At 44.5% G+C, this 72,089-nt stretch overlaps 3 pseudogenes; 1 reads left to right on the top strand and 2 right to left on the bottom strand.

Annotated features, from left to right (window-relative positions):
* Nucleotides 1-11,859: 11,859 nt before the first annotated feature.
* On the bottom strand, nucleotides 11,860-37,484 carry LOC127673858 (low-density lipoprotein receptor-related protein 11-like; annotated as a pseudogene).
* A 483-nt stretch (nucleotides 37,485-37,967) lies between these two features.
* LOC127673498 (sorting nexin-6-like) lies at nucleotides 37,968-43,837 on the bottom strand (annotated as a pseudogene).
* Nucleotides 43,838-67,487: 23,650 nt separating this feature from the next.
* LOC127673852 (TSC22 domain family protein 1-like) lies at nucleotides 67,488-67,919 on the top strand (annotated as a pseudogene).
* The last annotated feature ends 4,170 nt before the right edge of the window (nucleotides 67,920-72,089 follow it).

The raw sequence follows: 72,089 nt of genomic DNA on the forward strand, positions 1-72,089 counted from the left end.
AGAGGGGAGATCCCATCACCTGATTCTACCTGGAGAATCAGCTGTTTGCAGGGAACTGGACAGAAAGAGAATCCCAGGAGTGCAGAAGCACAGGCCTGCAAAACAGAGAAGATAGAGACAGCAAGACCAGCTAGCAGCAGAGATAACTAGAGGGACAAAGGCAAACACAACATCATTACCAACAGAAACCAAGGCAACATGGCACCATCAGAAGCCAGTTCTCCCACAACAGGAAATCCTCCATACTAAATCACATCAGAAAAGCAAGAAATAGATTTAAAATCACATCTCATATCGCTGATGGAGGACTTCAAGAAGGACATAAATAACTCCCTTAAAGAAATGCAGGAGAACATAGGTCAACACGTAAAAGCACAACAATCCCTTAACGAAATACAAGGGAATATGGAACAAAAGGTAAAAACCCTTAAAGAGGAAACATAAAAATCTCTTAAAGAAATATGCAAGAACATGGGTGAATAGGTAGAAGCCCTTAAAGAGGCAATACAAAAATCCCATAGGGAATTAGGGGAGACCATGGGTCAACATGAAGAAGCCCTTAAAAAGGAATCACAAAAATCCCTAAAAGAAACACAGGAGAACATGGGTCAACAGGTAGAAACACTTAAGGAGGAAACACAAAAATTTCTTAAAGATTTTTAGGAAAAAAAAAACAAACAAACAAGTGAAGGAAATGAACATAACTATCCAGAATCTCAAAAAGGAATCACAAAAAATCCCTAAAAGAAACACAGGAGAACATGGGTCAACAGGTAGAAACACTTATGGAGGAAACACAAAAATTCCTTAAAGATTTTCAGGAAAAAACAAACAAACAAGTGAAGGAAATGAACAAAACTATCCAGAATCTAAAACTGGAAATAGAATCAATAAAGAAATTACAAAGTGAGACATCTCTGAAGATAGAAAACCTTGGAAAGAATTCAGGAGTCATAGATGCAAGCATCAGCAACACAATACAAGAGATAGAAGAAAGAATCTCAGATTCTGAAGATTCCATAGAAAACATTGACTCAACAGTCAAAGAAAATGCAAAATGCAAAATGTTTTTAACACAAAATATCCAGGAAATCCAGGACACAATGAGAGACCAAATCTAATGATTATAGGTATAGAAGAAAGCGAGGATTTACATCCCAAAGGGCCAGTAAATATCTTCAACAAAATTATAGAAGAAAACTTCCCTAACCTAGAGAAAGAGATGCCCATGAACATACAAGAAGCTTGCAAAACTCCAGATTGGATCAGAGCAGAAATTCCCTCTGTCACATAATAATCAAAACACCAAATGCACTAAACAAAAAACAATATTAAAAGCAGTGAGAGAAAAGGTCAAGTCACATATAAAGGCAGACCTATCAGAATTACACCAGACTTTTCACCAGAGACTATGAAAGCCAGAAGAGCCATGGACAGAGGTCATACAGACCCTAAGAGAACATAAATGTCAGCCCAGACTACTATCCCCAACAAAATTTTCAATTACCATACATGGAGAAAACAAGACATTCCAGGACATAAGCAAATTTACACAGTATCTTTCCACAAATCCAGTTCTTCAAAGGATAATTGTTGGAAAACACTAATACAAGGCAACAAACCACACCATAGAAAAATCAATAAGGTAATGTTTCAACAAACCCAATAGAAGATAGCTATACAACCAGAATTTCACCTTTAACTAAGAAGATAACAGTAAGCAACAATCACTTTTCCTTAATATCTCTTAATAACAACAGTCTCAATTCCCCTATAAAAAGACAGACTAACAGACTGGATACATAAACAGGACCCAATGTTTTGCTGCATGCAAGAAACCCACTTCAATGACAAAGACAGTCACTATTTAAGAGTCAAAGGTTGGAAAAACATTTTCTAAGCAAATGTTCTCAAGAAATAAGCTGGAGTGACCATTCTTATATCAGATAAAATGGACATTCAACCAAAAGTTGTTAAAAAAGATAAGGGGAGATAAGGGGGGCACTTCATAACTTGTCAAAGGAAAATTCTACCAAGATGAACTCTCAATTCTGAACATCTATGCTCTGAATGCAAGGGCATTCACATTCATAAACAAAACTTTACTAAAGCTCAAAGCACACATTGCACCCCACACAATAATAGTGGGAGACTTTAACACCCTACTGTCAAAAACGGACAAATCATGGTATCGCAAAATAAACAGAGATACAGTAAAACTAACTGAAGTTATGGACCGAATGGATATAACTGATATTTATAAAACATTCCACCCTAAAGCAAAAGAATATAACTTCTTCTCATCACCTCATGGTACCTTCTCCAAAACTGACCATATCAGGCCTTAACAGATAGAGAAATAGTGAAATTATTTCATGTATCTTATCAGATCACCACGGTCTAAGGCTGGTCTTAAGCTCAAACATAAGCAATGGAAAACACACATACACATGGACTTTGGATAAGACTCTTCTCAGTGATACCTTGGTCAAGGAAGAAACAAAGAACGAAATTAAAGACTTTTTAGAATTTAATGAAAATGAAGGCACATCATACCAAAATTTATGGAACACAATGGAAGCAGTGCTAAGAGGAAAACTCATAGCTCTGAGTGCCTCCAAAAAGAGAATGTTACAAAATAAGCACGTTACAATTCACCCAGCACCGGAAGCTCAAGAAGGAGGAGGACTTAAGTGAGGGTGCTTTGGTTCCTCTGAGAAAGGGAACAAAATGCTCACAGGAGCAGTAAGGGAGACAGAGGCTGAAGTAAGGGCCACCTAGAGACTGAGCTACCTAGGCATTCATCCTATAAAGTCACCAAACCCCAATACGACAACAAGAAGCATATACCAAAAGGAGCATGCCATGGATGTCTCAGGAGGGGCCCTGACAGAGCCTTACAAATACAGAGGCAGAATCTAGCAACCAACTATTGGACTGGGTGTGGGATACCCAATGGAGGAACTGGAGGGTGGTCCTAAGGATCTGAAGGGGTTTACAGACCCATGGGAAGAATATTGATTTCGGCCACCCAGATGCACCAAGACTCCCAGGGACTGAACCATCAACCAAGGGATGCACATGGTTCCACCCAAAAATGTGGCAGAGGAAGGCCTTGTTGGGCATCAGTAGGAGGAGTGATCCTTGGTCATGTAAAGGCTCAATAGATGCCCCTAACAAAGGCAAACCAAGGGGGATAGGTGGGAGTGTGTCGGGCAGAGGGGCATATATGTGGAGGCAGGGGGTGGCAGGAGGGGTTTTGGGTCTTTTGGGAGAAGGGAAATCGGGAAAAGTTTTCTCATTGGCAATATAAATGAAAACGATATTCATTTTTTTAAAAAAGGGGGAAAAAAAGCTAATCAAGTGCTCTACCACTGAGCATATCCAAGAATTACTCTATTAAGAAAAGCATAGCCTATTCCCCAAAAGAGAAGTGATTAAATATATTGGTTTTCTGAAAGAGTTGGAGGGAAAGGACTTATATAACTTTAGGTATTAGATTAAATTTGTATTTAGGTTGATGGTATAATGCAGAAACATTGCAAGGACTCTCTGAATTCCACACATAACAGATGATAAGACCCTGAAAAGACCCTGGGGACCACATCTGGCCTGGATTCTTATTGACCACCTCCCTAAGACTCTCTCCTCTGCATTTGTACCCCGCCCTCCACCTGTTACAAATAACTCAATCTCACCAAGTTTCTCCTGTAACTACTGCCCATGCAAGTTGACTTTAAAAGTAGTCACATTCATACAGACCTGCCTCTGGCTATACTTGATTTTCAGGAATGAGCATTTTTCTCCCATTCACTATGCAGTGAACAATCTAAAACCATAAATTAACAACTATAGGCATTTCAATTGACTTGTTCGTCTACATGGTTCAAACTCCAAGGTTGTTCACTTCATTTTCTTAAATGTAAGCAGCAAAGAAGAAAACTGTTAAAGAAACAGACTTTGATATTAGAGTAAGGAGAACTCCATCCAGTTCCACTCCTCTTGCTCTTAAAGAAGGAACATGTTCAAGCCTGTCTGCTTTCCTTGAAACTCGGGGAATAAAACTACTTCATGGGATTCTTGGCTTTAAAGGAGTTAGCACATGTCAACTCCTTACTTAGTATCTGACTCTAATGAAGCAATCACTAACTTCCTAGTATCAATATTATATATCATACCAGGTACTCTAGTTTCACTTCAGTGGCTGTGATAAAATACCCTGGCAACAAGCAGCTTGGTTGTGGGATTTATTTCAGCACACAATTCAAAGTTAAGATCCATCACCATGGGGAAGTCAAGGTAGAAACTTTTAATGCAAGTTTCACCACATCCACAACAGAAAGATGACAGTAAACAATGTGTATATGCATACTTGCTTGTATCAACTGAAGTTCTCTGCTATTACACAGCGCTGAACACACTGCATAGGGAATGGTACTGCCCATAGTGGATTGGATCTACTACATCAATTATCTTAACACAGTCCCATACAGATATGCCCACAGATCAACCCAATGCAGACAATTCCTGATTTGAGACTCTCTTCCTAATTTGTCAAGTTGACAAAGCAAAGCCATGCCTGGAAACTACTTAGTATTTAAAATGGAATAGGAAAATGTATATTTTGTTAGTGTCTCTGTCTCTGTCTCTGTCTCTGTCTCTCTCTCTCTCTCTCTCTGTGTGTGTGTGTGTGTGTGTGTATGGTGGTAGTGATGGAAGTGGGATTTTGGGGTGATGCTAACTAGGTCATGAGGCTCTTTTTGTTTTTTGTTTTGTTTTATAGAAAACCCAGAAACACTTAGTCCATTCATCTCATAAGATTTCACTGTGATAAATGGTAACACCCTGTTTGTATTATGGTTAAGTTGAAGAAAATACCTATGTGATTCTGTTGATTCTCAGATCTTTGGAGGATACACTGGACTTTATTTCACCTCAGATGGATGGTTTCTCACACTGAATAACTCTTGGAAGTTAGAACGTATGAGTACAAAGGGCAAACACCACAAAAATACTAAAAGACGCTAAAGAAGTTCCCTAAGATGAGCTCTGGGTAACAGGTTTAATACAAGACGTGAAACTCTCCTCTCTGGTCCATGGTAAACTGCGATGTTTCCCATGCATTGGAGAGGAGAGTTCGAACCTAGTGAGTCTGAGGGCTATGACTCAACCTTCCTGAGGACAGGAGGAGTCTGGTACTGAAGAAAGATCAGTCCTTCCAAGGGAATTCCGGATTGGCCACCAGAGTGGGCAGGTTCTGGCTGTCACCCAATCGCTAGCCTAAGAGAACAAGCTGTAGACACTCTCCCAATCAATATGTGTTTAACTTGAGAAATCAAGGTATAAGTCTCCTTGAGCTAGCCCCTTTAATTCACTGAGCTATGAATGAGTCATATTTAAACAGAAATGCACACAAGTCCTAACACTGATATAAAAAGAATATATTGGTATCACACTGTCTTCTTACAGTTTTCAGGAACTACATATGAATCAGTAAGAGTCTAGTTTGCGCAGGAAAGTCAAGAAACGTAACAGGTATCTTAGCAGGCAGATGTCAGAGAACTGATGGCTGAAAAAGAAGCCGAAGGTGGAAACTAGTATATACTGACTGCAATTCTCACTTTTAGGGCTGGAGAAACATAGAAGGTAAAGGAAGTTCACTAAATGGTGATTCGGACCCCTGAGAATTGGGTTCGGCCAAGGGGCAAACCCTTCGCATAGACGAAGACGCTGGAAACTAGGACCAAAGGCTGCTAGAACTAAGATGGGATGAGTCACTAAGAGAACAGCAAGTAAGCAGCAAGCAGGTCCTGTCCCTCCCCTCCAGTGCCCCCTAGCGGTGAGAACTAGAAGCACAACTGAGAAACAGGACTTGCTCTAACCCTCCTTCTAGAAGCCTTCATCCCCAACCCAAGACTTCTCTTCCAGACAGAAGAACACAGGAGTGTAAGGCACTCTAAAAATGGTTGCATCTCTAACTGCCTCCACGAAAACGGTCTGTTTGTCTGTTTTCTTTTAGTTACTGAAACACCTTTCTTCTTAATGTCTGTTGTTCCAATTTCACGGTTATTTCTCGTTATTTGTGTATCTGCAACCAAAGTTTATGAAGGAAAGAGAGAACATGCCTGAAGTAAATGGTTAATTTGTTTATTTTCACGTTGTGCTTAATGTTTACAACTCCCTAGAAAGGACGAGCCCTGAGATCTGTTTGCAGATCTTTGTTTCAGTGTTTCCAAGTGTTTCCTTTCTCTCTTCATTGGGGGATGGCCCTCTCTGGTTTGGGAGATTTCTATTTTGTTTTGATGTTTGGGAGATTTCTATTTTGTTTTGAGGTTATCTCCGCTCTTCTTTAAATGCAAAGACACCTGACTTAGGGGTGTGGGGAGGAAATCTCGACCAAGGTAAGGCAGCTCGCCCAACCCTATGTTGAGAAATAGGTACCTTTTTCAGCCTTCCAGCTTCTTCTTCCGGGAAGAAAACTGACATTTCAAGCGGCTGATAAGACTCTGCTGTGCTGGGCTGAGTCCTTATCCATGCTGACCTCCATCGCCCCTTGAAGCCTGTGGACTGGGAACTGAAACCCAGACACCTCCCTGGCGCGGACCCCTGCGGGGGAAGCCGGTTGAGCACAGTGGACTCTGGGATCCAACTGTCGCGGGTCTCGCGCTTGGAGAGGAGCCCTGGGGAGGCCACTTCGCGTTCCCGAGATGTGACCTGAGCTGACCGCCCATGCATGGTCTCGGGACCCCCGCGCCCGGCCACCCGGCCCTGCCACCTCTGCTGCTGCACACACTGCTTCTGCTGTTTGCCTCCTCGGGACCGCAGGTAGGAGAGTTGCTCCCATGGGGCACAGGGCTACCTGGCAGGAGTCTGAAAGGGTTCACTCCTGGCTCCAGCTTGCCAGATCCGAGCTGGGGTGGGGGTACAGGGTCAGCCCTCCTGAGTGGCCCAAAGCTTGTCCCTGGAGACCGGTGATCCTGAAGGCGAGGTGGGAGGGGCAGCACTAAAACCTCAGCAGGTCCAAGATCAGAGTTTGGAAAAGCCAAATCAGCCCCAAAGGGGTAAACCACATCCTTTCTCCTGGCAATCCTGACAGGTACATATATGTGCTTCTGAGAAATAACAAAGCATAAAATACTAAGACAAAGGCACTGAAGGGATTTTTCTCTGTTGATTTAAAGTTTAAACCTTAACCTCTGGAATTCAGAAAAGCCAAGCTGAGTCACAAAAAATAAAAAAGTATTTTCCTTTCTTTTCTTTTCTTTTTCTTTCTGTTTTTCTGTCATATAAAATCATACTCTCGGCAACGTATCTCAAGATTTTAATTAAAGACAACAGCCACAAGGCTTCCCAAAATATTGATTGTAGTTTTATAAAATTGATTCAGGCACCTGCCTGTGTCCTTTAGCCTGGAAAGAACAAGGGAATGGGGAAAGCAAGTTGCACTGAGACTGCAGTCAGAGAAAACGCGAAGCTCATTACATTCACAGAGGCAAGAAACATGTACGCTGGCCTTGGAGCGACTTCTGAGCAGTAGAGTCTACACGAAAAGATTATTTTCTAATTCCTAAATTTATGCAAATGTATGATTATAGTTTAATAATCCATGATAATCCAAATGTGAAGAGGCTTATTCAAATATCCCTGATGTGAATTTGGCTTTTTGTTTTAAAGGACAGTTGAAGTTTATTATAAAAGGTTTAGACAGAGATTTAAGTACAGTAATCAGGGGGATGAGATAAACACACAAACACGCACATATACATACATATATATCTCTATATATACATATATAGAGATATAGATATATGATTGAGAAAAGATCACCTACACATATACTGTGTGCAATAGAGCCACCATACTGAACTTGCTTGGTTTTAATCCAAGAAATAAAGCTTGCTCACTAACTGGACTAATGGAATGATATTACAAGGCAACAATACTCGTAGCTTAAAAGCCAACTTTGAAACACACACACACACACACACACACACACACACACACGCACACACCAGAGTGCTGTTGTTCTATGAGACCCAGCATGTAGCATGGGACTGACCTCCACAGACACTCTCACAAATACTAGGAAAGCCAGTTAGAAGGTACATTAGGTGCTTGGATCCCATTCCTACACTTAATAACTGAACCCATGGATAATCCTCACTTCTGCACAAATGGGGACTTTTAAGAATTGTATGACATTACCACTTAGGAGTAGATACTACTTTAACTTTGGGACTTTTCTGCACAAAATTCAAAGCTATACAAGGTAGTGTTGATAGGATCAGGCTGTATTATCCCAGAACACCCAAAGAGAAATAACATCCTATGTAGCATCAACATTTGATACACATTTTGATGTTTCATTTAAGGTAAACAACTACAGGAATTTTGAATGTCCCTGCTGTTCCCTGAGGGGTGTGTAACACTGCCAGTGACTCTCCTCCCTCTCTGGGCAAAGGGTTTACCAGATTCATCCCTATGGCCTATTAACCTCGATCCTATAGATCATTCCTGCATCTTCATGTCTGTGTGTCATTTCTGTATCTCCGCAAGGATGAGGAGCCATGATCAACATCACATAGACAGACATTTTAAATCTATAGGAGTGGGAAACAATGAATTCCTCAGACAGTATGGCTCTGGTCAACCCCACAAAGGCTTCCTGGCTTTTGGAATTTTCTAAATCCTGGAATTTTCTATGCACTCATCTCTCTCTCTCCCTCTCCCTCTCCCTCTCCCTCTCCCTCTCTTCTCTCTCTCTCTCTCTCTCTCTCTCTCTCTCTCTCTCTCTCTCTCTCTCTCTCTCTCTGCTCTGTCTCCTCCCCTCTCTCTTTCTTCCTGGAGTTTAAATTTAGCTATCATGATTTTGAGCCAATTTCTTCTTCTTCTTCTTCTTCTTCTTCTTCTTCTTCTTCTTCTTCTTCTTCTTCTTCTTCTTCTTCTTCTTCTTCTTCCTCCTCCTCCTCCTCCTCCTCCTCCTCCTCCTCCCTCTCTCTCTACAGCCTTACTTTAATTACTCCCCTTCTTGTATTTTCCCAATTCCCAGAGCAAGGATCCAAATGTCCCAGGATCTATATTTGCAGTTCCCTCTGATAGAAGGGTGCTCCCTCATCGACCATGGCTAACCTCTGCTGAGTCAGCATTTCACCTCAATGTGTCTTCCCCTAAGTGGAAAGCCAGACTTCATAGTACTTAACTGGTCACCCTATCCAACTGCTGCTTCTTTGAATTACCCCTGCAACATCACGAGGTAATTAGCAACCTGTCCCCTGTTAGAGCAAGTCTCACAGGAAACTCACTACCCAGACAGACAAGATGCCCCACCCATTACTAAAAAAGTCCTTCCATAGACAGCTCCACATTTGCTCCTTGCTGTTCTCATCCATTCTGTGTTTATCTTGAGCTGAAAGGTCGACATGAGGCGGCTACCATACTTCAGCCTTTCTCAGCCTCCCTTCACAGTTTCTTGGGAGGCATCGTGCCACGCCCCCTTTCTCCATGTTATTTTCATGGTGTCTCCCAATGGTCTTGTAACCTCTTGGGCTGACTCCATGCAGAGCTTGATGAGGTGGTTACCTTATTAAATGTGAAACCTGGCCAGACTGTCCTTCCCTCAGCCATCATTTCTATGACCTACAAGGGCCCTCTTCTATCTAGTTTGTCTTCTGAAAGACAAATTCTGGCCAGATTCAGGATTTCACAATACTACACTTTCTCCACTCTAGCAGGGGTGACGTCCTGCTTGCCTCTTTGAGCTACAGAGGAAAAAAGTATGATTTTACTGTTCTTTCTAGAATCTCTGATATCTGTGATAGTGAGGTGTTAGTACAACCAAGGCACTCACACAGAGTTCTTCCTGCTTTTCAAGAGAGGTTATCACATCCCATCTTGAGCCACCAAGATGGTGGCTCACCACTCTACCCACTAGCTGATCCGAAGCCAATTCTGCTTGTAGCTCAGAGGACTGCAATGCCTCCCTGTTACCCAGACTTCGCCCAGTCCCACTTCCTTTCCTCATGGGATGAATGCCCTCCAGCTCCCTCTGCAGATGGAGAGTCAGTCTCCTCCCACTCAACTAAACAACTAAAAGGTTCTGTCAGCAATGGATACAATCAGCTTATTGGTTTCCATGTTTTCACCAGTTCAATTTACCCCTTCCCTACTTTCTAACTGTTCTCCCTACATCTGCCTCCTTGTTCTTCCTTCCAATTAACCTGTTAGTTCTTACAGAATTCTCTTAAATGAACAAGAAAATATATAACCACATCAACTGTTTTAAAGCAGTCATAACAACGTACCACAAGCTGTGTGGCTTCAAAACTCATAGCTTTATTGCTCAGGGCTGTGGAAACTGGAAGTCCAGGGGCCAGGTGCTGGCTCACTCTTCCTAAGTACTGGGGGGAGGGGGAAAGGGGAGTTCAGTTGCTGACAGTGTCACCTGTTCCCAGAACTGCCCCAATCACTGCCTTGTCTGATCTCCCCTGCAAGTGGCCACATCTCTGTGTCCCTTCACATGGTCTTCTCGGAAGAGCCTGTCTGTCTTTGTGTTCAAGTTTTCTGTTTTTGCAAGAATTTCAACCCAGCCTATTGACTGGAAAGGTTCTCTTTCCAACTAAGGGCAGGTTTTGAGTTACTGGCTGGGGATGGGGGAGTGTCAGAGTCTCAGTTACTTTTCTTGGCAAGTACAATTCCACTCTCAACATCTACCATGCACCCCGAGATCTATCCACAGACAGCAAGATGGCTTATGTGGTGAAAAAAGGGGGTGGCTTCCCAACTGCAGATTCTCCTCTTGAACATCTTCAGTAGTCCTCGTGCACTACTGAAGGAATCCTGCAGAAGTGTCTGGCTGGGAACAATGAGGCACTGAGAAGGTTGGGAGCAGATGTGAGGGTTTCTGTCCTGCTTCCCACAGCAGAAGCACACAGGAGACCACATTGTACTCCCAGCACAGATGATGGTGTGCCCTGCATCTGAGATGCTCGCTCCTGAGACTGCTGTACCTCTGCACTCAATAGTTCATAGACGTTAAGTGCAAAATAGAATTTCATGTACGCAGGGATGAGGAATTTGAGGTGGTCAGATTACACAACATGAACTTAGTGTTTTATACAGCCACTTTGTGTTCTCAAAATTGTTAAACACATCCTCGCTCAGTGTGATTTTTAAATAATTTTTCTTTGTGGCTTTTCATTCATTTTTTCAGTGTCATTCATTTACACACATAAGTCTTCGAAGCTCCTGACTGACATGCAAAAGACTCTTTCTCCATGTGGTCTCCAGAGAAAGACAGAAATATGAGGGTGCAAATGCCAGAACTGAGAGTAAAGGTCTACAGAAACACAGAACAGGACATCTGATCTAGTCAGAGAGCAAGTTGAGCCTCCTACAGGAAGGACTCAATGTAAACATATGTATTTGTATCTGAATGCAAACGTGTGGCAGTTTGGATCTGAACTGTCCCAGAAAGGCTCAGGTCTTGACTGCTCCTCCCCAGTCTGTAGACCTGTCCTAAAGGCTGTCTGCTTATGGAGTGGGCTTGGCAAGCAGAAGTAGGTCACTGGGGGTGGCCTTTACTGCCCCTGCTTCTGGCCTACTGTTTCTGCTTCCTGGTCTATGCCAAGGAGAGAGAGGCCACCTTTCCATCTCTACAGGCAGAGCAGCTCCCACCTCCAACCCCTCTCATTACATAAACGGAAACCCTCCAAAAAAAATCGTCATCCAAAACAAACCTTCCTCTTCTACATTCTTCTGCTTTGTGTCCTGTCACCATGGTACAAACTTTAACTAAGGCAATGCGCCATTTCACATTCTCCCTACCTCAGAAGGAAAGTTGCAACAAAGGACAAACATGTCTTTTATTTTTATAAATATTTTTATTTTCTATATTCTTTGTTTACATTCCAAATGATTTCCCCTTTCCCAGATGCCCCATCCCCATAGGACAAACATGTCTTAATAGAGAAAGAAACAGTACATGCTTTTAGAAAAATGCATGAAATTCAGAAAATTAAAGTTTCCTGTCTTATTTTTATATATTGCATCAAATATTTATATATATAAAATATCATAAATATATTATATACATAGATTTAAATATTTATAAATATTTATTTATGTCAAAATATTACAATTTTAATATACATCTAATCTTTTATAATTTAAATATTTACATAAAACCAAGGAAGATAAATCTCACACTAAACAGATTCTATCTCTGTTTTACCTAGTACTAATAGTCTCTTTCACATACATTTCTTGGTTACAAACACATCTGAACAAAGAATCGCAGAAAGGATGTTCTTTCTGAATGTGGTGGTTACCGAGTGGGTAGGAGTTGGGAGTTCTGTGGGTACAGACCTTCCTCCAGGTCACTGGCAGAAAGAGTCACTGTGGTCTGCAGCCCTCTGTAGCATCGACACAGTGAATCAAACCACAAACAGGAAAAGGCACACCTGTTAAGCTGTGGTTTTTAATAAAGTTACCCTGTCCCACTTCCTGAGTCAACACAGCTCTTGAAAGGCCCTGCTAGTTTTAATGAACATGTGTGAGGTGGGTGGCTCATTGATCCAGTTTCCACCCTATTTCTGGAAAAGTGCCAACTCTGTCAGCGCAGCAGTGGATTGGTTGATGATTAGGGCTCTGCACACCCAGGTCACCCATGGCCCTTAATACAATATTAGGAAACGGGATCTTTGTGGCTATAACTTAAAGACCTCAGTACCCAGTCATTTTCAACTCCGACTGGTGCACTTACAGGAAAACAAGAGAACTCTGAAAGGCACCATGGAAGCAGAGATGTACAAAAGTTAAAGTTACAGCCACCATGAGCCCAGAAACCCCTCGAGCCCCAGAAACTGGAAGGAATGAGAGAGTAGGCTTTCCTAGAACCATCTGGAATGGAATCCGATGCCAACTTCTGGTGTGTCTGAAGACAGCAACAGTGTACTCATATACATAAAACAAATCAATAATAATAATAATAATAATAATTTCTAAAAAAAAGAACTGAGTCTCCAGAGATACGTGGCCACAGCTCCACAGTTGACGGGTGACAGGGAGTCTTATCTAACACTCTGAGACAAGCCCAGTGCAATAGGCCAGCAGGCTGCAGGGCATGCAGACAGGTGCCTGACAGCTGTATCTGTGCTCAGACATCAGTTGTTTATAATTTGTATTTTGGTGTTGTCCACCTAAGAAATGGAGAGGAACAACGTTGTACAAATACTTCAAAGAACACTCTAGGGGGAAAAGGCAGCTTTGCCCATGGTTAGACGGATAATTTAGGAAATCTGTTCTGTTCCGCTAGTCTTTTTGCTGATTTGGCACAAGGGATTCATGGGCCTCTCTATGGGACTGTTAGTGTGCTTCCATTCCAATTAAAAACAGCCCAGTGATGGAGCTGTCCTCACAGGTTCAGTGTTCTCCCTGCCGCCAGTGCTTTCCTGGCATGTTCTGTCATGAAGAGCACAGCCTCTTCCTCTGCCCCTCCCTCACACATACTGCAGTCTTAACAGCCACCATTCCATCCCAACCATGTATGGAGTACCTGCTAAACACTGTGTTGTGTTTACCTCCCACACAACCCTGAGGCAGGAATAGTCACTGCTGTCACCTTCCCCCTAAAGTCCCTGGGATACAGAGAGAAGAACTGTAGGAAAGGATAGAATAGAAAGTGGGACATCCAAAAGGCAGAAAGAATTCTAGGACAGAGCCAGGAGTGGGAGGAGTCCCTGGATATGTGAGGAGACAGGCACATGGTCCCCTAGCAGAGGTAACCAGCCAGGTGGCAGAATGTATCAATTAGTATAAATGGGTTATTTTAAACTAGTGGTAGTCAGGGAACAAGCCTAGCTATATGGCCTAGGTCTTTGCAATTATATTTTGAAACTGAATCATTACTCCGGGAGCTTGGGGCCGGAAGGAAAAACAGTCCTCATCTGCCAACACTCACGGCAGCAGCTGACCTCCAGCCAGGACACAGCGGTCAGTCCTGCGCCCCTGTAGTGCTCGGGTCAACTCTGTAGTGTCTGCACGGTTCACACTGACCTGCTTCCGGGGCAGGGTGCTCCGCTCGCGCTTTGCCACTCTTGGACTTGAGAAAGTAATTTCCTTCTTCTTGGTTCTTTCCTGAGGAATTACTGTCTATGGAAAGTAAACAGATATGTTAAATGGACATTAAAAATGGCACGAAGTAGGAAAAAGGTTTCTCCATGACACACATTAAATATAGAATTACAGCTTTATTTTTTTTTTAATTTAGATATATGTTTGTCTGTGTATGACATGTATATGGATATGGACACCCAGAGGCCAGTTGTGAATCCCCTGATGTAGGTGCCGGGAACCAAACTTGCATTCTCTAGTTGACCACTAATTAATCTTTCCAGTTCCTTGTTTAATTTTTAGAAGATGGATTTTGAGAAAGGGATGGTACTTAAACGGTGTTTACTGAAAAATAATTCAACACAGGCCAGTTGGACATGGTAGTTCATGCCTTTAATCCCAGCATTCTGGAGGCAAAGGAAGATGGATCTCTGGGAGTGGGTGGGGCTCTATGTGAGGTGAAGAAACTTGGTTGGTCAGCGCCATTTCAGGAGCTGGGTCAAAACTGCAAGAACTGACCTTCTGGTTTATTCTTCTCATACATTTAAGCATGGTAAAACTTTGGGGGAAGTTTCCATGTGACACATACTAAATATAGAATTCAGGGGTTTGCACAGCAAGCGAGGCTTGTGCCGAGCGACCACCCCCCTCGTTCCCTTTGCTCATTTTCAGACCAAGGCCCCAATAAGCTTTGAAGAGGCTCTCTTCAAATGGCCTAGAAGCGATTTAAACAAAACATGATTATCATTTTTTTTCTCCTGATGAAGGAAGGTTACTAACACAGCTGGGGAGAGGACAGAGTGCAGTCCCAGAGCTGTGTTGGCCTGCACAAGGCTCTACCTAGTAGTTTAAGTCCCTGGGATCCCTCCCCCATCTGCAGTCACAGCTAGGAACATGTTTTCCTGTAGGGTCCTCTTCTAAGATCACCGTCTCTCCCTGAGCCCAAATGGTAGATACATAAAAGAATATATTCATAAATGTATAATATCTAAATGACATTTTTAAAAGATGTAAACAAGGAAAGAGGGTTTCAAAATCTGATGGAACTAACCCGTAGATGAGGGGTGAGCAGTACAGGGGACACTGAGATGGGCTGTTGAGGACTAAGGAGTTTCTTAGAAGAGTTATTAATGCCAGGGACAGACAGACAGTCAGACAGATGGGCAATAGTGAAGGTTCTGATGAGACTTCTGGCTCCCAACCAGAGACAGATGGCACAATGAAGGATCTGAAGAGAATCAGGGACGTTGTGGCAGAAGAGTCAGTTATGACTCTTTAAGGCCAGGAGGGGGTGGGAGACACGATGATGGATGGATGGATGGATGAATGGATGGATGGACACAATGAAATTACATTCTGCTGTTACCATAACAGCTCTGCCATCTGATGGGAACTCACTACCCAGGGGAGGAATCCTGTCTGTACTGACCCAATAGGGTGCACGTATCTATAAGAAGGCATTCTGACATTGCGATCTTCGAGTTTGTGATAAATGAACCTCCTCACACTGTTCTGTTGGATTCCTGGCACCATCTTAGGAGAACACATGCTTTTACAGCTGTCCCAGAGATCACACTTCCATAGATACAAACGACTTTCCTAGATTTTTGATCATACAGAGTCCGGACAGTTCCCCCTACAACACAAACCCTGAGACGGTCTCTAGACGAGAACATAAAAAAGAGAAACTTTTGAAAACAAGTCTTCAGGCTCTTTTGTGTGTGTGTGTGTGTGACACCTATAAGAGGTCAGCCATTTCAAGATCAAGCTGAATGTCTCCTTCTGCACCACTGGCTGTCAGAAACTCACAGAAATGGGTGATGGATGCAAGTTTAAACCTGCAGGGCTTTAATCTAAGGGAGATGGTGTCGACCAATATGCTGTCTGAAAGGCCTCAGACAAAGAAGGTGAGAAGCCCAGAACCGCAGCACCCAGGGTTTCACATTATTCCATGCCCTTGCCTCAGGTGCTGATGTACTGCTCTGAGGAAACAATTCACTAAGTCCAGCAAGAAGGAGATTGTAGGATGTGCTAAGTGTATGGCCAAGGGAATCAAGACTCCAAGGAAAAATGCCACAAACAGATTGCCCAGAGCTATAGGCTGTTCCCACCAAGTGCTCTTCTTCTGAGTCTAGTCAACGGTAAGCCTTGAAGAGTGACAAGTGTCCTTTTTGTACCTCTGGCCTCCTGGCTGCTGCACCTGGGTCCCCTGTCCCCTCAGAGGCCAGCTCGGCCTGGTCATGTCCACTTTGCACTCTCCCAGATGTTCCTGCCTCTGGCTATGCCTTCCTATATATCTAGAATAAACTTTCTCTTCTATCATAAAAATAAATAAATGCACACATACATAAAAAGGGTAAAAACTCAATGATCAGACTTGAATTTCAAAGTAAATAATAACATCCTGAAATCCAGTAGAGTCATTTACAATGTACGAGGCCCAGAGTTGAACTCCCAGTGTTATAGAAATAAATGCATGAATGTCCTAAAAACAAAGATAAGCTATAGCCTGAGGTGCTGGCACATTTAGTAGAGGAAGGGCACCACAACTGTATGCAGAAAATGGTTTTTTTGTACATATTTCAGCTCAATGCCTCGAAGGTCTTGGCTGATCAGCCACAGAACCCACGCATTCTTGAGTTGGCAGTAACTAGAGCCTATGTAAACGGGCACACAACCCTCCTTTATGCCACTCCGTAGGCCTGGAAACCTGATTTCCTTCCTCCAGCTAGACTGGATACAAGAAGACAGCATTGTTAGCGAGTGACTTGGACCACACAGAGAACAGGCCCTGCAGCTGCAGCCACATTGGTGATAGCCCGGCCATTGTGCCACGAGGTACTAAGCAGACAGGCCACGCTGCAGCTCTGTGCTCCCAATGCCAGGGGCTCCGCGCATTCTAGGCATGCCCTCACTGTGTGACCATTTATAGAGCTCTATATAAGCTTTAGAAACCTGTTTCTGAGGCAGGGGGTGCTTTGCAGTGTGTCAGTGTGTTGTGCGTGAATACAGCCCTGACTTTAATCCTCATCACACACGAAAATGGTGTGTATGAACACATAAAGAGATTGTTTTCCTTGTCATTAGTCCCTAAAATATATAGTACAAGAAGTATTTATTTAGCACTTACATTATAAAAGGGACCATATGTAATTTGGAGGTGGTTTACAGTATACAGGAGGATGTATACTGTACTAGTGAGTTTACAATTAAGGGGCCATTAACTTTTTTTATAGTTGTTTATTTTGTATGATGCACATATGCCACGGCCATGTGTGGAGGTCAGAGGATAACCTCAGGACTCAGGTCTCTCCTTCCAGCAGGTGAGGCCTTGGGTGTGGAATCAGGTTGTCAGGATTTGCAGCAAGTGCCCGTACACGTCGAGCTGTCCGGGCCCTAGTTGCTACTCTCACAGATGGGACTTGAACTTTGAACTTTGGTTCTCACAGGTCCTGGAACCCACTCCTCAGGGACTGTCCACCAGGCGTTCCTTTCCATTAGTCAACAGTGCATTTCTCTTTAGTGCTGGGGGTCGAATCCAAGCCTCTGGATGCGAGACAGGGCTCTTCCTCTTACACACAGCTCCAGAGCTCCTTCATTGTAAACTCATTAGTACAAATGTCAGGGTTGGGTTTTGTTTTGTTTTGTTTTGTTTTGTTTGGCCAAATTCTTCATTTCAATTTTCATCTTTGGAGTACCATTTCCCTCATGGTCTTCAACCACAAAACATAACTTGGAACCATATTAATATCAACGACTGAGAAACTAGTTATGGAGAGCTCTGTTGAGTCCTTACCTGGCTGGACAGGATGGATCTGACTCTCCGGCGCCTTCTGGGTGGAGTGTATCCTCTTCTCTGTGTGGGATGCAGGAGCCGGCTGCCTGTGGGTAGTGGCTCTCTGGGACCCCGACCTGGGGTCTCCTTCACCTTCACTTAATCCCGTGACTCCTGGCTGGGCAGAAGTAGCCACTGTGTGTGTCACCCACTTGCGGTCAAGAGACACTGTGGAAGAGCTCAGTTACTGGCTGGGTTCCTCCTTCCTTCCTTCCTCCTTCCTCCTTCCCTCCCTCCCTGCTTTTCTTCTCTCTCTCTCTCTCTGTTTGTGTGTGTGTGTGTGTGTGTATGTGTGTGTGTACACTGCATGTGGCAGCCAGAAGACAACCTTGTTGTTCCTTAGGTGCTATCAACCTCTGCGTTTGAGACAATGCTCTTACTGGCCTAGAGCTTGGGACTCGTGAGGCAGGCAGACTGGCTGAGCAGTAGGCTTCCTCAATCTTGCCACTGCCTCCTGAGAACTAGGATTAGCACATGATGACATACTAGCATTTTTTTCAACATGGATGCTGAGGAGCTATAATCTCAGCCTTTTTTCTGAACGTTAACTAAAACCATCGTATCTGCAGTTGATTTAAAATCACAGATATTTACGTCTACTATCTTACTCAGCTAAGACAGGCAGAGCTCACTAAAACTATTGCTCAGCTTTTAAGTGGGCAATGTGTTCTTTCCTCTTCTAGTGGCTTCCTAACATGGACACGGACATACTCGACATTATATTCTTGGGTTTTGTTTTGTTCTTCTAGTCTCCCCATTTGTTGCAGTTGGGTCTGAACCTTGGACCTCATGCACTGGAGGCAAGCACTGGACTGCTGAGCTACAACCTCAATTCCTGTACCTTGTGTTTTGAGACCTTCTCTTTTCTTCTGTCCGTACACCAACCTGACTGGGTTATTTACTACAGCGCTTCTTTCTTATGCTACTTTTAGGTTCATGACCTTATACAGCTGACTTATAGGTCACCTTAGCCATACTCCAGTGTGTCATAAACAATCCTTAAAAATTATAGAAGCAATGCCAAGTGTACCCATAGGCCCATGCCTATAATCTCAGAACTCGGAAGACTAAGGCTAGAGGATTATAACTGTGAGGTCAGCTATGTGGCAAGACTGCATCACATACACACACACACACACACACACACACACACAGACACACACAAGGCAATTATCAATTATTAGCAAGGCAATTATTAATGTACTTGACGTTTTTTAAAAGTGTATTACACTATGTGGTGGACATCAAGGCCGTAATCAGACCTGTGAGAGTTGATTATCTCTTCCCACCCATGGGTCCTTGGGCTTGAACTCAGATCATGAGGCCATTAGGCTTCAGCAAATGCCTTTATTTACTGAGTCATCTTGCCGTTTTTTAAAAAGTATACGTTATATGGTATTTTACAGACACTGACCTGCTTGTGCTATCCTGTCCAGATCCCTGCCTGAAAAGACCATGCAACTGACTCACAGTTTTGACAGAAGGCTTCATCAGACCCGTCTGGACAATGCCTCACGCCATCACAAGCCAAGGTGATGTCAATGCAGCAGCCACTGTCACAGAAGAAATGGTAGCGGGAACAAGCACTGGAGCATCCTGTTTGTGAACAAGTCTCAGGTCAGAGGGATGCAGGGCAAGTTAACATCCCGTCAGGATGACTGGGGAAAGAACACCAAGCAGGGTAAAGTGGCAGGGATAGTGACATGACAGAACTGGCACAACAGGTCAGAGGGTCCCTCTGTCACCTCTCATTGGACGCTCTGGGCTGCCCCAGAGCTCTCGGTCAGAAGGGTGTCCTTCAAACCTTTGCTGCCCTGGTTCCTTTGCCTTCCACTTGTAACTCAGGTAAAGTTATGAATGGCACCCAGCTAGAAGCTGGCCTTAAGGAGTCCGACAATTTCTTATTTATTTATTCACTTTTATTTATGCACACTGGTGATCTGACTGCACGTATATCTGTGTGACAGTATAGGATCCCTTGGGACGGTGGTGAGCTGCCATGTGGGTGCTGGGAATTGAACCCCTTGGCCTCTGGAACAGCAGCCAGTGCTCCTAGCTGCTGAGCCGTCTCCCCAGCCCCCTGGCATCCTACCATGACATGGTGACAGGGGACGAAATGGCTCTCTCAGGAACACGACTGGCAGATTATAAGACTCTGCACTAACAGCAAAAGCTAAGCACAGTTGATGTGCACAGACGGATGTGCATGTATTTTATTGAAAAGCTGTCAACTAAAAGACTGGAAAGTGACCCTGTCTGGGCGCAAGGTGATTGGAAGCGCTCTTGATCCTAAAGGAGAAAGTAAAGAAAGGAAGAATGCTGGAACTGCTGGGATAGCTCTCAGTGTGGACTCCTTGAAAACTTAGGCCTTCTGTAGGGTCAGCGACAGCCACCAGAGGGAGCAGGCAGAAGCAAGGGCACTGATCACCAAGCAATCTTACTCATGTGACAGGAAAACCCCAAACTGCAGGGTTCTCCTTATTTCTATGTCGCCTTAGAGACAGATCAGCATTTATACTTAATCTGTTTCTGGAATAGCGGTCTCTAAATGTTTTAAGCATCATAATAAACACACACCTCAAATTGACTCATAAATTGCATGTGCTGGTGTTCTGAGACACCGCACCCAAGGGGGACTGCAGGATGACTCAGTGGGTAAAGGTGTTGTCACCAAGCCTGAAAACATGCGGTCAATTCCAGGAACCCACAATGCTGGAAAGAGAGCAACAACTCCCCGCAAGCTGTCCTCTGACCTTTACACACGCGTATGCATGTGCAGGCACACACACTGAGTGTGCACACACTGAATAAAAAAACACCACACACCTTATTAAACACACTGAAAAATGTCAAAAGACTGAAAATGAGTAAAATTAAATGTTCAAGTGTTTTGTTTCCCTGCCCTAAAAAGTGAAGGTGTAGAAGCCCTAGGTGAAGGTGTGAAGGTTGTCCCTATTTGAACCACTCTGCTAGCTCATGGTACAGTGCTCTCTCTCCAGCCTGCTATCTGCAGAGATGGCTCCTCGCATGCATTCAATGTGTGTGCATGTGTGTATGTATGTGTGTGTGTGTATATGTGTGTGTATGTATGTATGTGTATGTGTGTGTGTATGTGTGTGTAAGTATGTGTGTGTATGTGTGTATGTATGTGTGTGCATATGTGTGTATGTATGTATGTGTATGTGTGTGTATGTGTGTGTGTATGTGTATGTATGTGTGTATGTATGTGTGTATGTGTGTGCATGTGTGTGTGTATGTATGTGTGTATGTGTGCATGTGTGTATGTGTGTGCATATGTGTGTGTATGTATGTGTGTGTGCATGTGTGTATGTGTGTGCATGTGTGTGTGTATGTATGTGTGTATGTGTGCATGTGTGTATGTGTGTGCATATGTGTGTGTATGTATGTGTGTGTGTATGTGTGTGTGTGTGTGTATGTATGTGTGTGTATGTGTGTGTATGTATGTGTGTATGTGTGTATATGTGTTTATGTGTGTGTATGTATGTGTGTACATGTGTTTGTGTTTGCATGTGTGTATGTGTGTGTATGTATGTATGTGTGTATGTGTGTGTATGTATGTGTGTGTATGTATGTGTGTATGTTAATGGAGACAGAAACTCCTGTCTAATGTCCCCGCCTGTTTACCACGTTTACAAGCGGCATTTCATCGGTGACTTCATAGCATGTTCTGTAATTAGGAAGAGCACCTCCATGACTCCTTTTTGGTTGTTTTGTTTTTGTCTTTTTATGTTGAGACAGGGTTTCTCTGTGCAGCTCTGGCTGTTCTGGAACTCACTCTGTAAACCAGGCTGGCCTCAAACTCACAGATTTCCTCCTGAGAGCAGGAATTAAGAATGTGCACTAGCACCACTTGGTTTCTATGAAACTTTTGAGCAGAGCTTTTTTACTTTGCCTATTTCAGTCCAACTGTAGTCATTAACCACATGTTTTTCTTTCTAATATTTTTAAGTGGTTTATCATATAAACTATTGATATAGTCAAGTCTGCTTTCTAGCCTATCATATGCCTTTCCTCCCTGTACCCCATATTTTATTTTTAATTTATGGGCAATAGTATATAGATATATGGTACCCAAGGGTATGTGTTGATATGCATATAATACACATACATGCATATATGTGTATACTATTTGTATGTACATATTTAGTACTAACTAGATCAAGTCAGTAAACAATCTATATCACGTTTTCTACTCATTTTTTTTTGTGGTAAGAATATTTAAACTTAGTCTTTTGACTCATTCTATTTATTTGGATTTTTGGGGGTTTTTTTTGTTTGTTTGTTTGTTTTGGATTTTTTTTTTTTTTGAGACAGGGTTTCTCTGTATAGTCCTGGCTGTCCTGGAACTCACTCTGTAGACCAGGCTGGCCTCGAACTCAGAAATCCACATGCCTCTGCCTCCCAGAGTGCTAGGATTACAGGGGTGCACCACCGCAGCCTGGCTTTATTTGGATTATTTACAAGTATTTCCTACATAATGACCTCAGCTTTTAGCCACCATTCTACCTGTTATTTCACCCTGTGATTCCATTGGCTGAACTGTTTAAACTGTAGAATTCAGTTAAACACTTCAAACATGCATATCAGAAGGGCCCTCTGTCTTTACATTAAACCCTCTTCTAGGAAAGCCGGGTGCTGTCTTTAACAAGGTTAATGAGGTAAGGCAGAAGGTCAGCACTCAGGACCCTGGCTCATGGTCTATGCCCTGACAATGCTCTCTGCACTCTCACCAGTGGGATCCTAATGGTCCTAAACATAGAGCCCATATTTTCTGTTACATTTTTAGCAAACACTTCAGGCACTGAAAATAAGACGGAGGAGCCCGTGAACTGTGACCCCAGGATGTGCATCCCACTGACATGATCCTTCCACGACCAGCTGGGTTTGGCTTGCCGTGGGGACACAATGGAAGGACTTTACCCTCATCTCCCGTGGAGTAGAGCCGGGGAAGCACAGTCACAGACACGTTGTCGGAGCTTCTCTGACCCACAGAGTCAGTCACAGTCAGCTGGAAGACTTACGCTCCTTCCTTCGGGCGGGACAGCCTCAGGGTTCCTGGCTGAGGCACCTGCCAGACAAACAGGTTAGGGAAGAGAGCTTAGTGCAGAGCACCAGGAGCACACAGGGACAAGCACCCTGCCCCTTCCCCGAGACGAGCCGTCCGCTCCTCTTTTCTCCTTAGAAGTGATAAATAAATAACTTTGAAACAGAAACAATAACAAATGATGGGTGATGCTCCAAGGTAGAAATGACTTCTGATGTACAAATTAAACCAAAACGTTGAAATGTAAAGAAGACAGACAGGAAGGAGGTCCTGCAAGGGGCGGGCAGTCAGGCACACAGACACAGGAAAGGGGAAGCCATGATGGCGGCGGTCACGTGGAAGGATGAAGCGGGTGGTCGGAAACCCTGCTAACAGAAGACTCAGTGTGAACCTATCCTATGACACAGCTACTAACACAGTTCATGCAACTGGCTTTGTTAGCAGGCATCAGGACCAATGTGCAGATCACAGGAGGGTGTTAACAGGTTCAGAAGGAACCACAGCGTACATGAGGAATTCAATTAGGGGCTTCAGATTTTATGGAGAATACACATCTAAGAAAATCTAGATTAGGCTAGAAGGTAGATGGTGTGGAAATCATTACCAGGATTTTTATACAGAATAAAAGGATGCATTCAGCATTTTCCAAAGGGAAGTCTAGTACAGTACATATGGCCAAGTTCAGACCGTTTGGTTAAGTAGTAGAGCTGGTTAACAGTAAGCTAGGACAGAGGTTCTCAGCCTGTGGGACATGACCCTATTGGGGTCACATATCAGATACCCTGTTCTAGTGGTTTGAATATGTTTGGCCCAAGGAGTGACACTATTTGGAGGTGTGTCACTGTGGGCTCGGGCTTTAAGACCCTCATCCTAGCTGCCTGGAAGTGAATATTCTGCTAGCAACCTTCAGATGAAGGTGCGGAACTCTCAGCTCCTCCTGCACCATGCCTACCTGGATGCTGCCATGCTCCCACCTTGATGATACCGGACTGAACCTCTGAACCTGTAAGGCAGCCCCAATTAAATATTGTCCTTATAAGAGCTACCTTGGTCATGGTATCTGTTCACAGCAGTAAAACCCTAACTATCAGATATTTACAATATGATTCGTAATAGTACCCAAATGTACAGTTATGAAGCAGCAACAAAGATAATTTTATGGCTGGGGGTCACCACAACATGAGGAACTGTATTAAAGGGTTGCGACAGCACTAGGAAGGCTGAGAACCACCAGCTTAGGACATGACGTATAAAAGGAGTTTCTGCTTCTTGGAAAGTTGGGCAGAGAACGAGGACTCTTGGGTGGTGTACTTGAGGAAGGACTCTGAGTGACAGGCTGGGGACAATTCTGAAAAGGTCCAATGCTAAAGTCATTTAATCACTGAGCAAAAGCAGCAAGATCTGAGATTAGTGCAGTGGCAACAGCTGATTGTTGCTTTTGTTGTGATTCCAGTCTGGTACAAACTGGCTTTTTATTCACCACCTCACCCTCCAAGGCAGTGTGGTTCTCTGCTTTCCTGGTGCTGCAACACTTTAACACAGTTCCTTATGTTGTGATGACCCCCCCCCCATAAAATTATTTTGTTGCTACTTTGTAACTGTAATTTTGCTCCTGTTATGAATAGTAATGTAAGTATCCATGTTTTCTAATGGTCTGAGGCGACCCTGTAAAAGGGGCTGAGAACCACTTCTCTAAAGGGTGTGGTCTGGATGAAGTGTGTGAGACATCGTCTGTAAGTGTTTCTCGTTAGAAATGGCTCTGTCTCATGGCTGGGATATGTAGCACCTCCCCCCCCCCCAGGGGAGCAGGGATCAGGACAGCCTTATGCTGTGCCCATCTCACTTCTAAGCACAGTGTCCACGAGGAGGATTACAATGCTTCCAGATCACGTAAAGAAAGAATTCATTCCATTATTATTGACTCCCTCTTTATATTCCTTCCTTTCAGACTTTTTGTTGTTGTTGTTGTTGTTTTTATCCGAGACAGTGTTTCTCTGTGTAGTCCTGGCTGTCCTGGAACTCACTCTGTAGACCAGGCTGGTCTTGAACTCAGAAATCTGCCTGCCTCTGCCTCTGCCTCCTGAGTGCCAGGATTAAAGTTGTGCACCAACACTGCCCGGTACTTTCTAAACTTTTAGTCCAGGGTAGCCAGGCATTGGTGACCTAGTCTAGATTGGCCTTGAATCACAAGATTCTCCTGCCTCAACCCACTGAGTACTAGAATTACAGGCACGTGCCATCATACTTGGCCATGACCTAAATCTTATACTAAGAAAAGGGAAAACCTTTTAAAAAAGGAACCAGAATTATTGAAACTCAGCCTAAGTCTTTTCCTCTGAGCTGAAGGAGCAGGACCCTGGCAAGCTCTCAAGCAAACAATCAAGACCGTTTACTGAGCACCAAAGGGAGTTTACAGAATAAATCATTTTTAGGATAATCGATTTTATGATCTGTCCGTCGTAAGTCCACTCTGCTTGCTTACGTGCATTTAGGGACTGACAGCGAAGGACATTACAGAAAACCACTTCCCAGAAACATCAGTTTTGATAGCAAGATCAACAAGAGTCACCTTCATGTCCACTGACGACGGGTCACCCTGCTGCAGCGTCCACTCATAAAGGATAATGGCGTGGTCATCTGTGCTTTCTCGGCCGTCTAGAACTACCCCGTCTGTGGGCAGCTGTAAAACCACATCCTTCCCAGCCCTGCTGACTGGAGGCTCGTCCTCACCTGTGAGAGAGAAGAGACGTGAGAGGCGTGCCTCTCTGATTCCCCAGCCGATCTTGTCTGCAGATCAGTCCATCCAAAAAACCTCAAAGAGAATAACTTCCATCCTATTCTGACATGGACTTTCAGCAATGCTGCATGTGGAAGAGGAAGTATGGCGTGCTATAGAAAACTAATTATATATATGTATATACATATATATGTATATATATTAGTATACACATACATATATGTGTGTATATATATATACACGTACACACATATATAGTCATATATATACATATACATACATCTGTACATATATATATATACACACACATACACACATATTTATGTGTATATATGAGTACACTGTAGCTGTTTAGTGGGCATTGGATCCCATTACAGATGGTTGTGAGCCACCATGTTGTTGCTGGAAATTGGACAAGGTCCTCTAGAAGAGCACCCAGTGCTCTTAACCACAGAGCCATCTCTCCAGCCCTATTTAAAAAAAAATTTTTTAATGATTTACTTTTAAGTTATGTGCATTGGTGTTTTTCCAGCATGTGTGTCTATGTGATGTTGTCAGAGATCCTGGAACTGGAGTTACAGACAGGTGTGGATGGCCATGTGGGTGCCGGGAATTGAACCCAGGCCCTGAGGAGGACCAGCCAGTATTTTTAACCACTGAGCCATCTCTACGGCTCCCAATAATGTATTTTTTAAAACCTTCAAAGGTTTTACATGGAAGAATGGAGAAAGCACTGAAATATCTTGCTTGTCAGGAAACAAATTAATCTTGCTTCTCATGAAGAAACGTCATAACTGTCACTGACTTTGTTTAACTGCATCATAGATATGACTTCTGAGCCCAGGGAAACCCTCACAGTCTAACTTGACTTCTGATGACCTCTGAGAAAACAATTTCTCCTCAGTTACAGTCAGGCTAATTATACTGTTAAATGTTTTCCGAGACAAACCAGAGCTTATCTACACAGAAACAGTTCTGGAAGCAAACAAAGCACAACCCTCCAAGAGTGAGATAAATGTAATTTCGAATTTTCATTATAAATAAAAATGTAATTGAGCATGTTAAGTACTGTGGGAACATTGATTTATTTTGGGAACTAACCACAGTGGGTAAGACCTAGGGAGGTGAAATAGGACTCACACAGCTGAGACTGAGTGCTGCCAGGCGGGGCTTACTGCACAGAAGGAGCTAGCGGCCTCTTCCCACACCTGCTGCGACTGGAGCTTCCCTGACAGACCTGAATCTGTGCCAAGTGGTACAAAGGCTACAGACAGGCTGGGCAATCCAAAAACAAGGTGGGGCCAGAGAAGGGAAGGCAGGCCTACAGATGCAGAGACGAAAGCTTTCTGGGATTGTTTGTCTCTCCTTTCCAGGCTGGAGAATCAATCATTTATTTATTTATTTTTTAAACTGCATCACTGAAGAAAAAAAAATCCATAATTCCAGTATGGCTCTCATTATTTTAAGTATGTGAAGTCCCATCTGTCTTTCCCATAGGATACCGATGATCAAATACAACAACAACAATGAAATGTATTATTAATTAATTTAATTAATAAAATTAATTTTGAAATTAAATAAGTAAAACAATTGTGCAACAATTATACGATATTTATAATATATAATAAAATATTATATGCTATATGTTATATAATTTATACTCTATTTATTTTTGAGAAAGAGTTTCTCTGTGTAACAGAGCCCTCACTTGTCCTGGACTCTTCATAGACCTGGATGGCCTAAAACTCAGAGATCCACCTGTTTCTGCCTCTGCCCTTGCCCCTGCCTCTGCCCCTGCCCCTGCCCCTGCCTCCTGAGTGCTGGGATGAAATGAGTGCACCTCTACTGCCCATTACTGGTAAGTTATTTGTACCATGTAGTGCTTCTGGTTTTTCTAACTATAGAGTAGACTGTAGCTTAATTTTAAAATACTTGTCTATATAGGGCCACTGAGATGGCTCAGTAAATTTAACAACTTGAATTCTACCTCCAAGATCCACAAGATGGAAGAAAAACCAACCTCCTGCAAGTTTGCCTGTCCCCCATACAAAGGCCGTGGCAGGCACGTCCATACACACACTGAGTAAGTAAAGGGTATGAATGCTTCTGTTAATCCTAGCACTCGGGAGGCAGAGGCAGGCGGACCTCTGCGAGTCTGAGGCCAGCCTGGTCTATGAAAAGAGTCCAGGATGGCCAGGCCTCTGTTACACAGAATGACTGTCTCAAAAATCAAAACCCAAAACAAACAAACAAAAGTAAATGTCCATCTGGGACGTGTGTGTGTGTGTGTGTGTGTGTGTGTGTGTGTGTGTGGTCAGAGTTGTCTCAATACCTTTTCTCCAACACTGCCAACAAGTAATCTGAGTATTATTTATTTAGCCAGGTTAGTGGAGATGAGTCAGCCTACTTCAGGGGATCAGCCCTGAACAGGAAGGTCGGTCCTCTATACCTACTTGAAGACTGACAGTAGAGGGAGGTCTGCTTGGGAGAAGGCTGAATTTCACCCGAGGCTTTGCTTTGACTTGCAAAGGGTTCTTTTCAAGCGCTACGCAGAGACACTGGACTTCAGGCTAGCTTAGTTAAAACAGCACACAGGTTCTGGTCCCTGAACGCTGAGAGATTATATTCTCAGCTCCTACAGGATCCCAAGGACGTGGGCCTCCACCCCACAGCCCTCTTTACTCAAGGCCTACCACGGGTCTGTCCAATCAGTCACACCAGCCAGCCACACGGTTCTGTAATGATACCATAGACACCTATATGTCTCCTCCCCCCCCCGCAACTAAGCTGGCTGGCTCTCAAACTCTTCTGATGGCTACCTCCGGCCTTTGTTCCTGTGAACAATAGGCTCCGCACCTCGACTATCGACACCGCCCCCAAGCCGGTGTTTACCTGACTCGCCAGTCTGAAGGCAGGCGACCCGCTGAGACCTGGAGCCAGAGAATTCACAGAAATGCCTTTGAAGCAACCGACTTCTGGGGGGGGTGGTCGATCCCCCAAAATACTATATAACCTGCCTTAAAAATTATTAAAACGAGTCTTGACCGGAATTCCCGCCTTGACTCATGTCTCTTGTCGCCTCCTCTGTCCCTGTAACCTCAAAATTCTCTTAACAGGTAACCCGGTTCACATGTAGCTGCTGGCAGACTACATAATTGGCGCCCAACGTGGGGCAACCTGGTACGGGAGAATTTCCTGAGGTAACCCTATCAAGCGAAGCTTCGCAGAAAAGGTGAAAAGGAATGGTATCCGCACGGTAAGCAACATAGAAGTCAAAACTAGCGCTAGTGGAAAATTGTTTCTATCGTTGTGAGTGCAGAGAGATACGGGTTTTGCAAGCGAACTGTGTTGACCCGGCACAGTGGCCGCTTGTGTTGAAACGATAGGGAAAAATGGGACAAGAAAGTTCGCGTGAAATTTGCGCACGCAACATTCAAGAGTTGCTTCAGGTGAAAGGGATAGGGTTTGAAGAAGAAAGATTGGAGGATTTCTTGGACCAGATATATTCTTGTTGTCCTTGGTTCCAAGAAAAACGAACGTTAAATGAGAGAACTTGGGTGAGAATTGGTAATTCCCTAAAGGCAGTCAAGGCAGACAATATCACCCTCTGCCTTTGGACGCTCATTAAAGATAACATACATGAAGGAGGTTTGGAAGAATTAGGTGTCATTCAAGAAATTGAGGAGTCTCAAGTAGAAAGCCTTATAGAAAGGATCCCTGTAAGAGAAGATTCTCCACAACCTAAGTCTCGTAAACACAGAGACAGTTCTGATGAGTCTATTGTAAGAAAAAAAAAAATAGCTCATCCCGAGAAAGGAGCGACTGAAGTTCATGGAGAAGATTGGCCCCCTGTAGCGCCATCTGCTCCGCCTATGACCTTGATGGCAGAGGCCGAGATCCAGAAGGACATGCAATTACAAAAGTTAGAGTTTGAAATTAAATTGCAGAAATTGACTAATGAGTTACAGGAGCTAAAAAGGGTCTCTAATACTAGAGAGAACAATAACTCAGAGACCCGCCAGTCGCCATTAGAAAGAGTTATAAACCAGGCCCTCGGGGAGGGGCAGGATACGTCAGAAATCTTAGCTTTTCCAGTCCTTGAGATAGAAGACCAGGACAATGTGATTAGACAATATCAGACCTTGGAATTTAAAGTGATAAAAGAATTAAAGCTAGCCGTAGCCAAGTACGGCCCGACAGCTCCCTTTACACAGGCGTTATTGGATACTGTGATAGAGTTGAAGTTAACTCCACAGGATTGGAAAACGCTGTGCAAAGCCACGTTGCCGGGGGGGGCGGAGATTTCTTGCTTTGGGGTTCTGAATGGCGTGAGGCTAGCAAAAGAACCGCCGCCACTAACACTCAGGCAGGCCATCCAGAATGGAATGCTGAGATGTTACTGGGGGAAGGACTATATGAAGGAAATAATAACCAGATGGGGTTTCCCATCGCAGTGTATGCGCAGATTGCGGTGGCAGCCCGCCGTGCATGGAATCTTTTACCATCTAAGGGAGATCTTAGTGGAAATCTAACAGCTGTGAAACAGGCTCCCGACGAACTCTTTCAGGATTTCGTAGACCGATTGCTAAAAATGGCTAATAGAATTTTTGGAAATTCTCAGGCAGAGAATCCGCTGGTTACTCAACTAGCCTATGAGAATGCTAATGCGGCCTGCCGGGAGGCGATTAGACCCCAGAGGGGAAAGACGGACCTAGCTGGTTACATCCGTCTTTGTTCTGAAATCGGTCCCTCCTATAATCAGGGTTTAGCTATGGTGGCAGCGCTGCAGGGAACCACAATCCAGGGGATTCTTTCGCAGAGACGAGGAAATAGAAGGTGTTTTAAATGTGGTAGTCTGGGCCATTTTAAAAGTGATTGCCCTGATAATAAGCCTATTATAAACGGGCAATCAGGTGGTCCACCAGGAACATGCCATAAGTGTAGAAAAGGAAATCATTGGGTAAAGGGATGCAAGTCCAAAAATAATTTCCAAGGTAGACCCGTGTCGGGAAACGGGGGGAGGGGCCAGCCCCAGGCCCCGATGCATCTAGGACAAACTGTCTGTGGGGCACAGCTGCTGCCGAGCCAAGGAAATCCATCTTTGAACTCGCCAGAGCTACACCAGGAAGTGCAGGATTGGACCTCTGCAGTGTATTCCATGCCGTACTAACACCAGAGATGGGTGTTCAGGTTTTGCCCACGGGAGTTTTCGGACCATTACCTGAAGGCACTTGGGGATTGCTGTTAGGACGAAGCAGTTCTACTGTAAAGGGACTGCAGATTTATCCAGGGGTCATAGACAGTGACTATGAGGGAGAAATAAAAATTATGGCTGCTTCGCCTCATGGTGTCATAACTATACCGGCTAATCAAAGAATTGCTCAGCTAGTTTTGGTTCCTTTACATCCACTGCTTTCCAAATTCATTAAGGATAAAAGAGGGGAGGAGGGCTTTGGCTCCTCCGGAGTGTTTTGGGTTCAATCTATCACAAATAAAAGACCTAACCTTAAATTGACTATTGAAGGAAAGAGTTTTGAAGGATTAATAGATACGGGAGCTGATGTTACAATTATTAAGGGACAGGATTGGCCGTGTAATTGGCCATTGACTGAGACTCTAATGCATCTGCAAGGTATAGGTTACGCAAACAACCCCAAATAGAGCACGAGACTTTTAACTTGGAAAGATGCAGAAGGAAATTCAGGACAAATTCGGCCTTTTGTGATGCAGAACTTGCCTACTACCCTCTGGGGTAGAGACCTCCTATCTCAGATGAATTTAATCTTGTGTAATCCAAATGAAATCGCCTCTAAGCAAAAGACAGTGTTGGAGGAATCCGTACCTGCTGAGGGGCTTGGAAATGAAGGACAAGGCACTAGAAAGTTTAAAAACCCCCAGGCAAACCCTAACTCTAAAAGTCTGGGGCATTTTCAGTAATGGCCACTATCTTGCCTGCACCCCACGCCGATAAAATTCAATGGCTTAGTGACAATCCTGTGTGGGTTGATCAGTGGCCTTTATCTAAGGAGAAATTGTAGGCTGCCTCTTTGCTAGTGCAGGAACAATTACAGGCGGGACATTTAATAGAGTCATTATCTCCATGGAACACGCCAATATTCGTAATTAAAAAAAAATCCGGCAAATGGAGATTGTTACAGGATTTAAGAAAGGTAAATGAAACAATGTTGCCCATGGGAACCTTACAAGCGGGTCTTCCATCCCCCGTGGCTATCCCTAAAGGGTTTCATAAAATAGTCATAGATTTAAAAGATTGTTTCTTTACCATTCCATTGCACCCTGAGGATTGCAAAAGGTTCACATTCAGCGTTCCTTCTATTAACTTTACAGAGCCTATGAAAAGGTTTGAGTGGACAGTGCTTCCCCAGGGTATGGCTAACAGCCCGGCTTTATGCCAGAAATTTGTAGCACAGGCCATTCAACCTGTGAGACAGAAATGGCCAGATATTTACTTTATCCATTTCACAGGTGATTTTCTAATTGCAGGAAAAAATCCTCAGACTTTGCTTTTATGCTTTAAAGATTTACAGCAAGCCTTGGTCGCCAAAGGGTTACAGATAGCGCCGGAAAAGGTTCAGATCCAGGAGCCATATAATTATCTGGGTTTTAAACTTACAGACCAGGCAATTTTTTCCCAGAAGATGATTATCCGCAGGGACAATTTGAAAACTTTAAATGATTTTCAGAAGTTATTGGGTGACATTAATTGGCTTCGGCCGTATTTAAAGCTTACAACAGGAGAATTGCAACCTTTATTTGATATTCTTAAAGGGGATGCTGATCCGACGTCTCCTAGGTTATTAACTTCAGAAGGACTTTTGGCCTTACAGACAGTGGAGAAAGCTATTGAAAATCAATTTGTTACCTATATAGATTATTCTTTACCTCTGCATCTGCTAATTTTTAATACTACTCACTCGCCTACAGGTTTATTATGGCAAAAGGCTCCTCTGATGTGGATTCATTTGAGGGTGTCTTCAAGGCATAATATTTTGCCATATTTTGAGGCAGTGGCCCAAGTAATTATGCTTGGTAGAAAGCAGGCGCTAACTTATTTCGGCAAGGAGCCGGACATTATTATACAACCTTAAAGTGTAAATCAGGATGAATGGCTAAAACAGCATAGCACAGATTGGCTGCTAGCTCAGATTGGTTTTAAAGGGTGTATAGACAATCATTACCCTGAAGACAAGTTAATAAAGTTTTTTAATATGCATGAGGTTGTATTTCCTAAAATGACATCTCTACGGCCGTTGCAGAACGCACTCCTAATTTTCACAGATGGCTCGTCAAAAGGAAAAGCCGGATATCGTGTTAACAATCAACAGGTGGTCGTAGAAACGCCTGGGTTATCCGCTCAGTTATCAGAGCTTACAGCAGTGCTGTGTGTTTTTCAAACTGTAAATAGTACGTTTCATCTCTTTACTGACAGTGCTTATGTTGCATTTTCTATACCGCAATTAGAAACCTGTTGCACGTTTAATTTTAATATGCCAGCTGGATCCTTGTTTTCACAATTGCAAGGTATCATTCTTGCTAGGAAAAATCCTTTTTATATAGGGCACATCAGAGCCGACTCGGGTCTGCCTGGACCTCTGGCTCAGGGCAATGAGTGCATTGACAAGGCGCTAATAGGTCAAGCCTTGGCACTCACACCCGTAGAATTGGCAAAACGTGATCATGATAAATTTCATCTTTCTAGTCATACGTTGAGACTCCGTCATAAGATCACAAAGGAGCAAGCTAGAATGATCATAAAGCAATGCCCTAATTGTCTCACTTTAGCACCAGTGCCCCACTTAGGGGTTAATCCACATGGCCTTATGCCCAATCAAATTTGGCAAATGGATGTAACTCACTATGCAGAATTTGGGAAATTAAAATTTATACATGTTTGCATTGATACGTGCTCGGGACTTATTTTTGCTTCCCTGCATACGGGAGAAGCCTCTAGAAATGTAATTGATCATTGCTTACAAGCCTTTAATACCATGGGAGTACCCAAGGTCATTAAGACAGACAATGGACCAGCCTACACTGGTAAGAACTTTATCTCACTTTGTAAGGAATTTAATATAAAACTTAAAACTGGAATTCCTTATAATCCAATGGGGCAAGGAATCGTGGAGCGTGCCCATCGCACACTTAAAAATTGGCTTATTAAAACTAAGAAGGGGAATTTATATCCTCCTCGGTCTCCAAAATCACATCTTGTCTTTGTTTTATTCGTTTTAAATTTTCTCCAAACGGATGTTAAAGGCCAGTCTGCTGCAGACAGACACTGGCATCCAGCTACTTCCAATTCCTACGCCATGGTTAAGTGGCGGGATCCCTTAAATAATTCATGGAAAGGCCCAGACCCCGTGTTGATTTGGGGAAGAGGGTCTGTTTGCGTTTTCTCCCAGGAAGAAGAAGGAGCGCGTTGGTTACCAGAGAGATTGGTAAGACAGGTAAATTCCACCCCCAAAACTGTTGGTAAGTATAATTAATTCAAAAGGCTGTTTTTCAAGCCACTTCCCATTTACTTGGGAAGGTATAGTTCCTTTGTGTTCTTGCAAATTAAGTTGCAAGCCAGGCTTATCCACAGAGAATTTACACTGCCAGTGGAATTCCTCAGAGAGGAGGCTGCATGGTACTCGGAACTATGCATGTTTGTTATTACAACAAACATGGGCATCAGTTGAGGTGCGAGGCGAGGCACTGCAAGGGAAAGGGAAAAAAATCCTGGCTCCGAGTTTCCCTGAAAAGCACGCCCAGCTGCATGGGGGTTTGACATCGAAAGACTGTCCTTAAAAAAAAAGGCGGTCTAATCCCCCCCCTGAAAAAGATGTCCGTAACACTTAAGGGGGCTAGGGCCTCTGCTTTCACTCACTGATGAATGCCCGTCATCCATTGGATGAACTTAATTATTTCCACTGAGTTGTTTAAAATTAATAATTAAGGGGGAATTGTCTCCTCCCCCCGCAACTAAGCTGGCTGGCTCTCAAACTCTTCTGATGGCTACCTCCGGCCTTTGTTCCTGTGAACAATAGGCTCCACACCTCGACTATCAACACCGCCCCCAAGCCGGTGTTTACCTGACTCGCCAGTCTGAAGGCAGGCGACCAGCTGAGACCTGGAGCCAGAGAATTCACAGGAACGCCTTTGAAGCAACCAACTTCTGGGGGGGGGGGGGTCGATCCCCCAAAATACTATATAACCTGCCTTAAAAATTATTAAAACGAGTCTTGACCGGAATTCCTGCCTTGACTCATTTCTCTTGTCGCCTCCTCTGTCCCTGTAACCTCAAAATTCTCTTAACAGGTAACCCGGTTCACATGTAGCTGCTGGCAGACTACACCTATACTGCCCAGAAAAATCACAAGAAACATCCACGCTCACCCATTATGCAACTTGAGCTAGAACAGAGCCAAGTCCAAGATGGTTGGTGTGGGAGGAGCCTAGACTCAATCTGGAGGGCTGAGGATCTCTGGCACTTCAGATGTTCTAGCAGGTAGGCTGTCACATCAAGATACCTTCCTACTCTATCTTCAATCCTCTCACTATCACTAACTGCTTGAGAGTGACAGGCCCAGGGCTGTGAGGGAAAGCTCTCTGAGTGGCCCTCAGGCAAGCTGCTTTCCGGGCCAGCCTTCCCTACAACAGGATTTGATCTTTGAGCTGTTGTGAGAAATAGCAAATAGCTTAAAACAGCTTCTAACGTCGAACTCACCCAGAGTGACCAATATACTGGCAGATGGGTATACCATTCTAAATCTATCCGGTCCCATCCAGCAATCATCCTCACCCCCATCCCGCCCCGTTTCTTCCTTAAAGACTGGTTACAATTCCCTGCAAGGAGCATTGCTAAATCACTGTCTCATTTAGCCTCAAGTTCCACATGCTCACAAGATTCACAAGAAAGCATAATAATCCTGAAAGGAAAGCCGACGTGGTCTTACAAACAAAGAACTCAAACAGGTAAGCATCTGGACTGGGAATCCCCGGAGTCTGTAAAATGCCCTTTGCCTCCATACAGGGCCAATCAATGCAGCCAGCGAGCCAAGGCAACACCAGAGGTCGCTGAGGACCCGAAGAAATCTGGGTACATCAGCGCTTCCCGGAGAGTGGGCAGTGAGTGCTCCCCAGAGAAGAGGCCAGGCTAGTGGTCACGTGGCAAACTCCCGGTAGAGAAAGGAAGGATGGAGTGGGAGGGAGGGTAAAAAACCACTTAGAAGGCTTTTGTTTTGGGTCTTACTCTTAATCCTGTTTACTTTCCGCACCCTGGGTTTAAGGAAAGCTCCAGTAGCAATGCAAATTTGTGACAGAGGAGCACAGCAAACCTGGGGGTGGGGGTGGGGGTGGGGAGGATAAACTTTGTTTCTGTGCTACTTTGCCCCTGCTTTGTGCCTTGGTTTTTCTAGAGCAACTGATATAAAAGCCACAGGGCAAGCTGTTTAGGCCTTTTAAAGAGAGACAAACTTTATACACTGTATCCTTAGCCCAGCAGACTCCAGTACAGAGTTCCGACCCCCTCCACACACAGCCGGCCCTCCTTAAATTGAGCGGGACACAAAACCAACAAGGTCACGAATGTGAAGAAATTTTTGGGCAAGGGGTGGAAGAAAAGAATGAAGACCGAGTGACAAGTTTTCCTTTACATTTTTTTTTTAAATCTGAATTAAGTGTGTGCAGGCAGAGAGCCAAAGCAGGAAGCAGGAGTGGGTGTTAGGAGCAACTTTGTATCTAATCAAATCTTGTCCTTGCTATATCCTGCTGTAAAACACGCTTCATAAAACCTATGAGACGAAATAAAGCTAAAATGATCTTGACTGAGATAAAGAAGGTTCTGAGATATCCTCTTAAATCGATCCGTGAGTCCTCTCGGATCTGCCCTCCTATCTTTCAAAGGTAGCCCAATGGACTACCCATTTACCGCACTTTCTTAGCACCAGCCCAAAGTCTGAAAAAAAATGTGTGCCACTTTCCCTGTTACCTGCAGCTTTTATTCTCTGGAAGCAGAGGAGTTTGCATGCTTGATGGCAGGCGGGACCCTCCCAGTGGCGCTTACCTGGCACGGCAGAGAACCCGGCGGCGTCCCTGGCGCGACTGAGGGTGTAAGTGCGGAACCCGTGGAGCAGCGCGAACTTGCAGACGCTGCGGCCGCGGGCCGTGCAGTTGAACAAGTAGCAGCGGGGCGCGGGCATGGGTGCGGGCACGCTGGGCCCCCGGGGCAGCTGCACCACCGCCACAGAGCAGCTCGGCTCGGAGCAGCAGGCCGCCACGCACTTACGATGGAGTCCTGCGGGCGGATGATGGTGTCGGGCACCGCCCGGTAGACCGCCGTACCGCCCGCACCCGGGCAATCCTCCCGCGGGCCGCCCAGCAGCTCCGGTTCCAGCTCCTCGCGAGGCCGTGCCCGCTGTAGCTGCCGGCGAAAGTCCTGAAGCAGCCTATCCACCCCGGACGACGGAGCGGCGGGCTCCCCGGGCCGGCCGCCGGGCAGCCAGAGGCAGAGCAGCAGCAGCCCGCAGAGCGCGCGGTGCCGGGAGCCGGGGCCCGGTCCTCCCCGGGCGGCCATGGCACGAGCGCGGCCTCAGAGCTCGGCGGCCCCGGGGCCTGGCTGCTTCACGGAGGCGGCGAGCGTGCCGACTTCGAGAGGCATCGCGGGCCGTACTCGGCCAGACTTGGCGCCGCCCTGGCCCTTCTACCAGGCTATGGGGTTTCGGTGCCTCGATCTTCGCTTCGGCCGCGGAAGCGCACCGGGGCGACCCGCGGCCTCTGCGTGGATCAGCACCGGCGTGCGGACAGCGTCTGCGGCGGGGCGGAGCCTGGCGTGCTGGGGCGGCTCGGGGCGGGACTTCCGCAGGCGCGCAGCGGGGAGGAGGAGGGGACTTCCCGGAGTTGCCTGGCTGCCCTGCATCGTGATCACACCCTAGGCAGCGTGGGTGTTTGGGCCTAGCAGGCATCACTAAGCAAGCAGACCCGCGCAAGGCCATAGCTCACAGGGTAGAGCGCTCGGGGTTGGATGGGAGAGTCAGTAAATCCATCAGTCTAAAGTCCGGGACTACTCCGGAGAGCGACCAGCACAGCCAGGCAACCACAGACAACTTTGCCAGGGTTTTGGCTTGCAGCTTCGTTGCATTATGTATTATTGAAAAGATTTGGACTATGGTCGGTAATAAAGGAAACAGAACATTTACATTCAGGTTCTAATTCGCCTTTCAGTTTCGTTTAGAGAACTTAAACACCAGATGTTCAGCAACAGAGAGCAGAACTTGTAGGGAGGCAAAAGCCAGGTGGTATGGGAAGGAGGGTGGAGCAGATTGATGATCCCGCATCAGTTTACTGGCTGTTGGAACGGAGGACACCTGACTTAGTTTGACTGATAGGACACAACACTCTTCAGTGTGCGGCTTTAAGATCAAGATATCATCGTACTCATTTCTAAAATCATAGATGGTCTCATTGTCCTCACAGAGTAGAAGGCGCCTCCTAGGCTTCCCTAATCCCACTCAAGACCCCTCATCCTTATATTCTAAGTCACCATCTCAATCGTAGAATGCCTGTATATATACAAGATCCCAAGTTCAATCCCTAGCAACACACGCATACACACACACACACACACACACACACACACACGGTATCTCACTATGTAGCACACACAGGCTGGCCTTGAACTCATCTACTCCGGCCTTCTCCTGAGTGCTGAGATCACAGGGTCGCACCACCTCTGTTCTCATCTCGTAATTTAATTTTACAGATGAGAAACCAGCCACACTCACTCCTGTGCCAGCCTAAGGTAAACTCTCCACCTGCAGCTGCTCTGCTCCGGCCTCCCTTCCTGAAGCCACCTGCTCTCCTGTTGGTTCCCTGTTTCCTTTCTCTCTCATCATTCTCCAAGTTCCCCTCTCACCTCCACCCTGGAGATGTAATATAGTTATGGCCCGTCATTTCCCCTCCCTGTGCCCAACTCCTCCTGCCTAGGAAGCCACAGTCTCAACCCTCTCCTGCCCTCAACTGCTTGCTTGGTCTTTTCCTGTATCAAAACTCCTGTCGTTCACACAATTACAGGATCCCCAAATCTCTCATATCTCACTCTGTTCTACACCGCCAAAAGTTTCTTATCTCCACTTCCCTTCAACGTAGTTTCATTTTCCACTCTCCTCTCTCCCTCCTTGGACTACACACACCTAATGTGTGTGTGTGTGTGTGTGTGTACATTTCAAAGTTAAGCCTGAAATCAAACATACTAGATAGCAGGTGGTCCTCATACTCTTCAGAGATCTCTGAATATGACATTTCAAGTTAATAATTAGAGAGACATTGAAGTTAATAATTTAATAATTAGAGAGACATTGAAGGGCTTCCTAGCAGCAGGCCTGGGCATGGTAAACATGGCTCTGCCAGCCTTGCCCTTCCCCCCTTCCCTCTGCCTTGCTAAACTGTTAGATTACATTCCTAAAGCCACCCAGGTCGAGCCCCTCCTCTGGCCACTTGCTCCCTCTGAGGCTGCCGACCAAGGGCCAGCAGTCAGAAGCCCTCCCTCTTTTGGCTGACCTCATTAACATGCCCAGTTAAAATTAGCCAGCTCATCCTAGCGGGGATTTCCTTTTTCAGTTTACAAACTGTCATTTTCTTATAGGTGTGTTTTTCTCCTCTCTATCCTTTGTCTCACAGGGGCAAATAAATCTTTGTTTTGGGGTGTCTTGTGCCAACTTCGAGGTCCTTTCAAACACAGTGATGCCTAACCCAGATCTTGTGGTCACCAAAGAAGACAGATAGGGCGCAGTGATGATAGTGACTCCATCTGGATTGTGGTAACACTAACCACTGGGAAAGCTGCCCACGCCTCACTGGATGGCTTGGCGCCAATTGGAAACATTTTTGGGATAATTGCCCTGCTCTGCCTAGTCAAAATGATGTCAATTTTTCCAAGTACAAAAACAAACAAACAAAAATCTCTAAGATCTGAATCTGACAGCCCAAGGCTACTGCCCTGTGTGACAGCTGAAGGCCGACCATTGCTGCCCGGCCATCAAGACCAGGGGAGCCTAGGGCTATTGTCTAGGTCGTGAAAAATCTCTGCTGTTTGAACTGATGGAGGCCATTAGATTATACCTCCTCCTATAATCCATCCTCAGATCTCTGACGATATTGACTGACCTGCCTAACCGCACACTGCTCACTCTCCCCCACTCACCCCTTTCCCTCACCCACAGTCAGAATACACACCCAGTATTCCAAACCCCTCACACCCCACCATTCACTTGCTTGTTGGGGGTTGGTCTGGTGCTGTGGATACAAATCGTAATTCTGAACACCAAGATCTGGTTGTTCCCAGTGAGCGAATTCTCAGGTGCACGATCCTTTGTTGTGGGAACCTTGCTCCCCAGCACCTTGAATTCCCCCACCTGTCTATTCCTTGTCGTCTTCTCCTTCCCCAAGTACCAGGACCACGAGCCTAAAAGTTTCAAATGTACAGCCAAGATAAAAAATTTCCCGTAAACTCCTTCAGTATTTAGTTTATCTGTCCTAGCAGATTTCAAATCAACTAAAAACTGCTCCAGCAACTTGCCAGCTCCAGATGTTCCCTCAGAATCTACATCCTAGACAGCTCCAAAGCAACCAGCCCCAGACTTCCTAGCATCACAAACTGCCCCATTCCTGCCTGAACTGCTTCAATCCTGCCTGAACTGCCTCAATCCTGCCTGAACTGCTCCAAACCTGCCTGAACTGCCCCAATCCTGCGTGAACTGCCCATCCCTTAATTTTACAGATAAGAAACAAGATGCACAAAACTGAAAGATTATATTTCCTGCAACCAGGTGGGTCTAACTTTTCTCTGAACATGCTAATGAAGTAGTCAGTATACTTAGACCTGCCCTCCATATCTTCATCTGTACCCCTTTCATGGAGTCTTCTCTGCCTGCTGGGACAGATTTAGCTCTCAGGTGACTCTATCCCCACCCTGTGTTGGAAGCAGTTGTGAACAGCTGGCCTAGATGAACCACTCAGAAGTTTTCTTCTAGGATATAAGATGGGGAACAGAGAGACACAAGCTAAGTCAGTGTGGGAGGAATTGCTGAGGGGTCAGGTAGGCTGGGCGGGGCTACTGTAGGGAGACAGAGGGAGGGAAATGTGGACAGAGGAGGAGTTATAGCCAAGGGCACCTGACTCACTAGAAAGGGCTGCTTGTTCGCTCGCTGGCTGGCTCCACTCTCTCTTACTCTCTTGCCTGCCTTCTTGCTCTCCCTCTGTCCTCTTGTCCCCCTCTTTCCCCATTCCCCTGCTCCTCCCTCTCCACATGTTCCTGTGCTCATGGCCAGCCTTTTCTCCCCCGCCCCCCACACCCACTCTACATTTCTCTGTGTAAAACTGTGCCCACTTCTCAGGGCAGGCCTGAAGCTAAATACCTTTTCCAGGGAGGAATGTCTAAGAAGGAAAGCTAGTTGGCTAAGCCCTCCAGGCCTTTAGGTACCTCATTAAAATGGAGATCTGTCTTGAGCCTACAGAGGGGCTTGTGGCATTGCCCTTACATGCTGAGAGACACAAATCTCTGGGGAGCTGCAGCTAGTGGCAGGGGCTGGTGCCTGGGAACAGGTAAAGCTTCCACTATCCCTTCAGTGTCGCCCGGGCTTTTAGCCTTAGTTCATCCCGGGACCATGCTACCTTTCACAGACCCACACTTAGTAATGGAGCACTGAGAGAAGAAGAAGGGGAGACAGGAACTTCCTGACCCTACTTATCACCAGGGGGTCCCTTGACCACATACTTATGACTTCTAGTTGGGAAACCAACATACACACACACACACACACACACACACACACACACACACACACACTAATATATCTGGGCAGTGGTGTTCCAGGCACTTGAGAGGCAGGCAGATCTCCATAAGTTCAAGGTCAGCATTGTCTATATCGCAAGTTCCAGGCCAACCAGGGCTACACAGAGAAACCCTCTCTTGACAAGCAAACAACAACACCCAACTCCAAAAATTATACTAATGTATGCGTAGGTATACATGAGTGTGTACATGTGTGTGTGTATGTACAAGTCAGAGGACAACCTTGGATACAGGTTTTTAACACACCTGCCAGTCCACATTTGAATTGATTGTACTTAGGTTGGACACTCATTGGAGGAGGTTCTACAGAGGAGTTTAAATCCCTACTTCTACCCCCTTCATCACGCCGAGGACAGGGACTATTCATTGAACGTCTTCTGGGTAGCAGACCACCCAGCTGATTTCACTTCAGCCTCTCCATCATTTAGTGAGCACCAGTTTATTTGTCTCTCCAAGCCACTGATGAAATGCTGGGGCCAGCCAGACTAACTTAGTAAGTTACAGCAACTTCCCTGAGGGCTAAGCCTCGCTTGTTGGTGCCATCTGGTGTCTGAATGGAATTTGCAGTGCTTCTGTAAGAGCCAACAGTGGCTTCTGAAGGCACACAGCAAAGGTCTGTTAAGAAAGCCATCCTTCTGTTTGTTTGGGTTGGATTTTTTGTGTTGTTGGGCTCTTTTTTTTTCCTTCTTAAGGTCAATGTCACTGAAGTGTGGTTTATAGGTGGTAACACATTTACTTTAAGTGCTGAGGAAGTTCTCTCATTGGCATCTTTTTTGGAGCTCAACTGATTGGAGGGAGATGCCTGACTGTGTTTTTAACTTCTCTATTTGGGGGCTGCAGAGATGGCTCAGCAGCTGAGGGAATATTGCTTTGACAGAGGACCTGAGTTCAATTCCCAGCATCCATGTTGGGTAACTCACAACTGCCTAATGGTCCCCGGATGCATATTCTCTCTCAGAGTGAGATAGAGGACCATCAGGGCTGTAACCATGTTGGAAAGGAACATGCGTTTTAAGGAGAGCCACCTGTGTCATCAGACAACTGAAAGAATGGACCCTTAAGGGCCCATTAAGGGCTGGACTTCATCAGGAATCGCATGTTGGGTGAAGGATAAAGTGGGTAGGAGGCAAGGTTACAGAAAGGCTCAGTTAGAGGTAGAGTGTGGGTAAGGGGCCAGGTCGGTGTCCTGGCTGCTTTTATGTCAACCTGTCACAAACTAAGAATCATTTGAGAGGAAGGAAACTTGATAGAGAAAATGTTTCCATAAGATCCAGCTCTGGGGAGTTTTTTTTTAAAAAATTAATGATAGATGGGGCGGGGGTGGGTGGGTGGGGGTGGGGGGCATTTTGAGTGGTGCTATACTGAGCACCTATTTTTCTTGTTTTATCAAACAATTATGAAACTTTGAGGAAAAACTTGCACATAACTGTGGAGTCCTGAGTTCCTGAAGCATGTAATGAAGACCCAATTCTATGCAATCGGCAGCAGCACTTTCGTGAGATCTTGTCATTCTGTCAGACTTAGCGGATGCATCTTTCGCTCAGCTGTGCTATTCTGAAAGGAATACTCGCCCATGCTCAGAGACGTCGTCTACACCCTTGACTCCTGAAACAGTTACTCAATCCACTGACTTAACCATGCTTGACACTCAAATCTTGATCATATTCCAAGAAGATGTGGAAACTTAAATCTTTTCTCTAAATAGGATGCGCTGCAACTGGACACAGGAAGACCTTGGGCATCAAAACTGTCTTCTTGAAGATTGCCAGATACTCAGCTTTCCATTTCCTGTTTCGTCTTTGTGAATTCTTCTTCCCTTGTCACTGGCCCTGGCCTTTTCTCCAAGCTTCTGCAGTTTTTCCCGTGAAGCATCAAAATCAGTCTTGGTTTTGCTAATGGGATAACGTAACCTGCATAGTCTTCATTTCCAACAAAGGAATCGTGAAGTCAGACAAATTCCTCATGATGCCGAATAACTGAAAATTCATTTTGCTTAAAATTTGGCAATGCACTTTTTGTGTGAACAGTGGATTTGACTTTATCCCTTTCACTGAGAGCATCCGCAATGTCCACTTGAAGAGCAGCATCACTTTGGAGATCTACAATTATTGCTTTAAGTCCAACGTCTTCCTCCGAGAGGAAGCCGGGGCCATCATCCAGGCATACCATTATGACTGCTGCAGAATCCAGGGCTCGCCGGGAATTCTTTACCCATTGGTTTCTGGATATACACACTGAGTGGTAAGATGACAGGTCCGTATGCAATCTCTATGACAAGTTCAGCTGTCTTTCTTCTATGGGGTCAGGAAAGGATTTGTTACTACCATGCCCAACAGACCCAAGTCTTCTTGCCAGGGAATCTTTATGGAAGAACTTCTTAAGATCACAATAAAAAATTAGAATCTTGGCAGTCTTCATCACAGTTTTGAAATTTTGCCCCAGATTGTATGTGAAAAAAGTAACAACAACGGTGTTGATAAAGGTATTTGCTTTACTCACATAGAGATGGGCAATGCGAACCCGAGAGGCTGAGTTCAGGGCCAGCCTGGTCTACAGATTGAGTTCCAGCACAGCTAGGGCTACAGAGAGAAACTTTGACTCAGAAAAAACGAGACACAAACACAAACAATCAAACAAGGCAATTTCCTGGTGTGGTAGTTCACGCCTTTGATCTCAATACTCAAGAGGCAGAAGCAGACAGATCCCTGAGTTCAAGGACAGCCTGGTATACAGAGTGAGTTTCAGGGCAGCCAGGCTACACAGAGAAACCCTGGCTAGAAAAACAAACCAAACTGCGACCTCCCCCAGCCCACCATTCTAAAAGAATAGCAGCCAGCAACCTGATCACTCATTGAAGAACAAGAAGAACCTGGTTTCCAGCCTTCAGGGGAGGGGCTTGGCCTGTCTTTGTATCTTGGGAGAGACGCATTAAAGATGGAGAGCTGAACCAGAAGCCATGTTTTGTCTCTCTCCACGTGTTTTCTCTTGCCACCCGTTCCCATACCCATCTCTCCTTCCAGGGAACTCGCCATTAGAACGTGGGAGCTGGACTCTATACCAAACCAGGCAACCAACCAAATAAACAAAGGGCAGTTTTCTTTTAAAAATTTTTATTGCATTTTAATTTATTTTGTGTTTATGTGTATGTTTGTTGGTGCATTAGTGCCATAATGTGTGTGTGTGTGTGTGTGTGTGTGTGTGTGTGTGTGTGTGTGTGTGTTTAGATTGGAGTTGGTTCTCTCTTACCATGTAGATACCAGGAACTGAACTCTGTTTATTAGTTTTGGTGGCAGGTGACTTTACCCCCTGAGAATTCTCACCTGCTCAAGTAATTTCATTTTCAAAGGACAAATGTATTTGAATATATATTCACAGAAGTATAGTCACATATAGTCACCAAATCAACTTAGTGGTTTGTTTACTTAATAGACTATCTGTCTATATGTAGTTCAGGTTGGTCTTGAACTTGGTGTTCCTTCTGCCTCAGCCTCTTGAGGGTTGGCATTGCAAGTCTGCATGCAGCATTGATACTGACCACTCTATGTCTGTCTTAAGGGCTGTCCTGAACCATAACTACTAATGTACAACTTTCAATGCTTTTTAGTAGCATTGTTCATTGCACATACCCTTGCCAAACTGTGTTCTTTAGACGTGCTCTCATCAATAAGCTGGCCTTAGATTTGTTATATAGCCAAAGATGACCTTGTCTTAAAGTTCCTATTGTTGATATTATAGTCATGCATCATCATGTATGTGTGTTTAACACCATATGAAAAAATACCTATTAAAAAAACAAAAGACACACTTTGCCAGGAGGAAATAGCCTTCACTTTGGTGCACATACCTTGAACAATACCTTGTTTGCTCCACCTTTCTCCTTTTAAATTTGTTTTATTTTAATTATTTATCTAGTCAGTGTTTGCATATTTTGTGTGTGAGTCCAGGTATGTGGGTCAGTATGCATGTGTGTCTGTATGTGTGGGAGTGTGGGGTCAGAAGCGTTAGGCATGTTACTCAATTGCTCTCTATCATGAAAGAGTCTCACTGAACATAGAACCCACTGATTTGCCTAGACTGGCTGGCCAGCCAGCACCAGGCAGTCTCCTACCTCCATGAGCCCAGCGCTGGGCCTACAGACACCTGCAGCAGTACTAGAATCCTTACATGGATTCCGAGGAGTGGAATTTGAGTCTTTATGCTTGTACTTGGTAAATCATGCACTTTAGCAGCTAAGCTGTCTCCCCAGGCCAACTTTCTTCCATTTTGTCTACTTTATAAAAACCTATTCCTCTCTCATGGAACTGTAAATCCTAGGGAGAGGTGCTTGGGATACACCTTTTTCCTAATCTGTCAACTTTACTCTTTTCCTGTCTTTCTGGAAAGGCTGGGGACTGAAGTCTGGTATCTACTGTCACTTTTTCTGATTTGCATAATTAGTGCAGTATAGATTGCATAATTAGGAATGCTGGAGTTTGAGCTTAAAGTTGATTTTAGAGTAAGTCTCTCTCTGCAAATCCTTCAAAGAAATTCAAGTCTAAGGAAAGAATTTGGCCAAGTCTACCAGGAGCCTTCCATAGCCATCCTATAACTGCTATCCCGGGAGGCTTTTCTCCATTCAAAAAAAGGGGGGATTGTTTTTCTTTGATTCAGGTAGCTTCTATTCTATTTTCTCAATCCTGTATTTAAATACATTGATCTCTATTATAGCACTCTCTATAGCTCTAGCTATATAGCCCTCTAGTACTCGCTGTCTCTGTATCTCTTTTGGTAGTTAGTGGATCTCCTGGGTCTAGGAATAACAGGGCATATAACAAATCTCGGACGTCTTCCTGGAGCAGAAGGTGGAGCTTGGTAATGCACTGGAGGAGCTGCTGCTTGTGAGAAGAGCAAGGTGTCTGGTCTAGTGTCTTCTGCAAGGCTGCCCATGAACTAAGTATTTATGGATGGGGAGAGAGCTGTAAAATGGTGTGTTCTGGACTCTGGGACCATCTATAATTAAATCACAGTCTCACTGCAGCCTTAGGGGGGTGGGGGAGAGAGAGAGAGTGAGAAAGAGAGAGAGAGAGAGAGAGAGAGAGAGAGAGAGAGAGAGAGAGAGAGAGAGAGAGGTTATATGCAACTTCTGTGAAATCCAACCTCCACACTCCCACCCCACCCCCTTTGCTCTGCCAAAGTTCTGTCAAGTCTTGTGATTCCAGGATACTTACCAAGCAGAGTCTTCCAGGAGCAAAAGAACCTATGCAGAACAGGATGCCAAGGACATCCTGTTGCCCAGACTGCTAACAAATACAGCATTGGAAGTATAATTTAGTGTTATGTGCAAAACAAAAATAAATGCTACCAACAAATACAAAAAGGCAAACAAGAGGTACTCAAGGGCCAGCTCCCAGTGCTAACAGGTAAAATTCCCTAGATGCTGACCACTAGGCCTTCTGCCCAGTTTCCAGTTCTGACAATGTATAGCCATAGACCTGGGATGCTCTCAGTGTTTGCCAGAGAGTGTCTTTCCGCAACGGGGAGCGATCAGAGCTGAGACATATAATGAGTCAGAGTCCTAAGGAATAGGAGACTAAATGCTTGGCTCTAAAAGGTCTTCTATAATGACATACCTCCTTCCTGATTACCACCATGAAGGTCCTGGAAACATCACCAGAGACTAGGAACTGGAAAAAAATATAAGCACTAAAGGATGGGGAGAGAGCTGTAAAATGGTGTGTTCTGGACATAACTTGGATATTTTTACTGATGAACAATATGGTTGTTTGCACAAAATCAAACTAGCAAAATCCAAGCACAGATGATCTCCAGGATCCTCTGCATACTGAGGAACCAACAGCAGTTAGCTGGTAGCAGCTGGGTGAGGGGGAGGATGATCCTTTGTTTAAGATATGACCACTGAACCAGATGATGACAACACATGTTTAATCCCAGCACTCGGAAGTCAGAGGCAGGTAGATCTCTGAGTTTGATACCACCCTGGTCTATGGTAAGTTCCAGGACAGCCAGGGCTTCACACAGAAACCCTGTCTCAGGGGATAGAAAAAGGAAAGAAAGAAAGAAAGAAAGAAAGAAAGAAAGAAAGAAAGAAAGAAAGAAAGAAAGAAAGAAAGAAAGAACAAAAGAAAGAAAGAAAGAAAGAAAGAAAGAAAGAAAGAAAGAAAGAAAGAAAGAAAGAAAGAAAGAAAGAAAAAGGAAAGAAGAAAGGAAGGAAAGAAATATTTGACCACCCACACAAACATGTCCAGCAGCAACTGGACTTAGTGGCTTGTAAAAAGAGAAGAAGATGCCAGGCACAGCATGTGAAACTTCAGTCCCAGAATTGTGAATGTAATTGAAGAGGGCCAGGGTGCAGCTTAATTTGGTAGCCACACTTGGCAGTGCCTGTCAGCAGCCGTCTACAAATAGATAAAAGCATTCAAGTTATGTTTTGGAGATGACACATGGCTTTGCGTGGTCTTCAATGCATAATTCTGATTTGCAAGACTTTCAGAAACCTCAAGATTTATTCTTGCAGCTGATATGGCTTTCCTGCCATTATTAAATTAATATAATAGTTCCTGGGCATTAGCCCACTCTATTGGGTAGGTGTTCTGCAGATCTACAAAGATGCACTCTCTTATAGCAATGCTTTATAGATAAATTGATGGTTTCATAATTCCTAATGATGATTCTATAGAATTCCTTAATTTATACAAGTAAAATTTGAGCCCTCTATAATATAGGCTGCAATTAGGGATCTCTAAAACTTCATGTGTCATGAGTGAACTGCACTAAGGTAGAAAGCAGAAGTAAAACAGATTTATGATCAGATAAATAGGCTTTCAGAACTGTTTGTGGAACCATTATCTGATAACTAAAGGTCAAAAAAGGGAATGAGCAGTTTATTGTAGGTGCAAAGATAGAAGATAAAATATTGACTGTATTCATCTATACAAACCCTCAAAACCAATGAGACACTAAGCAGATGATTTTCCTCTTGACAAAACCATGTTAACTTAAACAGAAGAATTGTTGTTTGAAACTTTTAATGAATTTGCGAAGCTAGCGAGAGATGACACATGTTTAATTAGATAACTAGTTTTAGTGGAAACAAATGTAAACATCTCTGTTGTAACTTCTTATTCAGTTTGTGATTTGAGTTTGTTTTGTTGTAACTCAGGAGACCCTCCAGGGTCTCAGCTCAGGTGCGCAGCCCCACACACCACAGCTTGACGAAAGATTGCTGCAAAAGCATGAGGTTTATTGATTGATTGAAGATTGATCCATGTGCGTGGGGTTGCGCCTCGCAGGGAAAGCAACAACTATGAACAAAGAAAGTATACACTTTTTATACTTTACAGGGGGTAGTCCAGCAACAGACTGGGCAATTGGTGAGATACAAGACAAAGGATCTCTTTAGGCATTGGCCAGTTCGTTCAAGGGGGTGTTCTTGGCCAAGTCAATCAATTTCCCTCCTCCCACTATTAACCTAGCCTTGGAAAGTCTTTGAAAGAGAGCCAGGCTGATAAGTTCCTTAAGGGGGGAAGAACTGGGTGGCCGGGAAAATTATGTTGGCATATTTCCTCCTTAGAACTTATCAAGGGGGTGAGGGGTGCTAGGGATATTTTTCTCAAGATCGGTTATGTTTGTTTTGGCTAGTCTCAACTAGGCCTGTTTACTCTGACCACCCAGCCTCATGTCTATTTTCCCAAACCCTTGTTTTATAGCTATCAATAAAACGTATTTTATTTCCCCCCGTTTGAACTTGTGAACTTTTGAATAAAGATGCAAGAATAGCATATGATCATGTATCCAAAAAAAGTACAAGAGCTAGAAACTATGCCAATAAGAGAGCAGAACGGAGGTGAGCAGAGAGAGCAGGCAGGTTTTTTTCTTACCATGAGACTACTCTTTACTTAGGAGCTTTTTCTTTAAGGGCTTTTTTACTATCAGAAATACAAAGGTAGGAGCCTTTTCTTTCTCTGAGCAATGAACTTGGATCTTATTTTTCATCAAAACTGAGTGAGTTCTTTCTGTACTGCTATTTGCTAAATGAAACCTCCTCATGGAGGGGCTATTGTTCGTGTGTGTGTGTGTGTGTGTGTGTGTGTGTGTGTGTGTGTGTGTGTGTAATTTTGCATGAATACTTGTGGAGGTGATGAGACAGGTGGTCAGGGCCAACATGTCTGTGTATGAATATCAATGTGTCTATGGATATTTGCTTATGTAAAAGTTTCTTTCTGTGAGCATGACTGTTTTTTCCTGGTTCACTAAAATCAATTGTTCCATGCCTCCCCCTTGCCTGGCCAGTGAGAGTCTGGGCTTTGGGCAAGAGTAAAAGGAGCCTTAGCAATAAATCTTCTTTATTGAATTCTTTGTTGCTATATAGCCTATGTTAATTGCCAGAAACTATAAAGTAAATAATAAGAAAGATAGTTAAATTCTCCAGCACTTAATGAAGCACAGAACAGTAAGAAAGAGTTAAAATTCCTACACGGCCAGAGACCCTCAGTCTTTGGCCTATGTGTAATGCTGTGTCTCCCTTCAACATCTGTCTTAAGGCCAGGCAGGCCCCCGGCAAGTGCCCTCTATGTGGTGCTGGCTCTAGAGTCATGATGAGCGCAGAAGGGGGTCACAGGATCTTCCTTGAGATTAAAGAGAGTTGTTGAAGCCAAGTGTTTTACAGGGTAGGGAGTCTCTTGCTAGATCACTTCACACAACTGTGAAATTAAGGCCTGGATTGTACTGGCGATGCCAACATGTTAGAGATGCCTGAGCCATGAGATATGTACCCAAGAGAGCTACAGAAAAGAGAGTACACCAGGAAACTTACCAAGAGAGACAGAGGGGGAGGGAGGCTATGGCACGCTGTAAAGCCATGAGGACAGAGCCTCTTGCATCAGACATGGCACTAATCGATTTGGAGATATTCCTGCTGGGTTTCAGTCTTGCTTTGTTCTAGTATTTCTTCATCATGCCCCCATTTCTCCTTCATAGTGGAGTGGTACTGTACATTCTTTGTTGTTGGAAGTATGTAAATGGTCGTTTGGTGTTGATAGGGGTTTACAATTAATAAATTGCCTTGAGCTTCAGAAGGGACTGTGCTTTGAAGCAGTCTTGAGACTGTGAAAAACCACAGGGACTGTTGATTTTGGATTAAGTGCATTAAATGCTTAGGACATGGTGGGGGTCCCTGCAAGCTCTGCTGCTGCCAGGAATATGACCGGGATGAGGTAAGAAGGGAACTCAGGCTTTCCAGTCTGATCTGCCCGGAGCAGAGCCTGCAGAGGTAAGTGGTGTATGGTCCCATGACCTTCATTGTCTGGCTCTGGGCTTGTTCTTTGGTTCCAAGGAGCCCTGCAGGATTCCAAGAATGTTCTGCTTCCTTGCGGAGGCCTCTGGGGCCCCAGGAATAACCAGCTTGGAGCCGTGCCCCACTAAGCCCTTCCCAGTTTGGTCTGTATGGAGGAGTTGGCAAAGGGGAATTGCACAGGTTCCCCTGGCATCCATTGTCTGGCTCTGGGCTTGCCATCAGTTTGGTGGAGTCCAGTGGGGCTCTAAGAGCATCCTGCATCTATGGGGAGGCCTACAGGGATCCCAAGAACTACCAGCTCAAAACATTGCCCCACCAATCTCTTGCCAATGATGTCTGCCGGTGGCACAGCCAGCAGAGTTGGATTGTCTGACCTGTGTTGTCTAGTCTATGATTCCACTTGCCTTCCTGAGAAGTCCTGCTATCAACAGGACCATCCAGCCAACACCAGGGAAAGCCAGATGCCTAAAGGACATCTTAAGAACACAATCAACAAGAACCAGGACAATATGGCACCACCAGAGCCCAGCTATCCTGGTACAGTAAGCCCTGGACATCATATCAAATCTGAAACACAAGAAAAGGATCTTAAATCCAATTTTATAAGGATGATGTAGGCCTTTAAAGAGGAAATGAAGAAATTCCTTAAATAAATACAGAAAGATACATTCAAACAGAGGCATGAAAAGAGGAAGCAAATAAATATAAGAGAACAGGAAAATACAATTGAACAAGTGAAGGATATGAATAAAACTTCCCAAGGTCTGAAAGTGGAAATAGAAACAACGAAGGAAACACAAAATGAGGCAACCCTTAAGATAAAAATCCTAGGAAAGAAAACAGGAACTACAGACATAAGCATCACTAACAGAATACAGGAGTTAGAAGAGAAAATCTTAGGCATAGAAGATATAATAGAAGGCATGAATATATCAAAGAAAATATAAAACCTAAAAAGTTTCTATTGTAAAATATCCAGGTAATTTGGGACACTGTTAAAAGACCAAACCTAAGAATAATAGGAATAGAAGAAGGAGAAGATTCCAAGATCAAAGGCCCAGAAACCCTTTTCAACAAAATCATAGAAGAAAATTTTCTTAACCTAAAGAAAGAGGTGCCTATACAAGTACAAGAAGCTTATAGAACACCAAATAGATTGAACCAGACAAGAAAATCCTCCCTCCACATAGTAATCAAAACACTACATGTACAGAACAAAGAATAGTAAAAACCTCAAGGGAAAAAGGCCAAGTAACATATAAAGGCAGACCTATCAAAATTACACCTAACATCTCAAGAGAGACTCTAAAAAGCTAGAAGGGCCTGGGCAGATCAGACCCTAAGACACCACAGATGTCAGTCCAAATGACTTACTATACCTAGCAAATATTTAATCACTGTAGATGGAGAAATTAAGATATTTGATGACAAAACTGAATATATTTTCACTCACCCAGCCCTACGGAGGGTATGAGAAGGAAAACTCCAACCCAACGAGTCCAACTACATCCTAGAAAATACAGAAAACAAATAACCCCACACCAGCCATATTGCCCTGGCTTTCATTGATTCTGTTCTTGTGCTGGCCTTTAGGCATCTGGTTGTCTCTGTTCTTGGCTAGACTGGTAGTCTGTAGTGGTAGCAGGCCTCAGGGATGGCAGGTAGAGCTGGCGGTCCCTAACAGCAGCAGGTCTCCAGGGAGGCAGACTGTGGTCCAGACAGTGGAGTTTTGATGTGGGCTGCAGGTAGAGGTGTGGCTTGGAAACCATTGACTTTTTAAAATGCCAGTAATATTTGGTTCTATCCTGGGTCTCTTGGCTACCTAGCCTCTTGTTTCTGGCCAACCACACAGTCTCAGTCATGGGTTCCCTCTTATGATGTGGGTCTAATTTAAGCCTTCATTTAAGACTACATTTTCCTAGCCCATAGAAACTGGACAACTGTTACAGCTAGCTTTCTGAAGACCAATCATTTTCCCAGTTTTCTTGCCCCTCTCCCAAAAAGGTCAATGCCCCATATCAGCAGGAAACAATTCTAAGAGAATGATGCCCCATTCCCAAGAGGTGGGGTGGATGAGTTTTGGTCATTCCGTGGGTGATGAATGTTTGATGTCGGTTTATGTAGATTGGTTACATACTGTTCCTGGCATTGGTCAGGTAGGCATGAACATAGAGAGGTTAGATTCAGGGATTTCTTTTTCTCTTTCTTTTTCTTTTTTCTATTCTTTCTGTCTTACTAGTGTTGGGAGAAGTGGGGGACAACGGGGTAAATAGAGAAAGGGAGGTGGCAGCTTACTGGGAACCAACTTGGGTCACTCCTCTAGATGAGATGAGATTTACCACCATCTGGGGAGCAGGAGGTGCTTTGTCAGACAATATTACTCCTCTCTCCCTGCTACTCAGCCCTTGACACACAGTGACTTGTTAAGTCCCTGCAGCAATGTCTCACTTCTGGATATCTTATCTTACTGTGAGACCTGTTCACCTGAAGGAAAGCGCTCACTCTCTTCATGATGTCTCCCTGAGGCCTGATGAGCCTTCTGAATAGTCCAGGACCAGAGGCCATTCTCTCCCAGGGCCCAGTACCATGTTGCATATAACAAATGTAATTCCATGCATAACTATATATATAGCGTTAATGAGCCTTTTTCCATGTGGACTGATGACACTCCCACTAAGATACGATTTAACAATACCCCAATTCCAGACAATAGACGCCATCTTTTGAGTTTGTGTTCAGGGCTATCTAAGAGAATCCCAAGACATATAGTCTAATTCTGTTGCCCTTGGTTACCACCAGAGTTGGAAGATAAGTCCTTATTGCTAAAGACACTGTGTGCTTTAGAAACTGGGCCCAGAGGCCCCTGAGCTGGGACTGACCTCAAGTCCCTTCCCTTGTATGTGCAGTGGTGGCACAGACCTTGGTAGTAGACAGCAGCTCTCTCATTGAACATGCTCAGAAAGAGGGATTCCATGCCTGATTCAGGAAACCCGGCTAATCAGTGCTGAGGTCATGTTAGTCTAGGAGAATCTACAACCACTACCTTACAGGGCCAGCATAATCCCTAACAAGCATCCATACCCATTTGTCCTGAAACCCACAGGTGAGTGTGTCCTTCACCCCCATCAAGGAAGCATTTCAATGAAACTGATGGAGGCCACTACATAAAACCACAACCAATCGATATGCAGAGTCGTGGAGCCCAGTCCCAAGGGGTGCCTCTTCATAACTCTGCCATACCTAAGCCTCAGGGAACACTGTGGAAGAGGGGATGGAATTCCAATGTGGTCCCTCAAGAAGAGCAGTCAGTGCTCTTCACCCCTGGGTCAGATCCAGGCCACAGAGCCTGCTTTTGATTGGCATAATTTTATGGTTGTAGACCTTTCCTGAAGGTCTTAGGTTCCAGTGTCACAGAGCTAAGGAGAAAATGGTCATGGTCATACAGCCATGGTCAGAAGATAAAGCCATTGTCTTCAACTGGGAGGTGGGGGTAAAGGAAGGAGCTGAAGGAGGGGGGAGAATGACCAGGGAGAGATGTGGAGGGGGCTGGGTGAAGGGGGCAAGAATTGGGACAACAAGAAACAGGACAGGGGAGGGCAGCATGATGGGAAGGGACCTGGAGGAACAAATGAATTTGGGATACAGCTGCAGGAAGAGGCAGCCCTGTGGGAAGTGCAGCACGGCTGGAGGAGATCAGAGGGTGTCTTAGGGCTTCCCTTGCTGTGAAGAGACACCATGACCAAGCCAATTCTTATAAAGCAAAACATTTAATTGGGACTGATTCACAGTTTCAGAGGTTCAGTCCATTATCATCAAGGCAGAAAGCATCACAGCATCCAGGCAGATGTAGGGGCCAGAAGAGCCAGAAGATCTACATTGTGATCCAGAGGCAGCCAGGAGAAAACTCCTCTCTGCAGGCAGCGAGGAGCAGGGTCTCACTCCAGGCTGGGTGGAGCCTCCAAAGCCCATCTGCACAGTGACTCACTTTCTCCAACAAGGCCACACAGACTCCAAAAAAGCCCCAGTTCTTAATAGCAGTACTTCCCATTGGTGAAGCTAGCTGAAATCACCACAGAGGGGAACCCAGGAAGGGCAGGCTACTGAGAGGGAGACTGGTGATGGGGCTGATGAAATCAGGATAAATAGTTTTCTGGGGAGACCCAATTGCCTTGGGCATTAACTCTGCCTGGGGCTGGGACTGGCCTTAGGTTGTGCAAGTCTCACCCACAAGTCTGCCTTGCTGCTTCCTGAAAGCCAGGACTTAGCGGTTTGTGGGCCAGTAACATCACCCAAACCCGAGGAGGGGCTGACAGGGGCAGGCCTTCCAGTTTCTCTGTACAGCACTCGTGCATATCCTCTCAGTGATCCTCAAGGAGAGACAGGCAAGCTACAGAGACCCGACAATTGCTGGAGTTCCCAGCCCTGGCGCCTGGCATTTTTGTGAATCCTCTGCCAGATCCTCTGCAGGGTGGCACGGAATCCTCACCGCTTCCCCTCTCCTCTCTCGGATTACAGCTGCTGCTCGGGAGGGTATGGCAAAGAATGCAGCCAACAAGCTAAACCTTTCCCCCGGAGTTCCACACCTTTTGGTTCTTCAGAGCTCCAAGCTGTGTGCAGGTGAGTTTCAATGTTGTAACTGAAGGAGTGGGTGTGGGGGGGGGGCGGAGGGAGGCAAGCCTGTTGAATCACAGGGTAGCATCCTCCCCTGACAGCTCTCTCAGAGCAGCAGGCTTGTACCAGCCTCCCCTCACTTCCAGCATCACAGAGGAACATCAATCGCTACTCCAGGAGAGCCTGGCCAGTAGAAAAATAAGGAGGGCAGAGGGAATCCCTGGTGAGGCGCTCAGCCGGCTCAGACAGCTTCAGAGCTTCTTGGACTTTGCTCTGAAGACTGCTTCCCCCTGGTGTTCCTTGCAAGCCCTCAGCCATTCTGGGACCTCTTTGCCCTCAAACCTTCTTCCCTCCATTTCACAGTATTTCTCCAGCAGATCGTAATAGGATCCAGGAACAAGGCAGTCCCGACCATTCATGTTTTCACATGTTTTACCCCTTCATTCTTGTTGTTTTGCTTTAAGACAGGATTTCACACTATTTCCTAAACTATATAATTTGCAACAATCCCTTCTCTCCCTGGGTCTACCTGCTGGGAGTAGTTCAGGAGTAGTTGTCCAATGAATAAGCCATGAATTAGTGTGTGTGTGTGTGTGTGTGTGTGTGTGTGTGGTGTGTGTGTTTGTGTGTGGTGTGTGTGTATGGTGTATGTGTATATGAGTGTATGGTGTGTGTGTGTGTGTGTGTGTGTGTGGTGTGTATGTGTGGTGTTTGTGTGTGGTGTGTGTGTGTGGTGTGTGTATATGTGTGTGTGTGGTGTGTGTGTGTGTTTGTGTGGTGTGTGTGTATGGTGTGTGTGTATATGTGTGTGTATGTGTGGTGTGTGTGTGTGGTGTGTGTGTGTGTATGGTGTGTATGTATATGTGTGTGTATGTGTGGTGTGTGTGTGTGGTGTGTGTGTATGGTGCATGTGTATATGTGTGTGTACGTGTGTGTGTGTGTGGTATGTGTGTGTTTGTGTGGTGTGTGTGTGGTGTGTGTGTGGTATGTGTGTGTGTGTGGTGTGTGTGTTTGTGTGGTGTGTGTGTGTGTGTGTGTGTGGTGTGTGTGTGTGGTACATGTGTGGTGTATGTGGTGTGTGTGTGCGTGTGCACGTGCTTTATTTAGTTACAGTTAGGTGGTTTCTTTTTGTTTTTTCTTTTTGGGTGATATTGAATTTTATTTTTTAGGTTTTTAGTTATACTTGGTTTTTGGGTTGTTCTTGAAAAACAGTCGAAAGCTGTATGTGTAGGGAGGAGGGGGAGAGAATCAGGGAGAGTTTGAGGGAGGGAAGATAGGATTAAAATACATTTAAATTTTAAAATGGTTTTAAAAACTAAAATAATAAAAAGGTAAAACCTACTTATAAGTGCTAGGTATAAACTCAAAGAATGCCACGTATTACATCTAATGCTTGAGAAAAAGGGGCTTTTCTTTCCTTCCAGATCCCCATGGGCATTAACCAAGTGCTCTAGCCCTGAGCTAGGGTCTCCTCATCAGGGTCAGTAAGTACCGATAGCAAGAACCAAGGTTCTTAGATGGGCTTGTGATATAGAGAGAAACCGACACCACTCCAATAAAGCTGCTGAGAGACAGAAATGACAGGTTTTTAAAAAATGTAGTGTTTAATTTTGATGTTCTTGTGGGCTTTGCTATTTTCTTCTGCCCTGGGAAGGCAGCTCTCAGACTCCTACTCATCTGTTCTGTCTTTAATTATTGAAGTCCAGTCACATCTGGCTTGGCCGATCATCTATCTGCATTTAAGATCTTTGTGTTCTATTAGCCATGTCCACCTTATATAGTCAAACCCTAGGCTGTGTCTCCCTTCCTCCTCAGTGGACCACTGTCCTTGATATGACTGCTCCTCACAGTCAGTATGATGGGAGTTTTCTGTTCCATATCTGCTGGGACCCAGGAATACATTCTCCTAACTCCACCCCCAGCCTTGAGCCATCAGCATCAATCCTGAGCTTCCATCAATGCTGGTGTCCTTCTCAGTGGTCATTCTCATTGTCCTTCTCAATATGGCAGCTCCCTCATCCCATAGAGCAACATGGGCTCTGCACATTTCCTGGAACTCTTTGCTGTTCGATCCACCTTGACATGTGAACATCTCTGAGATTTTCAACAGCACTCTTCTACTACTGGACTCAACCACCCTGGTTTTCTCTGGTACTGGTACTGTTCTGGTACTGAGGGCCTTTTTCTGACCAGTTTCAGGAAACCATCCCCTGAAGGCTGCATTGGATCCAGGAGATCTGGCACTGTGTTGTGCTAGCTGCTGTGATAAAACACTCTGCTCAAGAGCAAGTAAAGGAGGAAACAGGTTGTCTTGCTCAGAGTTCTGTTGCTGCAAAGAGATGACACTTCGACTATGGCAACTCTTAGTAAAGAAAGCATTTGATTGAGGCTTATGGTTCCAAAGGTTAACTTCATTATCCTCTTGGGGAGGATCATGGTGGTAACCAGACATGGTAGCTGACAGTTCTACATCCAGATCCAAAGGCAACCAGAAGCTAGAGTCTCTGGGCTTGGAATGGGTTTTTTGAAATCTCAAAGTCCTCCCCAGTGACACATTTCCTCCAATAAGGCCACACCTACTCCAAAAAGGACCCACTTCTAATCCCTCTAATGATCAAACATTCAAATATTTGAGCTTCTGGGGGAATTCTTACTCAAACCACCACATGGTCCTCTGAGGCCCCATAGACTTGTAGCCATATCATAATGCAAATATGCATTCAGTCTGATTTCAAAGGTCTCTAAGATCTATCACAGTCTCAACCTCATATAAAAACCCAGATGTCAAGGTCTCTTTTGAGACTCATGGCAACCTCTTCACTATAAATTAAAATTAAAACGTAGATCCCAAACTTTCAACATAATATAGCAGGGGATATGCATTTCCAGTCCAAAAGGGAGGGAATGGACCACAGTGAGGAAATACTGGACCACAGCAAGAAGGATGACCAACAGGTCAAACTTCAAACCCTGCATCTCCATGTCTGATGTCAAAGTGCACTTCAGAACACAAAATCCTTTAAACTTTGCTGAAAGCAACCGACTTCTGTCCTTCATGCTTGTCTCCACCTGTTAGCAGCTCTCCTCGGTAGGTAGGCCATGACTCAGTCATCTTTGTAATCTTGGGGTCTGGAATGAAATCCAGGCTACACCTTCATAGCTTCTCACAGTGGTCTTTCTGAGCCTCCATGCAGGGACATCCCTGACACACACCTGGCCTCAGCAGCTTTTCTTATCTGAGAATGGAGATTCCACTCCCCCTTCTTCTATCCTTGACTCCAAAGCCATAACTACATGGCCAAAGCTGCCAAGATTTGCTGCTTGCTTAGTCTGGGTCCTGGCTCCTCTGATTCAAGTACAGTGTCGTCAGCTTTCTGTGTCTGTAACTTTCCTTCATTGCTTAGCCATCTTTTTCATTCTTCTTGAGAGACTGGAAGCTTAGCTGAGTGGAGTCCTTCCCCGAGGCTACACCTCTTCTTGTTCCTTTTAGAATTGAGCTTGTCTCTGCATATTTAGCTCGTTGAGCACTGAACTTTACTACACGTCCTGGTGCTCTTTTACTCCTCAAGCTGTCCATTTTGTATTTCCCGGCTCAGCTTGCTCCTTTTCATTATAGATCTGAAGAAGAGTGACCACTGACAACCACATGACACAGGGACACTAAGATGTCTTGAAATCATTTCTACCAAAGCTGTTAATCCCAGACTTGACAATTTAGCCTTAGGCAGTTTTTTGTTTGTGTTTTGTTTTTGTTTTGTTTTTGGACAGGAGCAAAAAGCAACCACATTTCTTCACCAAAAGATCACAAGCATGGTCTTTCGTCCACTTAATATTTTCTCGTCTGAAATCTTGAGCCAGGCTGTCCTAAACTCTACTGCTCTAGGCACCACTGTCTTCCAGCACAGTTAACCTCCACTTACATTGTTCAACTGCTTTCCTATCCCAAGTCCCAAAGTCCACAGTCTGCCCATGACCATCATGGCCAGGCCTGTCACAGCAATGACCCATTCCCAGGTACCAACTGCTATCTTGGTCAGTGTCCTATTTATTCTAAGAGGCACTGACCATTTTAACTTTTATGAAAGAAAACATTTAATTGGGGCTTGCTTGCTATTTCAGAGATTTTCCTCAGGGTGGGAAGGAGAGATGCTAACTCAGAGTCCTACATCCCTACCTAAGGGCAGCAAGAAGAGAGAGACTCTGGCTTGGAAACTGGTTTTTCAAACTTCAAAGGCTAGGCCCAGTGATACTTTCTTTGATACAGCACGATTACTCCAACAGGGCCACACTCCTAATTTCATGTTGACATGTGGATCTCTCTGAGCCTTTTTGCACATGCCCTTCACTACATGTTTTAGAGGTTCTAGGTTTTGTATTTCATGTAGTATGGTCCAGCCTCTGATCAGGTTCTTTCAGGCCATTCCTGTAGCAAGTGGGCATTATCTCCAGAAAGTTTGCTGACAAAGTTCTGTGTGTCCAAAGCCGGAGGAGAAAGGTTTAAGTGCCTGCATCACAGCAATGAGAACCAGAGCTGGTGCCTAGAATCCATGTATAAGATCCAAGTGTGGTGCTGTGTGCTTTCATTGTCGGGACTAAGGCCGAGGCAGGAGAAGCCTGGGTCACCAAGGCTGTCCAGTCTGCTTGGCGAGTCCCAAGCATCTTAGAGAGCTTGTCTGATCAATACTACTGTGGCACACTTGTAAAAGGTTATATATTTTTTTCTTACTTAAATCTGCTGGTCTTTGTGTAAATATTTTTAAGACATTTGCTATTATGATCACTGTTAATATTATTATTGTTATTATTTATTGTCACATATATGTGGAAGTCAGAAATGTTTTCTTTAATTCACCATGATTCACTGCTCCTCATTTAGAAAAGTTTCTTTTAATAAAACTTCAAAGTGGATTTTCTTAAAGACAGCTATTGGGTACTTCATCCTGATTCATCTTAGTGGCAAGTTTGTGAGCTTTTATTCCTGACCACAAAGCTATTCTCAGCTCTGGAGGGTTCATGTTCTTTCTTTCCCCTGACCCCTGAACTCTTCTGATACTGTGTACTTAGTGAGAATGGATCCTAGCTTCTCTGGACAAATTCAAGCCTTTGGAGTGGTAGGATAGGCAATGCAGAGTCGGGGGAATCATGAAACTAGGAAGGAAACAGAAAAGCAGGCAGAGAGAAGGGAAGAGGAGGCTTTAAGGGAGCAGGAAAGGAGTTCTCAAACCTACAGCAGCCTACCTCATAGCAGACTGCTTAGGGAGGGAGAAGCAAAAGAGGATTGTTTGTTTGTTTGTTTGTTTTTAGCATCCCTTTTGCCTTTTTAGTGTAATTATATTGCAAACTTGTTAAAAGTTCCTTTAATAAATTATTATTTAATTTTATATTCCAGTGCTCACAGAAACACAGGACACTAAATATGCACACGCTTCATCAGGTCTTGCCTGATTCCTTGTGCAGTCTGTTGAACAGGATAGCTCTAGTGTATTGAGTCCTCTTTAGCTGTTAGTGAAAGTCTGGGTGACCAGGGGCCATAAGTGTGCTGGGAAACAAGGATCTGAAGAAGGGGAGAGAGATTGGGGCTTCAAGCAGGTCACAGACAGAGATCTCTCCTTGAGAATGGATTAGGTGTGTGGTTTAATGTGGGAGAACCTGAGATCTGATGCCAACAGTGTTGTGTGAAGGGGCCCAGTGGGAACAGGGATGAGCACCGAGCTCACAGCTGGCAGTTCTCTTTCCATGCCAGGCTGCAGCATTACTCCAGGGTCTTTTCTGAACACCAGGTCCATGTTGAATGCTCCATGTGTCCTATGATGACTCCTTGCCCCTGTGTGTTCCCCAGGAACATGGATGCTGTCACACACACACACACACACACACACACACACATATCCCTGGTGACTCTATGTGCACTTGAGGAGTCCTGATAACCTAAGAAAGTTAAAGATGGCGCAGGACTAGGGATCCAGAAGCTGCCCGACCTCTTGATTAGAGACTTCTCTTTCTGACCATTTGTCCTGTCAGAGATGTTTAGAGTGTTAGAAAACCATGACTCCTAGGATCTCTGCCCCCACTTTGGATCTCACCTGCATGTTTCCCTCACAGGTAGAGATTCTGTACGTTGAGACCTCAATGTCAAATCTGCTACCAAACCTGGAGAGCCTTGGCGTAAAGGATCATGCTCAGTGAATGGAAATTCTCTTTTTCAGTTTGGTAACAAGAATCAGGTCACATATTTCTATAAACTGACAATGGAGAAAAATGCCACTGAGGAGTATGCAGATTTGCCTCAAAGTGTGGAAAATATTTTAGAAGTGATGAGGAACCAGCTACGTAGCATGGAACCAGAGTGATTCAAGACCACGGGTAAGTATGGGACAGAATGCGAAGGTAGAGCCTATTAAGTGCCAAAAGGAAGAACAGAGCACATGTAGGAAGGGAGCTGTGGAAGTATTTGCATCAAACAGCTGAATATTGACCCAACCTGGAAGTACCTGGTACCTAACATGCAAGAAACAGCAAGCCAGGGAGGAAAGAATACAGATCCCTAAGTATGCAGAGAAAGACTGGACCATTGTGGGGGTGATGGTTCTATAAAGGCTTGAAGATGCTGGTGTTGGGTGTCTTTTGCAGGTAATCACACCTTGCAGGTCGCCATGGAAACTCAGTATAATCAAGGACAACTCACTGATGCCTTCTGCAACTTCACCATTGATGGACAGTTTTCCTTTACCTTTAATCCAATTAAAAATACCTGGACAGGGAATGGTCCTGGTGCTAGCAGTATCATGAAGCAATGGAAGGGAAATGGCGAACTAGGACAGGGTCTAAAGAAGCTGCTCAAGGGAGATTTCCCTCACTGCTACATGAATGTGTTGACATTCTGGAGAGAAATGCAAAGTAAGTAATTAGGTAGATTGTCACAGGGAAATGTCCACAGGGTGGGAAAGCCACAGCAGTTCACTTGAAATGTCTGATGTATTCCAAATATCGATGTGAGCACGTGTGCATAATGGAAAATCTGGTAGACTGAGTGAGTGACTCATTGGTGGTCTTCCTGTCTGCAAAGTAGTGACGACCTCAAGGATTTCTCTTTCCCATTTCATCTCCCAATGTTTCTCATTTAACCAGTGGTCCAGGCTCTACATGGTTGCTAATGAGCCCCAAGTCTGTGTGCATCACTGTAAACTTCCAGCCCCCCTTTTCTTTTGGTTCCATTATAGCTGCTCTTTGACCAACTCCAGCTTCACTTCTGAAGGCTCCATTATCTTTCTCTGGTACAATTAAACATCGCCAATTATTCCAACATCCATAAAGTGCTAACCACAGTAAGTGTGTCCCATTGTTTGATGGTTCAGTAGACATTTGCTTTCTTTGATAGTGAAACAAACTCTGTAAGGACATCTTACACACACACATATCCTATTCATCTTTCTATCAGGGGTCTGGAAAAATTGTTATCACACATGAGTTCCTTGGGCTGCCCTGGGAGAGAAGTTGCTCGTGAAGGTGTGTTTTTAGTTTTAATTATATTTTTCTCTGATTTTCTTTTAAAGGATCAACAATAAAGACCTGGGATGTCACCCAGCTTACATTTGCCACCCAGATTGCACCCACAGTGAGCAGCACCCATCCTACATCTGGCACCCAGAGTCAAAACATGACCTGGGTGGTGATTCTATGTATAGCAGGAGTCATCTTCATCACATTGATCACTTAGGAGTCTTTGTGGGTGCGATGATGGTGAACAGAAAAGGCATGGAAAGGCCTGGGCTCTCCCTCTTGGTCCTGTTAGTATGAGTCTGATAAGGACATAGGAGAAAGTTCCCACAGGTCTGACTGAAGCCCTGTCCATCACAGTTGCTCTCTGTCTACTGGAATGATGTCTTGGCTTAGTCCAGCATCCTGACTCTACAGTAATTTACAGTAATTTGATGATGATAGTTGGGCAGAGGAGGCAGGCAGAGTCAGCATAACTGCAGTCAAGAGGAAGGGTGCAACAGGAACGTCTTCCTGAGGGGACAGAGAATTCAAGGACCAAGGATGCAAATACGATACTAGGAAAACAGACATGAGGTGTTCCTTCCTCATAGCGGACAAATGTTCTCCCCAATAACGTGAATAAAGTCTGTTTTCTGTCTGGGGATGACATGATCCAATGCAATAATTCTTATAGCTAGGGCAAAGCCAGTACATCAGTAGCTCCCAGCTTATGCCAGCCCTCAAGACAGAAGGATCAACATGAGCAGACTATTCAAGGAGTTGTCATAGTGGGACAGTCCTGTAATCCCAGCACACAGGAGACTGATGCAGAAGGATCACAGAGGTCCAGGTCTGCCCGGGCTACATAGTTACATCTTGTCCAAAGAATAAAGAAAATCCATTCATTTAACTTGATCGCTCTATGTAGCCACAATTCAGTGCATATCAGTGAATTATGATGCCAATGTCTCTGTCCTCTGAAGTTGAAGTCACCTCTGTCTCTCTATGTAGGTAAAGCGAGCTGAGAACCCACCAATGTTAGTTTTTGCCATACAGAGTATAAAGTTGAAATACAGATATTGTGATGAAGAATGCGAGTGTTCTACCTATTTTAATATATATGATCAAAAAATGCTTCTTTAGGATCTGGAGAGATGGCTCAGCGGTTAAGAGCACTGATTGCTCTTCCAGAGGTCCTGAGTTCAAATCCCAGAAACCACATGGTGGCTCACAACCATCTGTAATGGAGACCCTCTTCTGGTGTGTCTGAAGATGGCAACAGTGTACTCACATGAAATAAATAAATCTTAAAAAATGTTTCTCTATAGGCATAGGCTGGTAAAAGATTTACATATAATATATGACATATTAAATATTTAAGTCAATACAATTAATTTTTTTGAAGAACTATTTTTATTGGATATTTTCTTTATTTACATTTCAGAGCTTTCCCCTTTCCAGGTCTCCCCTTCAGAACTCCCCCATCCCATTCCTCCTCCCCCTGCCTCTATGAGGGTGCTCCCCCACCCACCCACCCACTCCCGTCTTCCTTCCCTGGCATTCACCTATACTGGGGCATCAAACACCCTCAGGTCCAAAGGGCCTCTCCTCCCACTGATGTCCAACAACGCCATCCTCTGGCATGTATGTGGCCGGGGCCATGGGTCCCTGCATGTGTGAACTCTTTGGTTGGTGGTCCAGTCTCCAGGAGATGGGATGTGTGTGACCTGTTGATACTGTTGCTCCACCCATAGGGCTGCAAACCCCCTCAGTTCCTTCATTCCCTTCTCCAACTCCTCCATCAGGGACCTCGTTCTCAGTACAATGGTTGGCTGCTAGCTTCTGCCTCTGTATTTGTCAGGCTCTGACAGAGCCTCTCAGGAGACAGCCATATCAGATTTCCAACAGCAAGCAGTTGCCAATATTCAAAATAGTGCCTGGGTTTGGCTACTGTCTGTGGGATGGATCCCCAGGCGGGGCAGTCTCTGGATGGCCTTCCCTTCAGTCTCTGCTCCACACTTTGTCTCTATATTTCCTCCTGTGAGTATTTTGTTCCCCCTTCTAAGAAGCACTGAAGCATCCACACTTTGGTCTTCCTTCTTCTGGAGCTTCATGTTGTCTGTGACTTGTATCTTGTGTATTCTGAACGTTTGGGATAATATCCACTTATCAGTGAGTAAATACCATGTGTGTACTTTTGGGTCTGCGTTACCTCACTCAGAATGATATTTTCAATTTCCATCCTGTGAATTCCAGCCTGTGAATTTCATGAAGTCATTGATTTTAATAGCTGAGTAGTATTACATTGTGTAATAGCACCATATTTTCTGTATCTATTCCTCTGTTGAGGGACATCTGGGTTCTTTCCAGCCTCTGGCTATTATAAATAAGGCAGCTATGAGCATAGTGGAGCATGTGTCCTTATTACATGTTGGAGCATCTTCTGGGTATATGCCTAGGAGTGGTCTAGCTGGGTCCTCAGGTAATACTGTGTCCAATTTTCTGAGGAACTGCCAGACTGGTTTCCAGAGGGGTTGTATCAGCTTGCAGTCATACCAGCAATGGAGGAGTGTTCCTCTTTCTACACATCCTTGCCAGCATCTGTTGTCACCTGAGTTTTTGATCTTAGCCATTCTGACTGTCGTGAGGTAGAATCTCAGGGTTGTTTTGATTTGCATTTTCCTGATGATTAAGGATGCTGAACATTTCTTTAGGTGCTTTTCTGCCATTTGATTTTTCTCAGTTGAGAATTCTGTTTAGCTCTGTTACCCATTTTTTAATAGAATTATTTGGTTCTCTGGAGTCTAATTTCTTTAGTTCTTTGTATATATTCGATATTAGCCTTCTATCAGATGTAGGATTGGTAAAGATATTTTGGCAATCTGTTGGTTGTCGTTTTGTCCTATTGGCATGTCTTGCCTTACAGAAACTTTGCAATTGTATGAGGTCCCATTTGTCGATTCTTGATCATAAGGCATTGGTATTCTGTTCTGGAACTTTCCACCCTTTTGTCAAAGATCAAGTGACCATAGATTTATGGATTCATTTCTGGGTCTTCAATTCTTTTCCATTGATTTACCTCCCTGTTACTGTACCAATACCATGCAGTTTATTTATTTTTTTATCATTATTTCTGCGTAATACAGCTTGAGGTCAGGGATGGTGATTCCCCCAGAGTTCTTTTATTCTTGAGAGCAGTTTTCGCTATCCTGGGTTTTTTGTTATTCCAGATCAATTTGGAAATTGCTCATCCTAACTCTATGAAGAACTGAGTTGGAATTTTGATGGGGATTGCATTGAATCTGTAGATTGCTTTCAGCAAGATGGCCATTTTTTCTATGTTAATCCTGCCAATCTGTGAATATGGGGGATTTTTCCATCTTCTGAAGTCTTCAATTTCTTTCCTCAGAGACTTGAAGTTCCTGTCATACAGATCTTTCACTTGTTTGGTTAGAGTCACACCAAGATATTTTATATTGTTTATGACTACAGTGAAGAATGTCATTTCCCTAATTTCTTCCTCATCCTGTTTAACTTTTGAGTATAGGAAAGCTACTGATTTGTTTGAGTTAATTTTATATCCAGCTACTTTGGTGAAGTTATTTATCAGCTTTATGAGTTCTATGGTGGAGTCTTTGGGGGCACTTAAGTATACTGTCATAGCATCTGCAAATAGTGATATTTTGACTTCTTCCTTTCCAATTTGTATCCCTTTGACTTTCTTTTGTTGTCTGATTTCTCTAGCTAGAACTTCAAGTACTATATTGAATAGATAGGGAGAGAGGGTAGCCTTGTCTAGTCCCTGATTTTAGTGGGATTGCTTCAAGTTTTTCTCCATTTAGTTTAATGTTGCCTACTGGTTTGCTGTAAATGTTTAGGTATGGGTCTTGAATTCCTGATCTTTCCAAGACTTTTAACATGAAGTGATGTTGAATTTTGCCAAATGCTTTTTCAGCATCTAAGGAAATGATCATGTGTTTTTTTTTCTTTGAGTTTGTTTATATAGTGGATTATGCTGATGGATTTTCATATATTGAACCATTCCTGCATCCCTGGGATGAAGACTGCTTGATTGTGGTGTACGATCATTTTGATGAGTTCTTGGATTCTGTTTGTGAGAATTTTATTGAGTATTTTTGCATCAGTATTCATAAGGGAAATTGGTCTGAAGTTTTCTTTCTTTGTTGGGACTTGATGAGGTTTTGATATTGGTGTGACTGTGGTTTCCTAGAATGAATTAGGTAGTATTGCTTCTGTTTCTAATTTGTGGAATAGTTTAAAAAGTATTGGTATAGAGGAGTGGAACTGGCAACTGGAGCAGACTGAGCTGCTGCAGCTGCTGGGTCACTGGAGGCAGCCCTGTTGTTCTCACACCCGGAACTTCAGACAGCCAGGAGGCTTTATCTAGTTTCAGCCAGGCTGCTGGAGCTCGCCCCTTCCTTCCTTCTCTCAATTTTTTCCCCCACAAGGCTGTTTTTGTTTTTGTTTTTGTGTGGCTGAAATTGCATGAACTCCCAATGGTGTAGACCAGTGGCGATGGATCTAGGAGTTTACCAACTGAGACATTTTTCAATTGCTTTCTTGTAGTCTTTCCTGGGAATTGAAAACACTTCCGTGAGACTTCACAATAGCTCTGGTGCAAGTGTGGTAGATATCGACAACAAAATAGAGCAAGCTATGGATCTGGTGCAAAGCCGTTTGAGGCGGTTAGAGAGGAAGTGAGTGGAGGGTCTGAAGCAGCAGATCAAAGAACTAATAGAGAAAAACTCCCAGCTGGAGCAGGAGAACAGTCTGTTGGAGACTCTGGCCAGTCCGGAGCAGCTCGCCCAGTTTCAGGCCCAGCTGCAGACTGGCTCCCCTCCAGTCACCACGCAGCCACAGGGGACCACACAGCCCCCTGCACAGCCAGCATCCCAGGCCTCAGGATCAACTGCATAGCCTGCTATGCCCCAACAGAAGAACTGGCTGCTGATGTCTGAACTGAACAGACCGGAAGAGATGTGCTAGCAAGAAGCTGCCCCCATACTCACACATTTCATTGCTGTCTATGAAAGAGATGTGAGACTTACATGCTCTTCTCGCTTTCCCCTCCCCAGTATTAAGCACTCGTATGCTTTTGGCTTGAAGAAATGTACTAGTTGAGTGAAATAAAGGTTAATCAGAGAGTGAGCATGGATGTATCCTGTGCAATGTGGCAGATGTCTGAGGAATGGTTTAATTGGCACTGAAGCGCTTGTGCCTTTTCAACCCTCCCCACCCACCCACCCTGCTTCCAAGAGCTCTGGGGCTCAGAAGGTGGGCTGCTCTTCTTCCCTTCAAAGAACTTGAGAGGCCAGAAACAAGACTGCAACGGGGGTGGGGGTGGTGAGATGCAGTCATTATACAAAACCGACAACTGTTCCCAAAGCTTATAAAACACGATAGTGCTGTCCCTCTTTTCTGAAACATCAGAAGACATAAAACTATTAGTGACACAATGGTGACAGGTAGCTGGGACCTAGACTATCTTATTATGAAGGTTGTTTTGCTTGCTGTATATTTGTGTATGTAGTGTAATAGATTTGTACAATAGAGGACCGTAACTACTGTTTAGGTTGTACAGATTGAAATTTAGATGTTCCATTGGCTGTCTGAAAAGGTGTGAATTGTCCTTCCTAGAGAGCCCTGCTTTTAAAACTGCTTTGTGACAAAAACCACACCTAAAGAAACTTTAAGAATTTGGCACAGTCAGTCACTTTGTGTAATCTGGAATCTAGCTGCTGAGTCTTGCAAAGTAAACTCCCTCTTGAGAGATGTCAGTTGATCTGGTGAATACTGGGTGGTCAGTTGCTACAGAAGTGGATTTCCCAGTAGGGGTTTCTGCACTTCACTTGTATAATCGTTCTGTGCTTGCTCCTCAACAGTTCCCACTGTATTTACCTGCTCTACTTGTCACCTTTCAATAAAGCATATCAAATATTGATACAGACACACACACACACACACACACACACACACACACACACAAAGTGTTGGTATTAGGTCCTCTTTGATGGTCTGATAGAATTCTGCACTAAATCTATCTGGTACTGGGCATTTTTTGGTTGGGTGAATTTTAATGAATGCTTCTATTTCTCTAGGGGTTTTGGGACTGTTTAGATGGTTTATCTGATCCTGAGTTAACTTTGGTATTTGTTATCTGTCTAGAAAATTGTTCATTTCATCCAGATTTTTTAGTTTTGTTGCGTATAGGCTTTTGTGGTAGGATCTAATGATTTTTTAAATTTCCACAGTTTCTGTTGTTATATTTCCCTTTTCATCTCTGATTTTGTTAATTTGGACACTGTTTCTGTCCTCTGGTTAATCTGGATAAGGGTTTCCTTATGTTGTTGATAAAGAACCAGCTCCTGGTTTGGTTGATTCTTTGTATAGTTCTTTTTGTTTCTACTTGGTTGATTTCTGTCCTGACTTTGATTACTTCCTGATGTCTACTCCTCTTGGGTATATTAGCTTCTTTTTGTTTTAGAGCTTTCAGGTGTGCTGTCAAAGCTGCTAGTGTAAGCTCTCTCCAATTTTTTGGGGGGAGGCACTCAGAGCTATGAGTTTTCCTCTTAGAACTGCTTTCATTGTGTCCCATAAGTTTGGAAATGTTGTGCCTTCATTTTCAGTAAATCCTAAAAAGTTTTTAATTTCTTTCTTTATTTCTTCCTTGACCAAGTTATCATTGAGTAGAGAGTCGTTCAGCTCCCATGTGTATGTGGGATTTCTGTTGTTTTTGTTGCTATTGAAGACCACTCTGACTCCATAGTGATCTGATAGGAGGCATGGGATTATTTGTCTTCTTATATCTGTTGAGGTTTGTTTTGTGACTGATTTTTTTTTTTGACAGAAAAACCAACACACAGTACCTTTATTACTTTTGCAGGACCGTGAACCACAAAGGCAATAGGACAAGCAAAGAAAAGAATTCTTCATTTTGCTGTTTTGAAAGTATGGACTGGGTCCCTCACAGGGGTGGGAATAGGGATAGTGGGACAGAGGTGGGCAAGAAGCAGAGAAAGGAGCTTTAGCACACAGCCTCCGAGAATATTCCACGAACTGCCTTCCATGAGCCAGGCAGTGATGGCTAACTCCTAACTACCTCCTACCTCACCACTTCCCAAGGAGGCCATGAAGTGATGAACCTGTGAAAGGATTCACTGATGGTGTCAGGGTCTCATTCTTGGAATACCTGCAGACACTCCAGAAGTTGTACTTTACAGGTGCAGTCAAGATTAACCATCAGGGTTTCTGTGGACATTAAATGTTGTTAATACTTCAGGGCCTCTAACACAGAGTAGGTAAATCCGCAAAGATTATTGCTGCTGGATTATCAACGTGGAGGGTAAAGGGATCCTTCTAAGCACCCACCTCTGGGATGCCTGAGGGTACCCAGCAGGGCCAAGCTTAGTCTAAGAATCTCACCATTCTTACCTGATGGTAGTCCTAAGCTGCCTGCTCCCTTAACAATCCACACCCATTCCCAACCATACTGAACCAACTTATCGAATGACTGCCTCACCAACCCCTCTGAAAAGTCAATGTTAGCAAACAGTGTTTTTGTTTGGTTTCTGTTGCCATGACAACCAAAAAGCAACCCTGGGAAGAACCACTGAGGGATAATGTTAGGGCAGGAAATGAAGCATGAGCTAATGTAGAAATTATGGCAAAAGTGGAGGCACGCTGTCCATACGACAGCCCCTCTGACTGGTGGAGGAGAGGCCACATTGGCCTCACACAATCCAGGACCAATGTCCTGGGCCCTCCCACACCCACCACCAATCTAGGCAATCTCTCTGATTGGCTGTTCCATTCTGGGCAGTCCCCCAACTGAAATTCCCTCGGATGATCCTGGACTGTGTCAAGATGAAATTACCCAGAGCAGAGGGCCGTCTTATGGACTTGTGCAGCCATAACACCTAGAACAGAGCGTGGGAACCAGTGGGGTCCTCAGTTGTTGATTCCACAAATGAACGAATGACTAGGCCGCGCTGCATCCGGCTGAGTGAACTCCTGAGCTCTTTCAGATCAGCCACTCCCTGTTCTTCAAGGCTCACTCACACTGAGCACCCACTGGCCTCACCCGGTGTCCAAAGCTCTCTCTCTTCTAGAATCTCCTACATGCTGCTGCATCTTCTTGCAGAAACCGTCCCTAGCCTCCTTCACCTGGTTAAGGCCTTTGGTTCTTTGGATCCTTGCTAGATGCTCCTGAGAGTAGGAATTATTATCACCCACCTCACTTCAGTGTCCCGCAGACCTCCTCCTCAATCCACGGCAGTGAGCGAGAACAGAAGGCGTCTCCAGGCCCACAGGCCTTGAGCTGATGCTTTAGCCCATTCTGAGGATCCCACCCTGCTAATCTGGACCTTTGCTAGTCCTGGGGAATTCAAGCCAGGGCCCAAGCCCCTAGGCTGCCTACTTCAGCTATGCCAAACAGAGATCTAGCACTTCTGCTTGTGAAGGAGGGAACCGGCACAGCCATGGCCCACTGCTGAGCCATGGTAATGATGGAAACCTGAGGACCACGCGTGTAGATGGCACCCGTCTGCTCCACCTCCACTCTGCATGGAGCTGCCACCAACTGCCGACTCTCAGAAGAAGACATTTCACAAAGTGGAGAAAGGGCGTCTGAAGATCAGGCACCGCGGGCTCCTGCAGTACCTCCTCTTCACTAAGTCAGGATTTCTACCAGCTAATCCGGGGCCTGCCAACTGTGGGTCTGACACGTGTATTAGCAGCCGAGGAAACAAATCTAGCTGTTTCAGTACATCCATGACTTTAAAAGAGAAAAGTAATAAGTCACTGCCAAAGTAAAATGGACATTTCAGACCCGCCCCCCTCTTTTTAAATAAAAAAAAAAAATCAGTCCATAGGCCAGTATGAGTGTTTTGTAAAGTAACAGAACATGCGTCTCTTCTTCTTCTTCTTCTTCTTCTTCTTCTTCTTCTTCTTCTTCTTCTTCTTCTTCTTCTTCTTCTTCTTCTTCTTCTTCTTCTTCTTCTTCTTCTTCTTCTTCTTCTCCTTCTCCTTCTCCTTCTCCTTCTCCTTCTCCTTCTCCTTCTCCTTCTCCTTCTCCTCCTCCTCCTCCTC

Source organism: Apodemus sylvaticus, chromosome 23 (assembly GCF_947179515.1).
Source record: "Apodemus sylvaticus chromosome 23, mApoSyl1.1, whole genome shotgun sequence".
Lineage (NCBI taxonomy): Eukaryota > Metazoa > Chordata > Mammalia > Rodentia > Muridae > Apodemus > Apodemus sylvaticus.